The sequence below is a fragment of the Mytilus trossulus genome, chromosome 6 (genome assembly GCF_036588685.1).
Source record: "Mytilus trossulus isolate FHL-02 chromosome 6, PNRI_Mtr1.1.1.hap1, whole genome shotgun sequence".
Lineage (NCBI taxonomy): Eukaryota > Metazoa > Mollusca > Bivalvia > Mytilida > Mytilidae > Mytilus > Mytilus trossulus.
In genome coordinates this window covers 50,391,963-50,464,051 of record NC_086378.1, presented here as the reverse complement: position 1 = coordinate 50,464,051, position 72,089 = coordinate 50,391,963, and the positions used below count along the sequence as shown (strand labels likewise).

Here is a 72,089-nt window from a genome sequence, read left to right as displayed (position 1 = left end):
CCTGTTGATGACCTTCTGATGTTGTGTTTACTATGGTCGGGTTATGTCGCTTTCACACATTCCCCATTTCCATTTTCAATTTTATTACAACTACTTTAATTTTCATCTATCGTTGTTCTAATTTGTATATCTTTGAATCATTTACATAAACGTCAGCAACAGTGAGTTTGAAGTAATAAGATAATAAGTCATAAATGAACATGTGTTGAGAGGACTGCAAAACGAACAACGTCTCGATTTACCTTTGTATTCAAGGTCGACGTCAAATCGCCGACGTCATCTTAGCTTTTGTAATAGTATAGGATTAAACTAATTTTCTAGAGGTTATTGATGTGTAAACCGGGGCGATTAACTTATACATTGAATTAAATTGTGATTAAATCCCCGGTTTACATATCAACAACCTCTAGATAAAATAGATTTTATCTTATAATTCTTCATCCAAATATTCGCTATTTTCAATATTATTTTGTTGTGTAATGGCTACTTTAATTACCATCAAATTCACAATTGACAGGTCGTAACTAAGGAGTTGGTCGCCATGTTTTCTTTCTTGTATTCAAAGATGTTTGATAATTGTAGCAGATCTAAAATGAAATAACACCTACCTCAAAAACTTCATTCTATTAAGATATTATCCGAATTTGAAGCGTTTAGTAATGGATTATTTTTCGCTTGAGAGTTTTTATTCGTATGAAATTGTTTTTTTTTCCCATGAGGTCAAATTATTAAATCATTTAAAAAAAATTGCGGAATTTTATTTACAGTTTAATTTTACACAGTTTCCAAGCTCAAATGCATTATTTTTTATTTTTTTTGTAATAATAGAATAAATAAAGGCAACAGTAGTATACCGCTGTTCAAAACTCATAAATCCATGGACAAAAAACAAAATCGGGGTAACAAACCAAAACCGAGCGAAACGCATTAAATATAAGAGGAGAACAACGACACAACACCGAAACTGACCAATCATCAGACAAAACACCACGAGAATAACAAATATAACATGAAAACCAAATACATGAATTTGGGATAGACAAGTATTGTGCCACGTCTTATCTCAATATCTCAAAAATAAGAGAAAACACAAACGACTCAACGTTAAAATGCAACTGTAAACAATTGATATATATTTATATTTCAATCTCAATTTATTGAAAAATCCATGTAATTGTACCGCTCATGACGAGATCATAGTGAAGGTTACCAAAGTAGTTTCGGAAACATCGTTTTTCTAGGTGTAAAACATGGAGGAATTTTCTAATTGACCGGTCCAATTCAAGTTTCATAGATATATCATAAATCATTTAAGTATTCTTAACAAGTACACTTCAAAATGTAAAAGTGTTAAAGTGTTATTTGTTATTTTTTTATTTGAAATTGTACAAATAAATTATGTCGTCCCATAATTGCCAGTGAAATGCCAAATTGCCACATGAATTCCTAGTTCAAGCAATGATGTCCCGTTCGCTTTATCTAGCAATCAACATTTACATTACCGACATTAAATTGCAATATAATAGAAAGGCCTAGCTTTTGGGATTCTTACGTATCAGCAGTCACTACCACCTAACATTGGAATATGTTCAAAAGTGTAAATGTTTGAATGCCAATAAGAAATCGAAGCCGGTTAGACAATTGCCAGAATTTCTCTAATAGCTCTAACTCTCTATAACTAACGCTAATTAAATCAAAGCCATCAATATTCTTATAGAGAGATTTGGACAGACTCACAGTCTCAATTATTATAAACCAAGAGAAATTAGAAACATCTCGCGCCGGAACATGGTACGATACATTGGCTATTACGAGTTCTTTGAAGTATACATAAAGAGATACACAATATTGGAGCTGGACCAAGTTATCTATTCTCCTATCAATAGCCCGAAAATACATGATTTAGCAAAACGCCTAGCTATCGTAAAACGTTACAAATTATATTTCAACTATCTCTTTACACATAACATAAAAGAATGCATATCCGAAAGCTCATGTTCTAACTTAAGTAAAAAAGACCACAATAGTATATGTAGTGAAGTTAAATAAAGCTTCAACTCAAACAAGATTTTTTTGATTTTTGATTCATTAAGATATGATAAAGATTGAGCAACAGGCACAGCCTATAAAAGCTCTCTCCATATTACATGTTCAAGATATAACTCAATTATAACAATTGTATTTAAAATAATGCAATATAGTGGAACATGCATGCTACTTATGAGCACACACGAGAAAATAAATGTTTACAGTATTACTTACAAAATGCAAAATATATTTAAGTATATATAGGCAATTACTCATCATGTATTAAAGAACCTTGAAACATGCAAATATCATTTATAAGTCATTAGAAATATCTATGTATATGGCTTGAAAGAGACACTAAGCTTGCTTAGTGGATATAATACTAAAACCCAGACAAGAAAAGTAACAGCCGTTTCACCGTCACGATTAAATATGTGTACAGTTGTAAGAATGAAAATACGACATAAACATCAACTGTAGTAAATCTAGTGAAGGATACTGAGATAAAAGAAGATTCGACAATTTTACAGTCATCATGATGATCATAATTTTGCTCAAATATATTGCTGAAAACCACTATGACCACCTTTTAGTCAGATCGTTATTGCACAGCCACGATCATTTTGAGTTTTTATTGAGTTCCGAGGAAACATGACACTGATTAAACAAAATGAGGAACTATTTTTACTGACTAACGAAGTAAAGTGATCAGGGATAATTGTTTAAAAATGTGTAACCTGATGAATATGAGTTATTATGCGATTTTGTGTTTTAGAAAACGTAAGTGCAATTAAAAGAGAACTGTAAAAACAATTTGATTTAGAGTCTTTAATCTTGATTTAATGTAATTTATGTAATGTATTTCATTTTTTTTATACATGTTATACATAAAATACTTTTATGAAGACCCGATTATGTTAAGAAGACCGTGGGATTGGCAACGTCTCAAATTATCCAAGGTCGACGCCTCCTTCACTTTGATTATAATAAAAACATGAAGAATCACAAAAACAAAACCTCAAAACGAAAAGTCACAATCAATTGGCAAAATCAAAAGCTCAAACACATCAACAGAATGGATAACAACTGTCATTTTCCTGCTTTGATACAGGCATTTTCTTATGCAAATTGGTGGTTAATCCTGGTTTTATAGCTGCGAAACCTCTCACTTGCATGTCTGTTTAAAGGGGTACTAGCTACGACATATGAAAAAAAGAAATAAAATATGATTTTGTTTTGTTCGATCATTTAATGAAAGTAAAATAGTAAAATATAAACACGCTTTAAAAAGCAAGTATGGTTCAATTTTCATAAAAGAAGCTAAGAAACATTGAAGATTAATAATTCACTTGCAAGTGTATAATTCGACCTCATTGAATCTGTATTCAAGTGAATTTTCAATTTAACCCCTTAGCTAGAGACAGATAACGCATGAATCGTGCGTGTTCAATCTTTTAAAGGAAAAGAATTTCAACATTGAAAGTGATACAAAGTTTAATCCTTTAATTGACTGATTCGATTGACAAAATAAAAACATTTTTATAAAGGTAAAAACGATGATCAACGTAAATTTTCAATATATTATATGCAATTAAAAAGACCTAGAAAACCCGATTGAATGATTTCGCTTAATCTATTCATATCTATATTCATTTTTATATACCTTATATAGTTATCGGAGGTTTTACAAGGTCAACTCGATAATTTTTTAGATGGCGTCTATACTAAAATACACACGAAACGAAACTATTTAATATCAAGCACAAGCTTTGTAAATTGTTTGTTTTACACTTTTAACATGTTTAACGAACAAGAATTTGAAAGCTCGTGTCCCTTTAACGTCAAACATATTAACTACATGTTCAAAGTCGGATGGAAAACAATGCGACCAGCGTAGATATGTAAACACGAGCTCAATGTTAAATGAAAAGCTATACGGAAAAGATGCCGATTTTAATAAGCGTGCTAAAAACAAATTCAAGAAAACTTGAAAAAAAATTGGTTTATATTTATTAAGGGACTGAAAGTGTATGTTCATGCATGTGCTAATACTAATTTTAAAGCCCCTTTTGACACTTACATTGGGAGAATATAAAGATTGAAAATAAGAATATATTGGTTCCGATAAAACACATTCAAAAAATAATTTGATACACCGATTACATATAAAGTTTAGCACTTTTTTTTTTATGTATTTAAGTTCAAAACTATAAATCTCTGCTTCATATCAATATATTTTTGTAATATTTGTCAGAACCTGGACTTAGTATACATGGCGTGTTCTATTGACGTTTTTAGTCAGCAGAAACATATTTTAAGTCGGTGCATGTACCGAACGCATGCATTCTCACCTTTCAAACAAATTGTTCAAAACGTGTACAGCATCGTGTTTTCATTGCTTATTACAGTACGACGGAAACTATAATATTTTATTGTAATTTCATTTGTATTTATTTATTGTCTCATTATAACTGTTGACTAAACTAAACATAGGGATTATATATAATTGTCAATGCGACAACTATTTACTAGAGTTGAAGATGTAAACAACTATAGATCATCGTACGACCTAAACCAATGTATTTATAGTGTATTGAAGGATATAATAAACTAAGGCTTCAAACAAATACATAAACAATCAAAAGATAAAAATAAATGGCTTGATTTGAAAATGATTTATCCTAGAAACAACAAAAGAAAACATGGGACTTATAATCGTCCGTGCAAACCATTACAGGGCTATTTACAAACTTAAGACAAAATATGTTTGCACTGATATGGGAACCTCCTCGAAAGATAACCATCCGATTTCGGTTTTTGTATGTATTTACAAGTCTTTTGAAACAAGGGTAAATGCTTCTGCATGGAATCACATTACTGAGCCCGTATCACATTTTACATTTCACGCTTAATGATTATATTAGGAATCAACTTTTATACTTGGCTCATCTATTTTTAATACCTTGAGAGACATAGATGTGATGAAAACGATTATTCTTTTTTGATTTACACAATGCCTTTTATTGAGTATGACACAGTGATTGCAAAGCATTGTTGATCAACGGTAGTGGTTAAAAGTTAAGTTGGTTCCGTTTTGCCGTAAGTATCTCAATTCGTGTCCATTTTTCCTTTCATAATGGATTTAATATGAGACGTAAATTGTTCTTTTTAACTCACTGTTACATATCAATAAATAACCGATTTAATAAACAACTCATGTCCTCTGTAAAATGTTATTACACAATGTATCAATTATATTTACGCCAGACGCGCGTTAGAATGCAAAAATATTTTAGTTATAAAATATATTTTTATATAATTTAGCAAATCGTTTTCATACAAAGTTTACAGAAATAAACGTTATTTAAAAGAGATAAAAGATAACAACCCTTAAAAACTGAAAAAAGTAACAATACTGAAAATGATAAAAAAACCACACACAAAAAAAAACACGCTTTCATTTGGAGGCTGTCGCAAAGCATAGAAAAAGAGGGGCTTCTGCGTCCATGAAACTGTAAAAACCAATATTCATTTCTGGTTTCGACCTTTATCATGTTTATACGACAATCAAAACCACATCTTTCCAACCTCTAGATTATCATTAGTTTTCAGAGACGATTAATTGGTTAAAATGTTATACAAATACATTCCATGGTAACGGTAGTCAGGTACGTCTAGCATCTTCAACTGAAAATTATAACCATTTTACAACATTGTTCGCGTAAATTATGCAAACGTTGCCGTAATATCAAGATAAACATCAATTGATTATCAAAGCATTCCGGGTTTCAAGCAGTATTGCCGATGAGCAAACCGATATATGTAAAAATAGTTCATTAATATGGAGACGTGGTGTCTTATTTGGCAAAAATAAAATAACGATCACGATCGTTGCCGCAGATTCTCCTTCACTGAAACAAACATTACGCTTGGTTAACAAAAAAACTTCATGCAAAAAAAAATTGACAAAGTAATTATAGATATTTGAATAAACCAATTTGATGATCTGTAATAAAAGACTACAAACCAAAATGTAATAGAAGGTTTACTTTTGATGACAGTAATCAGGATAATTGACATGAAAATAGAATCAATCTTATAGAACAAAGTAGGGTATCATGAACAGTGATATAGTTTTTGATTTCTGAGAAATATTTTGTTACGAAAGATATATAATTAAGGCAATATTAGTATACCGCTGTTCGAAATTCAGAAATCGATTGAGAAAAAGAAAACAAATCCGGGTTACAAATTAAACTGAGGGAAACGCATCAAATATAAGAGGAATAGAAACACAACTTTTAAATGTAACCCACAGAGGAACGAACTATAATATAACAATGATCATTTTCCTGACTTGGTATAGGACATTTTAAGAAAACAAATAGTGGGTTGAACCTGATATTATAGCATGCCAAATCTCCCGCTTTATTGGCAATCTTAAATATAACGTTAAAATGACAACATTACATGACAGGCTTACAATACAAATAAATTGGAGACAATATAGGACAGAGAAACACACGAACTAACAACAAATATCTTGTTTAAAATTTAATACGCCAGACGTACGTTTCGTCCACACAAGACTAATTAGTGACGTTCAGATGAAAAAAGTTCGAAAGCCAAAACAATACAAAGTTGAAAAGCACTGAACACCAAAAGTTCCAAAAAGTTATGACCAATACGTAATAATTCATACTTTTGTAAACAGTAAATTTCATAAAATGACTATAAAATAGATTTACATGATAAAACAAAAGTGGTGACTTACTACAGAATAAAAACGTATACATTGCATGAAACAAATTTAACCAGTACATCAGCCGAGTTAGCCAAAGTCATCAACGCACTTGGTGACGTCACAATTGAATTTCTTGAGAGATGTCCTAAAAGTAAGATATAACTAGGATAGAATTCAAGATTATATTTGTAAGACTGATAAAACATTTATTAATAACTATCAAAATTACAATACTTATTTATATGAAATTGTGGAGGTTATTAGATAAATAGTTATATTATCTAACTATGTCGGTGTTTCTCCTGAATCAAACTGTAAACCAAATATATCGTATGCATCTCTTTGATCCAAACTAAAATCTAATAAATGGACTGGATGATTAATTATATTTACCCTAACACACTAATACTATAAGACAAAATAAGATTTACAACTACAAACGTTAAGAAAAGTGTACAGCGAACATATTGAATTGCTGTAAATGTTGTAGACATACCTGCTATGGATGTCAACTCGATAAAGATTAACGTATCGGATATTCGTTGGATTTTTCGACCAATATTTAAGTACTCGCTCGGTAAAACATGAAGTGAAATAAAATACAAACACAAAATTAAACCAATTCTTATTGTGGGTAGTTGTCTAATGAAGTTAAACGCCTCTTTGTGGTTACCTACGACTAGATACTAGTAATAAGAAATTGTGTAACATAATTAATTTATTATCTAATATACTGTATGAAATAATTATGTAAACTTGCAATAATCTCATCAAGTATCTAATGGATAACTGTTATAGCAAAATGATTATTCAATCAACAGTATTTGGGACCGTTGGAACTAACTGATCAATGCCTTTAATCATCAATTTTGTTAATCAACTAACTGTCCTTTCTAACAGTCCTACTGATAAGAATAAAGAAAATGCTCTGACGGTACAGAGATGAGAAATGGCATATATTAGTTAAAAGCGTAAGACTTGGAAAAGTGCTCTTGTTCGTATAACTTACTCTACGTGTGTGTAGATTTTTTTTTTGAGAGAGTTCAACGCAAACATTCGAGTCATATTTTTAGTTTTTATCAATTTTTGCTTGCTTTTTTTATTTCCAGGTAGTTGCCCTCGATGAAATTATTAGATGTTTTAACTTAAAAAAGCAAAAGCTTTCTAACAGGAAATCGATTAGTTGAGTATCATATTGGTAATCGATACTCGGTACTACCAAACGATACTCAAGTACTCAGATACTCGTTGACAACTCTTATATTTACATATAAAACATTGTGTCTCCAGCAAAATTTTGACGGCTTATTGATATTTGCAATACAGATCCAAATGTCGTTTATTTATAAAATGTAATTGTAGTATAAAAAAGGCAACAATATATCACCAGTCAATAATTTAACATAAAAGTTGTACAATGACAAACATTATCATAGACAAAAGGGAAAAACGAAATCAGATCATATCAAAGATATTATAAATGATCAATTAGTTAAATACTAGAGTATGTGAAAGCGATATATATATAAATGTTTCATGTCACGAGGATAATAATTTCACGTGATTTGAGTTTGATATCACTTAAATACAGAAACATCAAACGAAAGCTGATGAACAAGTGGGAGTATTAATTTTCAACAAATTTACAACATTGCTGAAATAAGATAAGTTTAAACTCGAACTCATCATAGAAAGCAGGGTTTTATTTTTGTATGCCAGATATTATAACAAACATACATGTAGGACTAAAAGATATATCTAGTAGGGGTGTCAACGAGTATTCGAGTACTATATACTCTGGTATTCATCGGTAGTATTGAGTAATGAATAACAAAATGATACTCAACGTATAGGTTTCTTATAAGCAAGTTGTTGCCTTCGTAAAGATATAATTATATTTATTAGACGTGTTTGAAAAGTTGATACTACTGTTGGTGCTCGTGTTTGATGGAAGATGAATACAATATGATATGGGAGTCATCTCCACAATTAAAAATACTCTATAGTTTTTTATTAACTGTATGGCCACTGCAATACATTATTAATAGTTTGTAAGACGTAATCAATCGATCCTTTTCAAAGAATTAAATGTAATCATGAAATGTGAATTTGAAAATCAATTTATAGTATGTGGTACATTTGAAAATTGAAAATAATTATAACCATACAAAGTCATGTTATTCTAATTATTAAAAATGCAAAATATAATAAAACAATATGGCAAATATTGATCTTTTGTGGAAAAAGGTGGAAAGTTTTCATTTTATATTCAGAATCAACAAATTCTTGCCAAAAACAGGGGTTTGGTCCGCTTAATCTCCCAATGGAAACGAACTATCGTTTTGCTTTCATTCTGGTACGATTTAAAAACCAATTTTAACCCCGCCACATTATTGATGTATGTGCCTGTCTAAAGTAAGAAGCCTGTAATACAGTGTTTGTCGTTTGTTTATGTGTTACATATTTGTTTTTCGTTCATTTTTTTGTAAAAAAAAATACATAAATAAGGCCGTTAGTTTTCTCGTTTGAATTGTTTTACATTGTCTTATCGGGGCCTTTTATAGCTGACTATATGGTATGGGCTTTGTCCATTGTTGAAGGTCGTACGGTGACCTATCGTTGTTAATGTTTGTGTCATTTTGGTCTTTTGTGGATAGTTGTCTCATTGGCAATCATACCACATCTTCTTTTTTATATTATAAAAACTATTTTGAAAAGCACATATCCCCTGTTACACACGATGCATGTACTAAGTTTACCGCTATATATCTTTATTCTCATAAAGCCAAAGCATTACATCGGTAAAGAGATAACAAATACAACAATAAATATTTACAATATGTAAAAAAAACAAGCGAGAGAGGTTACAATAGTCCGTAATGGAATAGTTTTCGAATTTACTGTAAGATTGAAGTGTTCATACTTTTCAGATGATGTTAGACCAAAAATGACCGTTCAGACTAAAATTCATCGACTAGTGTGTAGCCTACGAACATTTTACAGGTTTACTTGGTCAGAATTTCCATATGAACCTGACTATGATAATTCTTGGGAAATTGTGACTTATGTAGAATACATATCAGATGCAAACCCCTACGACAGGCTTCTGCGATTCTGACGGTTTTAACTTTCGTTTCATTTATACATGTGTGATTATCATGTGGGAATAACAACGTGTCTTGGTCACTACCGTCTTTTGCTAGATTTTCAAGGACATTCATAATACTCCAGCAGGTATTCGTGTATAATGGCTATTTCATAAGCATATACACGTGTGTCCAATGTCTAATTGTATGTCTGTGTGTCAGAAACGGTTGTATAAGATCGATTATTTCGGAACACTGAGTAGTTGCTTATTCAAAATTAATGGACCATAACTATTTTATTATACCGAACACACAATGCAATGTAAATTATTGTAACTGAGTGCCAAAAATTACGTAAGAAAACTTTTTGGTACATTTAAGAAAGAATTCATGGAAGCCATAGAATTGTTGGAAATTTACACATGACCTTAGCCGTGATGTTCGAATTTTCCGTGAGCGTAAGCGAGGGATAAAATTAACAAATATCACGCCGCAGGCCATGTGCAAATTTACAACCAATATATGACTTCCGTATATTATTTCGATTCTAAAAGGACACAAACTGTCATTAAAAAACTGAAGCGAGAGTTCGTATGCCGTGTGTTATGATATTGTAATTATTATGTTTATTTATGTTGGCCTAATTTGTGTTGTATGGCCTGATAGTTGTTTACCAAATAATCTTATAACTGTGCAGTTTAGGAATCACTGGAACAATCACAGAATGATTGGAACTTTCTAGAATGATCCTTATAAAAGATGCGTAATTTAAACTTCTACGTTATTCCAGAAACTTCCGTTGTAACTCTCCAGGATTTTCCACAATGTTCCATTATAGAGTGTTCTAGAATTTTCCATGACAACACTATATATACAGACACTAAAGTTAAACTCGCATAATTAATATTAAACTTGGACATAGACATTGATAGACATTAGTATTCACAGCATTTGGATTGACACTTTTATTCTACAAACAACATCATACTGGATTGTGACCTTAGTATAGTGAACGTAATATTCAGATTGAATTCCGAAAGATTTCCGGATACAGATAAAGATAAAAGATTGGACTCATATTTGACAGTTAAGTTGACAGTAATATTTCTGTAATACCTTTTGTAAACTTTTGTATAATAAATATTGTTAAAAATCTGATTCCTATCCGATTCCAAGGATAGACGATTGTATTGACAATATTGGTCAAGTAAAATGTGTGAGCAAATTTGATTTATTGAAAGGTTATTGGCAAGTTCTATTGACACAGAGAGCTCGTGAAATATCAGCTTTTGTTACACCAGATGGCTTATTTCAATATACTGTAATGCCGTTTGGCATGAAAAGTGCTCCAGCTACATTTCAAAGAATGATCAATAATGTTATAAAAGATTTAGACTGTTGTTATGCTTATATTGATGATCTAATTGTATGTAGTGATAGCTGGGAACAGCATTTAACACATTTGTATGATACTTTTGATAGATTGTCAAAATCAAATTTGACTTAATCTTGGTAAAAGTGAATTTGTTCAACCATTGACTCATCTTTTACGGAAAGATTCTAAATTTATCTGGAGCGAAAATTGTCAAAAAGCTTTTGAAAATAGCAAATCTCTTTTAATTAATAGTCCAGTTCTGATTACTCCAGACTTTGAAAAACAATTTAAACTTGCCGTTGATGCAAGCGATGTAGGAATAGGAGCTGTTTTATATCAAGAGACAGATGATAATGTTGAAAACCCTATATCATATTTTTCTAAGAAATTAGATAAACATCAGAAAAATTATTCAACTATTGAAAAAGAGTGTTTTGCAATGTTGTCAGCACTTCAACATTTTGATGTATATTTGAATCCCACTGTATATCCTATTCTTGTTTATACTGATCATAATCCTCTCACCTTCATGCATAAAATGAGAAACAAGAATCAAAGGTTGACTAGGTGGAGTTTATTGTTACAGGAATATGATGTAATTGTAAAGCATATTAAGGGTAAAGATAATGTAATAGCTGATGCTTTATCTAGAGCTTATTAAATCACTTTGTATATATTATGTATTTTTGTTCATATTATTCATAAGTTTTTGTTACACTAAAACTTCTTTTAAGGGGGGAGGTGTTATGATATTGTAATTATTATGTTTATTTATGTTGGCCTAATTTGTGTTGTATGGCCTGATAGTTGTTTACCAAATAATCTTATAACTGTACAGTTTAGGAATCACTGGAACAATCACAGAATGATTGGAACTTTCTAGAATGATCCTTATAAAAGATGCGTAATTTAAACTTCTACGTTATTCCAGAAACTTCCGTTGTAACTTTCAAGGATTTTCCACAATGTTCCATTATAGAGTGTTCTAGAATTTTCCATGACAACACTATATATACAGACACTAAAGTTAAACTCTCATAATTAATATTAAACTTGGACATAGACATTGATAGACATTAGTATTCACAGCATTTGGATTGACACTTTTATTCTACAAACAACATCATACTGGATTGTGACCTTAGTATAGTGAACGTAATATTCAGATTGAATTCCGAAAGATTTCCGGATACAGATAAAGATAAAAGATTGGACTCATATTTGACAGTTAAGTTGACAGTAATATTTGTGTAATACCTTTTGTAAACTTTTGTATAATAAATATTGTTAAAAATCTGATTCCTATCCGATTCCAAGGATAGACGATTGTATTGACAATATTGGTAAAGCAAAATTTGTGAGCAAATTTGATTTATTGAAAGGTTATTGGCAAGTTCCATTGACACAGAGAGCTCGTGAAATATCAGCTTTTGTTACACCAGATGGCTTATTTCAATATACTGTAATGCCGTTTGGCATGAAAAGTGCTCCAGCTACATTTCAAAGAATGATCAATAATGTTATAAAAGATTTAGACTGTTGTTATGCTTATATTGATGATCTAATTGTATGTAGTGATAGCTGGGAACAGCATTTAACACATTTGTATGATACTTTTGATAGATTGTCAAAATCAAATTTGACTGTTAATCTTGGTAAAAGTGAATTTGTTCAACCATTGACTCATCTTTTACGGAAAGATTCTAAATTTATCTGGAGCGAAAATTGTCAAAAAGCTTTTGAAAATAACAAATCTCTTTTAATTAATAGTCCAGTTCTGATTACTCCAGACTTTGAAAAACAATTTAAACTTGCCGTTGATCCAAGCGATGTAGGAATAGGAGCTGTTTTATATCAAGAGACAGATGATAATGTTGAAAAACCTATATCATATTTTTCTAAGAAATTAGATAAACATCAGAAAAATTATTCAACTATTGAAAAAGAGTGTTTTGCAATGTTGTCAGCACTTCAACATTTTGATGTATATTTGAATCCCACTGTATATCCTATTCTTGTTTATACTGATCATAATCCTCTCACCTTCATGCATAAAATGAGAAACAAGAATCAGAGGTTGACTAGGTGGAGTTTATTGTTACAGGAATATGATGTAATTGTAAAACATATTAAGGGTAAAGATAATGTAATAGCTGATGCTTTATCTAGAGCTTATTAAATCACTTTGTATATATTATGTATATTTGTTCATATTATTCATGATAAGTTTTTGTTACACTAAAACTTCTTTTAAGGGGGGAGGTGTTATAATATTGTAATTATTATGTTTATTTATGTTGGCCTAATTTGTGTTGTATGGCCTGATAGTTGTTTACCAAATAATCTTATAACTGTGCAGTTTAGGAATCACTGGAACAATCACAGAATGATTGGAACTTTCTAGAATGATCCTTATAAAAGATGCGTAATTTAAACGTCTACGTTATTCCAGAAACTTCCGTTGTAACTTTCCAGGATTTTCCACAATGTTCCATTATAGAGTGTTCTAGAATTTTCCATGACAACACTATATATACAGACAGTAAAGTTAAACTCTCATAATTAATATTAGACTTGGACATAGACATTGATAGACATTAATATTCACAGCATTTGGATTGACACTTTTATTCTACAAACAACATCATATTGGATTGTGACCTTAGTATAGTGAACGTAATATTCAGATTGAATTCCGAAAGATTTCCGGATACAGATAAAGATAAAAGATTGGACTCATATTTGACAGTTAAGTTGACAGTAATATTTGTGTAATACCTTTTGTAAACTTTTGTATAATAAATATTGTTAAATTTTACTATTGATTTGTGTCTTTTGTTGGCTACAATTTAAAGGCGATTTCTGGCCGTAACACGTGTGTGTGGCTGTTCTTTTTTATTCCCTATTAAGTAAAGCTAAAACATTCTAATAGATATGTAGCTTGCATGAAATATCTTCGTAAATTAACAGCTAGGAAAAAATAGTTTAATTCTTTTAATTCTCAAACTTACCTGTGACATTTTTAATTTACATGTTTTTCTCGTACGCTGTCGTCAAATCGATAGCGTGATTCGATTCGACGAGACTGCGCTACGATCTCACAGCGATGTTATAACGACCTGACTACGACTATAACGTTCCCACTACGACACAACTACGCTTCCACTACGACTATGCCACGCTGTTGACGATCATAGGACGCGTATTCCGTCCTCATCACGCTCTTCTTCCGACCTTAAATAAAATCGCGAAATTTTAGACCCGCGAAAATTACGCTATACGGTATTAAATCTGTACAGGTTTTGTTTGTCTGTATGTAATTTGGACCTTTTATCTTTCATCTATAATGGCTCGACCATGCTTGACACAGCCTTGTCATCTCTGCTATCGTTCACTATATTATAACACATCGTCTTTTGAACTTGATAGAACTGCATTAGGGTGTGATTCAGGTTGGATTGGTCGGTACGACATCTCTGCTGCATTAGTTTTCGTTACTATCAAAGATCATCTGCCTCTACATCTAACCCTACCACCACTCCTTCATGTTCTTGTATGTTTTGGTAGCATACATGACGAGAAATCTACGTTTTAATCAGAAATAGAAGGAATTGAATTGTATTGATATATGGAACACGATGTAGACGTTAATTCTGAGAAAGAAGTATAATTGTCGTAAGAACGAGCTATAATCACAGTAGAAACGTGATAAGATCATGTTGTAATCGGATAACTCGTGGTCGTAGTGAGAACTTGATGAGCGTGGAAAGGTCTTGATAAGCGTAGTGAGGTCTCAGAATAAGCGCAGTGACGTCTCAGAATAAGCGCAGAGAGAACGTGGTATAATCGTAGCGGGGTCGTTGTAGAAGCGTAATGAGGACATAGTTGGATAATGAAAGCAACGAACATTTACATTTTCATCTGAATTTATTTTAGATCGCGGTGAGCGTGGTGCGATCGTGGTCTAGTGGGACTGGGCCGAAATATTGACATGATGAAATCAGTAAATATGTGAATAATGCAAAAGAATATAAATAAGACATGACCTACCTCAAAAATCCATTGCGATGCAATATCATACGAATTTCGATGGTTATCGTTACGGGAAAAAATCAGCTTTAGCGTTTGTGTTGTATGACGTCATGTTTTGAAATGATATAAATGCACCAAAAGCATACATGGACTTTCGCAGAATTTAATTCTATTTTGATTTTGTATATTTCCCCGATCTCTTGTGCATTAATTCTTTTTGTTTTGCATCCGAATAAAAATAAAAAGTTCTGTATTTTTTTTTAATTGCAATTTTTAAAACAATAATATCGGCATAGCTTTTGCAAATAGCTATAGGTTCCGATTTTCCCAGCCATTTTTGATCTTGTTTCTTTGTCACTTGATGGGCTTTCAACCTGGCCAATGCGATATTTATTTTTGTTCATCTGACGTTAAGGATGTACACCTCTGAGGAGCCAAAAATTTCTAGAATTAAACTTTTTTTCTAACCCTGTTTTTTGGGTTCATATGACTGTAAAAAAATAATTGGTGAAGAAAAAATCATATGGTGGTGCACTTCTTTCTTTGCTACGGCCCTTTGAAAGTACCCAATTTTGATGATTTTCTCATTTTTCATCAGTTTTTACCTATTTTTGGGCTATAATCATGAAAAAAATCACATTTCCACAATTAAACTTTTTGTCATACTTTCAATAAAGATAAAGGGGACCAATCTGAATAAATTTGAATTACAAAAACTATAGGTAGGTGTTAATATAAGAAAGTTTTATCATATTTTGATGCTTTTTTGTGCCAAATTTACCATGTTGTCAATTTAGTAAATTTGTGATTCTTCTCCGTTTTAAGTACAAATTGCATATTTTTTCAACTTCTTTGTTATAAATGTTTGAAAACATAGTTTACATATCTAAGAAATTTGAAAAGAAACAAGAGGCTCTCAAGAGCCTGAATCGCTCACCTGAATTTTTTTGGTTTAATCTCTCATCAATGATTATTTTGGCTTTTCAATTTATTTAAATGTTCTTTAAATCGTTAAGGATGTACACCTCTGAGGAGCCAAAAATTTCTAGAATTAAACTTTTTTTCTAACCCTGTTTTTTGGGTTCATATGACTGTAAAAAAATAATTGGTGAAGAAAAAATCATATGGTGGTGCACTTCTTTCTTTGCTACGGCCCTTTGAAAGTACCCAATTTTGATGATTTTCTCATTTTTCATCAGTTTTTACCTATTTTTGGGCTATAATCATGAAAAAAATCACATTTCCACAATTAAACTTTTTGTCATACTTTCAATAAAGATAAAGGGGACCAATCTGAATAAATTTGAATTACAAAAACTATAGGTAGGTGTTAATATAAGAAAGTTTTATCATATTTTGATGCTTTTTTGTGCCAAATTTACCATGTTGTCAATTTAGTAAATTTGTGATTCTTCTCCGTTTTAAGTACAAATTGCATATTTTTTCAACTTCTTTGTTATAAATGTTTGAAAACATAGTTTACATATCTAAGAAATTTGAAAAGAAACAAGAGGCTCTCAAGAGCCTGAATCGCTCACCTGAATTTTTTTGGTTTAATCTCTCATCAATGATTATTTTGGCTTTTCAATTTATTTAAATGTTCTTTAAATCGTCCTATTCTCTTCAAAAGCCAAAAAAAAATCAATTTCTCCTATGTTCTATTTTAGCCATAGGAGCTATGTTTCTTGACATACAAGGAAATGAAATATAAAATTTATACTAGATACTCTGAAACTCTGAAACTCATTTCAGTCAAGTTTGGCTGAAATTGATACAGCAGTTTCAAAGGAGAAGATTTTTTAAAGTAAGTCAACATGATGAACAAATTGTGAAAAAAGTTTTTAAAGGGCAATAACTCCTTAAGAGGTCAATTGACAATTTTGGTCAAATTGACTTATTTGTAGATCTTACTTTGCTGATCATTTTTGCTGTTTACAGTTTATCTTTATCTATAATAATATTCAAGATAATGACCAAAAACTGCAAAATTTCCTTAAAATTACCAATTAAGTGGCAGCAACCCAACAATGGTTTATTTGATTCATCTGAAAATTTCAGGGCTGATAGATCTTGACCTAACAAACATTTTTATCCATGTCAGATTTGCTCTAAATGCTTTCGTTTTTAAGATATAAGCCAAAAACTGCATTTGACCCCTTATGTTCTATTTTAAGTAACGGCGGCCATGTTTTTTGACGGATCAAAAATCTAAGCACACACTTTGTGCAGGATAATCTAAAGAACAATCATGCTAAGTTTCATCCAAATCCATTCAGTAGTTTCAGAGGAGAAGATTTTTTAAAGTTAGCAAATATGATGAACAAATTGTGAAAAATTGCCATTAAAGGACAATAACCCCTTAAGGGGTCAATTGACAATTTTGGTCATTTAACTTATTTGTAGATTTTACTTTGCTGATCATTTTTGCTGTTTACAGTTTATCTTTATCTATAATAATATTCAAGATAATGACCAAAAACTGCCAAATTTCCTTACAATTACCAATTAAGTGGCAGCAACCCAACAATGGTTTGTTTGATTCATCTGAAAATTTTAGGGCTGATAGATCTTGACCTAATGAACATTTTAACCCTGTCAGATTTGCTTTCGTTTTCGAGATATAAGCCAAAAACTGCATTTGACCCCTATGTTCTATTTTAAGTAACGGCGGCCATGTTTTTTGACGGATCAAAAATCGAAGCGCACACTTTGTGCAGGATACTCTAAGGAACAATCATGCTAAGTTTCATTCAAATCCATTCAGTAGTTTCAGAGGAGAAGATGTTTGAAAAATTGTTAACGAAGACAGACGACGACGACGACGACGTCGACGACGACGGACGCCAATTGATAAGAAAAGCTCACATGGCCTTTTAGGCCAGGTGAGCTAAAAAGGGATGTGGGATGTACTTGTTTCTGGCAAAATAATTTTTTGTATCCCTCACCCATTTCCTCGAAATTTTGGCTAAAAATACTGACTTGATTGGTAATAAAATCTGAAAAATTGATTACTCAAAAACTACTCATTGGAAATACCCAATTTTTTCACGTAGTTGAGTTTGATTATAACATTTTTTAAATTCATTCATATTTTCCACTTGTACCACATGTTTTAGACATAATTCCGGAACGAGATTTCAACGAGACTGAACGAGACTGAAATGTCAGAAGAATACATCCTTAAGAGACGTTATATTTTAAAGGGAGTTAAATCTTGGTCACAGGGGTAAGACAAGGTTATTCACTGGGGTATAATAGGGTTGTTCGATGGATGAGTTTGTTAGAGTCATTTATCACTCCTGTCAATTTTGGAAAAACATGTAGAGCAGAGTCCGATCTCGAGAATCAAGATTTCGTGACAACAGAATCGACAGCAACCCACGTCGTAGTGAAAACCAACAAAGAGATCACCTACCAACAGATGAAGAATATGAAAATCGAAATTATAATACACCTGGATATAACAGCACACGAGGTGGAAATCGACGAGGGAAACACTACAAAAGTGGGCGTGGCGGTTATTAGGTAGAATGCGGATTTTGGAACATTAACGGATGGAATTATAATGTAAATAGTGACAAATATAGTCATTTAAGTTCTTGTATTATGCAACGCAATCTACACATACTGGGTATTGCCGAAACACACCTGATGGGTTCTAAGTCTGTAAACGTGGATGGTTACTGCTGGTACGGACATAACCGACGGAATATACATATTCGAGCGAAGAATGGATCGGGTGGTGTAGGAATTTTGGTCCGTAATGACTTTGATCAACAATTTAACATTGAAATTGTCGATGATAACACTGATGGTATAATGTGGGTACAGTTTAAACATAAACGTTGTAATGCCAATATGTTTTACGTTTGCGTCGTCTACCTGCCACCAGAAAACTCAACTAGAGCAGTCATGTACATGAATTTATGGAAACATTAATGACACATATATACACAATCCCGCAAGGTAATTTGTTCTATCTGTGTGGTGATTTTAACAGTCGTTGTTCTGATTTCTCGGATTCAATCGAAGGAATAGATTGCTTACCAGAACGCGATATAGTCGATTTTCAGACAAACGGATATGGGAACATTTTTTGTGATTTTCTAATTGATGTTAATTGTTGCATACTTAATGGTCGGAAAACTGTAACTAACGACTTTACCTTTGTATCAACACGCGGTTCCAGTGTAGTGGACTACTGTATTTTACCATATGAAAAATTGGATTCATTTAACTCCTTTAACGTAACAAGAGCTACTACTATCATTCAAAGTCTTGGCGAGCCCGGTAAATATGATCTTCGTAAAATAGTACCGGACCATTCACTATTGACATGGAATATGTGCCTATATTTTCCAATTAAAGACCAAGTCAGTAAAAAGAAAGACAACAATCAAACTGTTACCAAAACTAAATATGATACTAAAAGTTTACCAGAAAATTGGCTTATCGGAGATTCTATTGTAACAGAAATTAATCGTGTGATATTACAGTTGGAACAATCTGAAGCGTCACAACAAAATATCGATAACATGTATGAAAATTTTGTATCGGTACTGAAAACAGAAATGTCCGAAAAGCTATCAAGTAAGGAAATTCGAATTAGTAATGCGTTTAACAACAAAGCTAGAAAATGTAAAAAACCGTGGTGGAATTCCGAGCTTACTATGTTGTGGAATGATGTTTGTAAAGCGGAGAAAAACTGGAATTAATGTCGTCTTAGTAACAAAAAAAGGGAACTGCGTCATATCTTTGTCCAAAAGCGAAAACTATTTGATCGAGGTGTCCAAAGATCAAAACGTCAATATTGGCATTCAATGCAAGAGGAATTAATTAATTCGCAAGGAAAACCGAAAGAATTTTGGCGGAAAATTGGCAGGATCGGAGTAGGGAGCGAGCGTCAAAATACTATTCCAATGGAGATCAAATTAAATGATGGATCAATATGTGATGATAAGGATATAGTAATAAATAAATGGAAAAGTGATTTTGAAGAAATGTTAAATAAAGATAGCGATACTGGTATTAGTAATGAAATAGAAAATTGTAATAGTGATATAATTTGTGATGAAATTTTAGATGGGGAAATTACCAGTAGTGAAGTGTATAATGTAGTGAAAATATCAAAATGTGGCAAATCTCCTGGCGTTGATGATATTCCAGTTGAATTATATAAAAATCCTACAGCATTGAATGCGCTTATTCGTGTTTTCAATATATGTTATAACTCCGGCAAAGTGCCAGCTATGTGGAATAAATGTATCATTACACCGATCCCCAAGTCATCCACGGCAGATCCCAGAGATCCGATGTCCTATAGAGGAATAAGTCTAGCACCAGTGGCGTATAAACTATACTGTGGCGTCCTAAATGCACGTCTGACCGGAAAACTTACCGATCTTGAAGTGATCAATGACGAACAGAATGGTTTCAGAAAGAGTCGCAGTACCATAGACCATCTATCAACTTTAACAACTATCATTGAAACAAGAAAACTTTGTAAACTTTCAACATTCTGTGCATTTGTAGATTTAAAAAAAGCATATGACTGGGTTAATCGTAATTTGTTGTTTAGTAAATTAGAATCCTTAGGTTTAAGTACCAAAATGTTAAATGCTTTACATTCTTTATATTATAATGTTCAATCTTGTGTCAAGATAAATGGCAATTTGACTGATTGGTTTGGAGTAAATTCTGGCCTAAAACAAGGCTGCATATTGTCGCCGTTATTATTCAATATTTTCATAAATAACTTAGTTGATGACATCAAGAGCTTAGATATTGGTATAAATATAAATGGTGAAAAGATTTGTATATTGTTATATGCAGATGATGTAGTATTATTAGCCGAAAATGAAAATGACCTTCAAAGAATATTAGATGTTTTAAGTATATGGTGTAATGCAAATGACTTAATTGTAAATATAGATAAGTCAAAAAATTTTCATTTTAGAACACAATCTGTAACACAAACAAATTTTGAATTTATGTTGAACGGAAACCAGTTAGATATTGTATCAAAATATATGTATCTTGGTTTATTATTAAATGAGTTTTTGGATTATAATGAGATGGCGAAAATTGTAGCAAAATCAGCCAGCAGATCACTAGGTTTACTAATTGCTAAATGCAAAGCAAATGGTGGTTTTGAATATTCTACTTTTACTAAACTTTTTGACACTCTTGTTATGTCTGTAATTGAATATGGTGCTGCGATATGGGGAAGTAAAGAATACTCTTGTATAAATGCTGTAAAAAATAGGGCAATGCGTTTTTTCATGGGTGTTGGAAAGTACACACCTAATTTAGCCCTTTATTGTGATATGGACTGGATGCCATGTATTGTAAAACAATGGACATGTTTTTTTAGAACTTATAGTAGATTTACGAAAATGTGTGATAATAGAATAAACACAAAAGTTTTTATATGGGCAAATAATATATGCAATAATAGACTGAAAAATTGGAATTTCAGAGTACAGACAAAGTTTAAAGAACTTGACATGGAACATTTTTGTAATACTAATTTGATTATTGATAAACATGTTATAAAAAATATTGAGAATATCTGTTTCAATAGATTTAAAGAGCAATGGTATATTGATTTAATGTCAAACGAACGTAGTAAACTACGTACTTACAGACTGTTCAAAAATGAATTTGGTGAAGAAAATTATTTATTAAAAACTATACCTGGTAAATATAGGAGTGCCTTTGCCAAATTTAGAAGTGGTACTGCACCTCTGAAAATTGAGACTGGAAGGTATGAAGGTCTTTTAGTTGAAAATAGAATTTGTTTTAACAGTATTTGTAATGAAAATCTTTTAATTGAAGATGAGAAACATGTTTTAATGAAGTGTCCTTTGTATGAAGATTTGCGTTATTATTTGTTTTATCAAGCATCTCTTTTTAATGTTAATTTTATGCAATTGTCTGATGACGATAAATTTATATTTTTATTCACTGATGAAAATATGTACTTTTATATTGCCAAAATCTGCAGTGACATTTTATTGAAGAGAAAATGTATTTTATATAGCTAATTTTAATGTAAATACTGTATATACTTTTTAGATAGTCTCTCATAACTCTTTTTAGAGTGGCTCTTGTATGTTTTATGATTTTGTTTTATCAACTGTTTGTATGTTTTATATAATGAAGAGGTGAGACTTAAATAAAATATTGTCTTGTCTTGTCTTGTATATAATACAAGGACACGTGTTTCCAGATTAGCCAATCACATAATTACTGTCAAATGTAAGATATGATAAAATAACAGTAAGTTTTTAAGTTTTTTGGTGTTTTTTTAAACTAAAATAACAAAGAATCGACGAGATCAATAAGATGTTTATCTTCTCAATCTGAAGTTATCACAAATATCATATAAGAAACGGTAGTACTGTATAATTTAAAGAAAAAAATACCAGGTAAATTTAAAGCCAAGCATACTATTGCATACGCATAAACTTTTATTTATCCTTATATCAATACAACTTTTGTAAAACGTACATTTGTAGGGTTATAGATATGTTGTGAAACATCAACATAACTACCGGCCGTTTACCGTGTAATCGGTCAAAAGATAATCCGATTTGACAACGCCATGATTAATATATTAATCAATAAATTATCCGCAGCCAAATTAAGAATATATAACAAGAAACTGTAATAGCTGCAATTTATTATCTACTGTGTAATAGACAAATTTAAAATTCGAATATCAAATGACCGGATAAATATAAATGACGAGGACCGTGAACTATTTGGCTTCCAGACCATCTGTGCTGGATGAAAACACGGTCACCTTTCTTCAAGTCAAGTATCCAATTATGTGTACTACAGTTACCATAGTTTAACTTTTATACTCAAAAGAAAATATCTCCTCGTTTTATACAGTCAGTAGACTTTGTTTCCTGCACGAGCCACTATCATGCAGAATATTTGGTGCCGTAAACACGCCTGTTGGAGAATTATATTTTTGTTCAATATTGACGAGGAGGACAGTGGTAAGGGAGACAGGGAGAAAGGGGGTAGGAGAAAGGTGAAAGGGGGTGGGAGAAAGGAGAAAGGGGGTAGGAGAAAGGAGAAAAAGTTGGAGAAAAATAAAATATGAAAAATTAAATATCTCTCTTTTTTTCGGTAAATTAAAAATCATAAAATAAGGGGAAGACGGGTAGGAGAAAGGGGAAGAGGGGTAGGAGAAAGGAGAAGAAGGATGGGAGAAGGGAGAAGGATACCCCCTGTCCTCCCCTAAATATTATTCATTACCTCATCAAATTTAAGAATAGTGTCTTTTGCGAAATTTGAATTATGTTTATGAAAAATTTGTTTTCACGATTTAATCTTATATCTACTAATACTATGATAGTTTTGACATATGTGTAACAATAATGAATAAACTAGCCTTCATTCACACCCATGCTGATAACTTGGAATTTGGTATGCGTGATTCAACTTTTTTGAAAATAACAGGATGTGACGTCACTTGGTTGAGATATATGTCCACTAGGTTTATCTTATAGTTTTCCTTAAATAATCTGAGTTGTTATTCTTTCAATGCATACACAACTGATTTTTACTCTAATGACGTCAGAAGTTTGTGAATCATCAGTGGCAATCAAATCGAAAAGGTCAAAAGACAAAATATAGTAAATCTCATTGAGTTTGAAATTCTTAAGATATCAAACATTAGGTGTATAATATCTCATAAACTTAATTAAATATCTTGAAAACTTAAATCAATATCTTATAAATTTTATCGTTTAAATTTCATAACATCTCCTATAAGACTGGTACGTATATTCATATAGGAATCAATTATCAGAATGTTGGAGACTCTTATTGACACCACATGTGTTAAATTTTGAGGTAGTCTGTCTCAATGAATTGTCGGCATTCCAATGGGAACACACCGTCAACCTCTCCTTGAAGGCCTCTTCTTGTTTTAATATGAGTCAGAGTTTTTTCAGTGGTGATGGCCGTTTTACATTAAGAAATATAGCGGTCTTACATAATCCCTAAATAATCAGGATCAGAAAACATCTGTCCGTTGTATTTGTGTGTAGTATTTTTTCTATCGTTTCTACGTATATAAGTTTATTTTTCAGATTTGTAACAAAGAAAAACGATATTTTCTCCTGAGTATAGAACAGATTTATACCACGATGGAATGTAGATAGACAAAGTTGGAAAGGCATGAACCCTTAAACATGACAAGCATAAAGTAAAACTTTAAATAGTGAGTAAAGGGTTAATATTATGATATAATGCCGTAACATGCTAAAAATACTCTGTCAACTGATGATATTTATACATTTTGTATCTGAGCCGATTTACTACAGAGAGATGAAAAACTGAATAATCAATTGCACCCACAACTTTGTAATAACTAGCAAAAATAAATACATTAACCTGTAATACATTTTAATATTGGTACAAAATGAAGAGAATTTGTACTATGTTTGGGTTACCTTAAAATCTTACTTATGTTGAAACTATATAAAGCGAGGTAACTACTAATGCAATAGTATTTTTTGAACATTCTTTCATACAAATTAAATTCAATTCGATTGGCTAATAGCATAGGCCGATGTTAAGCCTCCCAAAAACTGAACTAAATAAAGGTGCTTTCCGAAAAAGTAAAAACATGTCCTTAATGTAAAGGAAAAATAATGAAATATCATAAATCGCCTTATCGTTTATTTAAGGCAGTGCTTTAAGGTCTGACTTTCAAGTCATGAGGTTCATCTTTCCTTACGCGACATCCAACAAATGGAAGCTTGGGGTCATTTGGCCAGAAATAGATCTGGAAATGTTTAAATTTCTCTCCTTCTTTTTGTGGTATGAAATGGTTTTTGTTTCTTTCATTTACATTGGGAAATAAAGAAACGATCAGTGTGTATTGTTCGTTTTAGATTTAGATAAATTAGTAATGTGTATTTTGCATTATAAGCAGTCAACCTGATTACAAACTATTATTATTTGAATTCCGGGTTGAAAGAGGTCGGATCAATTTCGAGTACTATTTGCGATCTAAAGATATTTTAAAATCATTTCAGTCGTTGATATAACATGTTATTACAATTAAAAGTCGACTGAACATGAATTATATAACATATTATACAATTTAAAGCATTTCTGTACGTGAAGACGTATGACGTTATAGCTATTTCGGTCTCAGTTAGATAAAGTATGAAATTATCGTTTCTAAATAGGTGGTGCCGATCTGGTAGGGTCTCACTCATTAGAAACAAGAAGCGTCAAAAAGTGACAAGAAGCGACAATAAAATTGATTTAGCGATAAGTAGCGACAATAAAATTAATTTAGCGATAAGAAGCGTCAAGAAGATTTTTTATATTACATTGATAGATAAAAAAAATATTTTTTTATAAGGAAGAAAGGGATTGTATAGTTTTTATTAGATATAAAGAATATGTTTTATGCACACGCTAAACACAATGATTTTCCAACTTCCTTTTAAATAATTTATTGAATCAAAACCATGCAATATAATTTCCTTTCTAATAGTGAAATTCTTCATTCTTCATAGGGACATACTTGATAAGTGTGGCTTCACACTATCACACCAAACGAGAATAGCCTCTTAAGAGAATATCGATTCGCTTGTCCCTTGTTTGCTATGTTCGTTTCGTCACTAAATTATTCTTCTTGTCGCTGTTTGTAGCTAAAATTCTTCTTGACTCTTGTTAGTGAGACCGGTCAGTTCCGTCCTTAACTTCCGTTTCTGCACTGCTAAACAACCAAACATGGCTATAATACAAGGACACGTGTTTCCAAATTAGCCAATCACATAATTACTGTCAAATGTAAGATATGATAAAATAACAGTAAGTTTTTAAGTTTTTTGGTGTTTTTTTAAACTAAAATAACAAAGAATCGACGAGATCAATAAGATGTTTATCTTCTCAATCTGACGTTATCACAAATATCATATAAGAAACGGTAGTACTGGACAATATAAAGAAAAAAAATACCAGGTAAATTCAAAGCCAAGCATAATATTGCATACGCATAAACTTTCATTTATCGTTATATCAATAAAACTTTTGTAAAACGTGCATTTGAAGGGTTATAGATATGTTGTGAAGCATCAACATAACTACCGGCCGTTTACCGTGTAATCGGTCAAAAGATAATCCGATTTGACAACGCCATGATTTATATATTAATCAATAAATTATCCGCAGCCAAATTAAGAATATATAACAAGAAACTGTAATAGCTGCAATTTATTATCTACTGTGTAACAGACAAATTTAAAATTCGAATATCAAATGACCGGGAAAATATGAATGACGAGGACCGTGAACTATTAGGCTTCCAGACCATCTGTGCTGGATGAAAACACGGCCACCTTTCTTCAAGTCAAGTATCCAATTATGTGTACTACAGTTACCATAGTTTAACTTTTATACTCAAAAGAAAATATCTCCTCGTTTTATACAGTCAGTAGACTTTGTTTCCTGCACGAGCCACTATCATGCAGAATATTTGGTGCCGTAAACACGCCTGTTGGAGAATTATATTTTTGTTCAATATTGAGGGGGAGGACAGTGGTAAGGTAGACAGGGAGAAAGGGGATAGGAGAAAGGTAAAAGGGGGTGGGAGAAAGGAGAAAAAGTTGGAGAAAAATAAAATATGAAAAATTAAATATCTCTCTTTTTTACGGAAAATTAAAAATAATAAAATAAGGGGAAGACGGGTAGGAGAAAGGAGAAAAAGGATGGGAGAAGTGAGAAGGGTACCCCCTGTCCTCCCCCTAAATATTATTCGTTACCTCATCAAATTTAAGAATAGTGTCTTTTGCGAAATTTGAATTATGTTTATGAAAAATTTGTTTTCACGATTTAATCTTATATCTACTAATACTATGATAGTTTTGACATATGTGTAACAATAATAAATAAACTAGCCTTCATTCACACCCAGGCTGATAACTTGGAATTTGGTATGCGTGATTCAACTTTTTTGAAAATAACAGGATGTGACGTCACTTGGTTGAGATATATGTCCACTAGGTGTATTTTATAGTTTTCCTTAAATAATCTGAGTGGTTATTCTTTCAATGCATACACAACTGATTTTTACTCTAATGACGTAAGGAGTTTGTGAATCATCAGTGGCAATCAAATCGAAAAGGTCAAAAGACAAAATATAGTAAATCGCATTGAGTTTGAAATTCTTAAGATATCAAACATTAGGTGCATAATATCTCATAAACTTAATTAAATATCTTGGAAACTTAAATCAATATCTTATAAATTTTATCGTTTAAATTTCATAACATCTCCTATAAGACTGGTACGTCAAATTCATATGGGAATCAATTATCAGAATGTTGGAGACTCTTATTGACACCACATGTGTTAAATTTTGAGGTAGTCTGTCTCAATGAATTGTCGGCATTCCTATGGGAACACAGCGTCAACCTCTCCTTGAAGGCCTCTTCTTGTTTTAATATGAGTCAGAGTTTTTTCAGTGGTGATGGCCGTTTTACATTAAGAAATGTAGCGGTCTTACATAATCCCTAAATAATCAGGATCAGAAAACATCTGTCCGTTGTATTTGTGTGTAGTATTTATTCTATCGTATCTACGTATATAAATTTATTTTTCAGATTTGTAACAAAGAAAAACGATATTTTCCCCTGAGTATAGAACAGATTTATACCACGATAGAATGTAGATAGACAAAGTTGGAAAGGCATGAACCCTTAACTCAAAACATGACAAGCCAGTCTGTGATAAAACCATGCAAAATGGTCCAAATCCAAAATATTCCAATCAGGCTGATATTTTGTATTTTAGATACCTGATATGTTAATAACTATTTGTGCAAAATATTTTGGCAAATTATTCAGCCATTATTGGTGTATGCCGAACATTCGCAAATTGTCCATTTCTGTATTGACAAATGGCAATTTTAAGCCTATTTTAGGGTATTTTGACCTGATTTTTTTTTGTTTTATAGAAAAAATTTAGCTAAATGATAACATATATCTTAACAAACAACTTGAAATGAAAGGAAATTATGATAATTCAAAAAGTTGTGAGATTTTTCAATACCCCGGGTTACTGACAGGTTGAAATTGCATGGGTTTGAAAAAGTGCCGATTCAGCAAAATTTATATATTTTTAAAGGCTTGAATCTTGTAAGATCATGTTTTATTTTCAATAAAATGTAATATTTCATGAAGCTTATATATTTATCTACAAAATGCTAGAAAATGGTGCTCGGCAAATGATACCTTATTACGATAAAATAACAATTAAAGATAGGCGTGATGGCCATTTTTGATCTGTTACAATATAAACTTTTCAAAAGTATGTGATAGTCAAAATATAAGAAAAATAATGACTGAACTAATGTTAACTAGTTATATTAATTGAATAAACCAAGTTCAACTAAGTTTAAATAAGAAAATATACTAAAGGAGTAAATCCGGGGAGACCGCTTTTTTGCATTTTTTGCCCCTAAACTGAGCATTTTTACAATATGTTTAAAATATTAACATATTCCAAAAGAAAAGAACTTCAGTAACTTAAAATTGGGCTGTTTTATTTACAATACTATGCACACTCATCAGGTAATATCACCATGAGTTCTTCACAAATTTAGCATTTTATAATAGTCTTGTTTTTAGACGCTTTTTGTCTAAATTCAAAGTGGCCACACTTGGATTCAGTCTTAAATTTTTAAAACATGTTGTATTTGATAATGATTCATAAATGTGAAAGCCTTGTACATTCATGTACTAATCTATTTCCAGAAAAGAGGAAGCTTTAAATAGTTTTGTGAATTTCATAGAATTGTGCCTCTTACCTAGCAAAGGGCTATATTTTCTATATTAGGATACAGCTTTATGCCAAATATAAAGAGACTACTCCTAGAAGTTCCTGATAAAACTGCAACTGAAATTTTGTGACGCTGACATGAACCAGTTAGTTATCCCTATGTCAATTTTGGGAGAACAGTGGACATAACAGAAATGTTAAGTTTCCTCCTAGAATGTAATCTCTAGCAATTTGAGGCTTGGGAATAAGACATGTAAAATATAGTTGGCCTATTACTACCTGCTGAGACAAACACAAATATTTCAAATTGCAATAAAATGTAGTTCATAACCACATGTAATAACCAGATACTCCGCAGGGCGCAGCTTTATACGACCGCAGAGATTGAACCCTAAACATTTGGGGCAAGTATGGACATAACATTTAAGCTTGATATAGCTCTGAATTTGGATTGGGATGAAATAGTTGACACAACACAATGAGTGTGGTCTAAGAACTTAAACTTAATCTAAAACTTAAGCATATTGAAGAACCCCATATATTCAATTATGTTGAAATCAAACAAAATTTAATTTTGGACCCCGATTTGGACCAACTTGAAATCTCTTAGAAATTTTTAGATTCAGCATATCGAAGAACCCCAAGAATTATTTTTTTATTAAAATCAAACTAAGTTTAATTTTGGACCCTTTGGACCTTGATGTAAACCAATTTGAAAACAGGACCAAAAATTAAGAATCTAAATTCACTGTTAGATTTGGCATACATGTATTAAAGAAACCCAATAATTCATTTTTTTTATGAAAGCAAACAGTTTAATTTTGGACTCTTTTTGGTCCCCAATTTCTCAACTGTTGGGAGCAAAACTCCAATAATCAATCCAAACCTTTCTTTAATGGTCACAAACCTTGTATTTACATTTCATAGATTTCTATTTACTTATACTAAAGTTATAGTGCAAAAACCAAATGTCTTTGGATGAAGACGACGATGACAACGACAACGTCATACCAATATAGGATAAAACAAAATCAATGTTTGTGGTTGTATAAAAACAAATATACACAGATAAATGGTTAAACTGTTGAGCAGACATACAATTACCCTACCACGTCCACTTATAAATTGTCCATCGGAGGAGTTGAGCCATTTTCAACCGATTTTTATAGTTCGTTCTTATGATTTACTGTTATACCACTGTCCCTGGTAAGGGGGGTTTGGATCCCGCTTACATGTTTAACCCCTCCACATTATTTATGTATGTGCCTTTCCCAAGTCAGGAGCCTGTAACTCATTGGAAGTCGTTTGTTTATGTGTAACATATTTGTTTTTCGTTCCTTTTTTATATACGTAAGGCCGTTAGTTTTTTTTCATTTGAATTGTTTTACATTGTCTTATCGGGTCCTTTTATAGCTGACAATGCGGTATGGGCTTTCATCATTGTTGAAGGCCGTACAGTAACTTTTTGGTCTCTTAATTGAAGACAGTTGTTTCATTGGCAATCATACCACATCATCTTTTTTATATTGTCATTAAAATGGTAAGATTTTACTGTTATATACATATAATATATGTATATAGCAGTAAAATCTTACCGCAAAGAAAAACATGCAAAATGGTCTAAATACATGTTTTTAGTCATGAATGAACATGATGAAGGTATAAGCAAAAAAGAGTAAAAGTATGATAGATCTTAAAAAAGTTTCACATAATAAAGTCATCAATATCTATTTTAACTAAATATTAAACAATTTTTTTCAGAGTTGAACATTTTTTGATAAAAACAAGCATTCTGTGAGTTATACATGGCAATACATAGTCCCCAACCCGTTACAAATTCATTGTAATGGAACAAAAATTTAATCTATAATTTGTCATAATGTAAACTACATAAAAATATCGAGACAAAATCGTCCAGCAAAACGTAAAAACCTGTTGAATTCTGACTATCTAAGTGAATTTCCTATGTCCAAAGACCAAAACTCTGCACACAAATATCAAACTGGAACAAAATTGAATCACTAAATACCAAAGAAAAGAAAAAAACATTCAAAATATCATTTTGTCTTTAAAAAAATTAGTTATTTCCGTTTGAACAGAAGTCTTCTAATGAGTAAGTATTTCATCAAAAATTTAATTCTAGAGAAAGGGCTTCAACTGAACAAAGAGAAAAGCTTAAAGCGTGAATAATGAATTTGACCTGTAACTTGTCATGCTCAATCAAATCAAAATCTACAAGCACAAAAAAGTCTTATTTGCCGAACTGACAGATAGACAGACTGACAGACAGGCAGTGCAAACTTAAGTTCACTTAGACGTTAGACGTTTGGGGACTAAATATCAAAATCTCAAAGTATCAACAAACACGAAAAAGATGCTCTTTGGAGAGGGAACATTCAAGACAATTTTGGAAAAGCTTTCGATTTTTGAAGAAGTAGGGTTACCTCAAATGTCTTTTATCTTGATTTAATCTGAGATGTAAATCAAAAACTTTGATGGCACATTATATATGCAAACATAATTTTTTTTCGTAGATAAAAAAATGGCCACATTTGTTTACATACGCTCTAATAGACACAACTTTCTAATCAAGACACTCAATGAGTGATTGGCCCTATACTTGGTTGCATTCCAATCAAAAGTTTCAAAGAGGAATATTTTTTGAAGTACAAGTATGTTCACTACTCTGTTTCATATAACAAGCTTTTTAAAAGACTGTCATCAATTGAAAGTATGTGAAAACCAGGTGCTCCGCAGGACACAGCTGTATACAACCGCAGTGGTTGGACTCTGAACAGTTGGGGCAAATAAAATATGGTCACAATGTTCAAGATTGATGCTGTCTGAATTTAGATTGTGATTGAATTTTTGGCAAAAAAAAGGTTTTTGTTACAAAATAAATGTGGCCAAAGATCAACAAATCTATTGCACAATACTGTGCAATTGAAGATTTCTTCTTGAAAATTTTGAAAATTTGAAATTTGAAAATTTGAAAAAAAGAAGAAATCCCTTAAATTTTTTTTAACAAATCCCACCCCCCCCAAACTTATTGAAACCCCCTCTCAGCTATAACCATTAAAACAATCACATCCTTTCCTTTTTAGTATAGAACCTTGTAGTACAATTACAGAGAGATCTATATACATGTACTTAAACCCAAGTTATTGTTTGGAAACTAGAAATGAGCTTCTTTTTGGCCCTTTTTTGGGCCCCTTATTCCTACTTATTTTGGGCAATTAATCCAAAACTAAATCCCAGCCCCCCCCCCCCCCCCCCCCCCCCCCCCCCCCCCCCCCCCTTTGTTATATGGAGCATTGTGGTACAGTTTGAAAGAGATCCATACAATTACACACAAGTTGTTTTGGGCCCCTTTTTGGCCCTTTATTCCTAACTTTGATTACATGACCCATTTAAAGGAATCCAAACCTTCTACTTGTGGTTTTAAACATTATGATACAATATCAGGGCAATTGAAATACTTATACACAAGTCATTATCCTTAAACTATAAAATGCTTGTTTTGGGTCCCTTTTGGGTCCTTAATTCCTAAACGGTAAAGACCATCATCCCCAAAATTGTTCCGAAGCTTCCTTTTGTGGTATTGAACCTTCTGACAAAAAATCATAAAGATCTATACACTTAAACTAAAGTTATTGTCCGAAATATAAGTCTACTTTGATCAGTTTTAGTTAAAATGGTCCAAAAACTATTACAATAGTGCATTTTATAGATATTTGGGGGCATTTTTTACTAACTTCCCGTTATTTGCCAGGCTAAATTTTTTAACTTGTCTTGTAACTGATATGCACCTTTAAAAAAATTCTAAAAGTTTAAAAAAATAAATATGATCTTGAGAGAAAACACCTACTGAGTACATGTACTACATGCAAGTTATCTAATACATCTGTTGCACGAATCTCTCTGGCAACCTGCCAAAAGGTAAAAAGTATGCCAAAATGCATTTTTCTTTTTTTTTTTATAATGTTCTTTGCAAAATATAACAAGATAATGCTATTTTTAAGAGATATATCAATTATTCAGACCTTTAAAAAGTACCTAAATTTTGGTGTTTTTTTGGCATTATTTTTTTATAATTCACAAATATGCAAATAAGGCTGTTAAATGGAAAATCGTGTGAATAAACAAAAAAATTTGTTTTTATCTTAACTCCTAAATACCCAAAGATTTTGGAAATACATATAACGTTGCAAAGTTATTACTACCAATTTGGACGAAATTTGAGATTTTGCATGGTTATATGGCAGACTGGCTCTTAAGATAGAATTCATGGAAGCAATATATTTGTTGAAAATAAACACATGACCTGAGCCGTGATATTCGAATTTTCTTTTGAGTGTTTGCGAGAGATAAAACTAACGAATATCAAGCCGCAGGCCATGTGCAAATTTACAACCAATACATGGCTTCCATGAATTATTTCGATTATAATAAGACAAAAACTGTCATTAAAAAAAAAATGAAGCGAGAGTTGGTATGCCGTGTGGGTGCACGTGGCTGTTCTTTTTTTTATTCCCTATTAGATAAAGCTAAAACATTCTAATAGATATGTAGCTTGCATGAATTATTTCGCAATTAACTGCTAGAAAAAAATAGTTTAATTCTTTCAATTCTCAAACTTACATGTGACATTTTTAATTTACATGTTTTTCTCGTACGCTATCGTCAAATCGAAAGATGACATTTCGTTACTAACAATGACTAAGGAGCCGAAATATTGACATGATGAAATCAGTAAATATGCGAATAATGTAATAGAATAGAAAATAAGACATGACCTACCTATTTCAATGCAATATTATACGAATTTCGATGGTTCACGTAACGGGAAATCATTCAGTTTTAGCGTTTGTATTTGTATGACTTCATGTTTTGAAATGATATAAATGCATCAAAAGCATACATGGACTTACGCAGAATTTTATTTTTTTGATTTTGTAGATTTCTCCGAGCTCTTGTGCAATAATTCTTTTTTTTTGCATCCGAATAAAAATAAAAAGTTCTGTATTTTTTTTTAATTGCAATTTTTAAAACAATAAAATCGGCATAGCTTTTGCAAATAGCTATAGGTTCCGATTTTCCCAGCCATGTTTGATCATGTTTCTTTGTCACTTGATGGGCTTTCAACCTGGCCAATGCGATATTTATTTTTGTTCATCTGACGTTAAGAGACGTTATATTTTAAAGGGGGTTAAATCTTGGTCACAGGGGTAAGACAAGGTTATTCACTGGGGTATAATAGGGTTGGTCGATGGATGAGTTTGTTAGAGTCATTTATCACTCCTGTCAATTTTGGAAAAACATGGCTATAATACAAGGACACGTGTTTCCAAATTAGCCAATCAAATAATTACTGTCAAATGTAAGATATGATAAAATAACAGTAAGTTTTTAAGTTTTTTGGTGTTTTTTTAAACTAAAATAACCAAGAATCGACGAGATCAAAAAGATGTTTATCTTCTCAATCTGACGTGATCACAAATATCATATAAGAAACGGTAGTACTGGACAATATAAAGAAAAAAATACCAGGGAAATTCAAAGCCAAGCATAATATTGCATACGCATAAACTTTCATTTATCGTTATATCAATAAAACTTTTGTTAAACGTGCATTTGAAGGGTTATAGATATGTTGTGAAACATCAACCTAACTACCGGCCGTTTACCGTGTAATCGGTCAAAAGATAATCCGATTTGACAACGCCATGATTTATATATTAATCAATAAATTATCCGCAGCCAAATTAAGAATATATAACAAGAAACTGTAATAGCTGCAATTTATTATCTACTGTGTAACAGACAAATTTAAAATTCGAATATCAAATGACCGGGAAAATATGAATGACGAGGACCGTGAACTATTAGGCTTCCAGACCATCTGTGCTGGATGAAAACACGGCCACCTTTCTTCAAGTCAAGTATCCAATTATGTGTACAAGAGTTAGCATATGTTGACTTTTATACCCAAAAGAAAATATCTCCTCGTTTTTTACAGTCAGTTATATACTTTGTTTCCTTCTCGAGCCACTATAATGCAGGATATTTGGTGCCGTAAACACGCCTGTTGGAGAATTATATTTTTGTTCAATATTGGGGGGAGGACAGTGGTAAGGGAGACAGGGAAAAGGGGATAGGAGAAAGGTGAAAGGGGTGGGAGAAAGGTGAAAGGGGGTGGGAGAAAGGAGAAAGGGGGTAGGAGAAAGGAGAAAAAGTTGGAGAACAAATAAAATATGAAAAATTAAATATCTCTCTTTTTTTCGGTCAATTAAAAATAATAAAATAAGGAGAAGACGGGTAGGAGAAAGGGGAAGAGGGGTAGGAGAAAGGAGAAGAGGGATCGGAGAAGGGAGAAGGGTACCCCCTGTCCTCCCCCTAAATATTATTCGTTACCTCATCAAATTTAGGAATAGTGTCTTTTGCGTAATTTGAATTATGTTTATGAAAAATTTGTTTTCACGATTTAATCTTATATCTACTAATACTATGATAGTTTTGACATATGTGTAACAATAATAAATAAACTAGCCTTCATTCACACCCAGGCTGATAACTTGGAATTTGGTATGCGTGATTCAACTTTTTTGAAAATAACAGGATGTGACGTCACTTAGTGGAGATATATGTCCACTAGGTGTATCTTATAGTTTTCCTTAAATAATCTACGTGGTTATTCTTTCAATGCATACACAACTGATTTTTACTCTAATGGCGTAAGGAGTTTGTGAATCATCAATGGCAATCAAATCGAAAAGGTCAAAAGACAAAATATAGTAAATCTCATTGAGTTTGAAATTCTTAAGATATCAAACATTAGGTGTATAATATCTCATAAACTTAATTAAATATCTTGAAAACTTAAATCAATATCTTATAAATTTTATCGTTTAAATTTCATAACATCTCCTATAAGACTGGTACGTCAAATTCATATAGGAATCAATTATCAGAATGTTGGAGACTCTTATTGACACCACATGTGTTAAATTTTGAGGTAGTCTGTCTCAATGAATTCTCGGCATTCCTATGGGAACACACCGTCAACCTCTCCTTGAAGGCCTCTTCTTGTTTTAATATGAGTCAGAGTTTTTTCAGTGGTGATGGCCATTTTACATTAAGAAATGTAGCGGTCTTACATAATCCCTAAATAATTAGGATCAGAAAACATCTGTCCGTTGTATTTGTGTGTAGTATTTTTTCTATCGTATCTACGTATATAAATTTATTTTTCAGATTTGTAACAAAGAAAAACGATTTTTTCCCCTGAGTATAGAACAGATTTATACCACGATGGAATGTAGATAGACAAAGTTGGAAAGGCATGAACCCTTAACTCAAAACATGACAAGCATAAAGTAAAACTTTAAATAGTGAGTAAAGGGTTAATATTATGATATAATGCCGTAACATGCTAAAAATACTCTGTCAACTGATGATATTTATACATTTTGTATCTGAGCCGATTTACTACAGAGAGATGAAAAACTGCATAATCAATTGCACCCACAACTTTGGAATAACTAGCAAAAATAAATACATTTAAGGGAACCTGTAATAAATTTTAATATTGGTACAAAATGAAGAGAATTTGTACTATGTTTGGGTTACCTTAAAATCTTACTTATGTTGAAACTATATAAAGCGAGGTATTAAACTACTAATGCAATAGTATTTTTTGAACATTCTTTCATACAAATTAAATTCAATTTGATTGGCTAACAGCATAGGCCGATGTGAAGCCTCCCAAAAACTGAACTAAATAAAGGCGCTTTCCGAAAAAGTAAAAACATGTCCTTAATGTAAAGGAAAAATAATGAAATATCATAAATCGCCTTATCGTTTATTTAAGGCAGTGCTTTAAGGTCTGACTTTCAAGTCATGAGGTTCATCTTTCCGTACGCGACATCCAACAAATGTATGCTGGGGGTCATTTGGCCAGAAATAGATCTGGAAATGTTTTAATTTCTCCCCTTCTTTTTGTGGTATGAAATGGTTTTTGTTTCTTTCATTTACAATGGGAAATAAAGAAACGATCAGTGTGTATTGTTCGTTTTAAATTTAAATAAATTAGTAATGTGTATTTTGCATTATAAGCAGTCAACCTGATTACAAACTATCATTATTTGAATGCCGTGTTGAAAGAGGTCGAATCAATTTCGAGTACTATTTGCGATCTTAAGATATTTTAAAATCATTTCAGTCGTTGATGTAATGAAATAATGACTGTGGTATGTTCATTACTCCTTGTTATAGGCCAAGGGATGACTTATGTTGAAAACTTCTGTGTCATTTTGTTTCTTGTGATGAGTTGTCCCATCCCCAATCATACCACATCTGTTATCAAAACTTTAACACGTACTTTCAAAAACTTAAAGAACGATTGTACAAATATGTAGTGAAACCTCGTAACCAGCTTCAACATGTTCATATCTGGACAAATATCATTTGCGTATCTATAAAACACGCATTCAAAATGGCGATTAACTTGAAACCACAAAGTATACCAGAATGTGAGAAAACGCTCCACGAACAAGTCAAGCTGACGACGGAAGACGACGAAGTGTTGCTAATATACGAACGCAAAATTTGTATGCGGTCTTTTAAAAACCGACATTAGATATATTGCTCTGTTGACAAATTTATCATTTACAACTATACAAATCCTTGTTTACATGAAATATTTACAAAATACACTTGAGAAAATACTTCTTCGTTCTGATGTTTTTTTAACAACTATTCATTTATTAGTATCCAACTTTACCGATCTTGTCGATTAAACAATTCAATTCAATTCAATTCAATATTTTATTTACGTCTCACCTTATGTATAAAATTACACAATACATTTATAAAAGATACATTTTGTATACATAAGCCAATCTGTACAGATTTATGAGAGACGATAATCACTTAAAGAATATGTTTATGTACATAATAAATATTAAACCTGAATGGTAAAATTATACAACAAAAGTATTTCATTATTATTTACGTTTTCAGCCATCTTAAAATTGAAAATCAGTGATCAGATTACACGCGCCCCCTTGGTGCTACTGAAGATAATATTACACCCGCGTTCGAACGCACATGATATGACATGCGCATTTCCATGGCCGGACAAATAGCCCTGGCACTATTCGTCCGGCTAGCGGACAATAGCCACTTCGAAGAATAAAAGGCTTAGAAAATGTGAACTACTCAAACGAGAAAACTAAACGACTTGATATGAGTACAAAAGATTAAATGAAAATCAAATATGATATACAGCAACAAACGACAACCACTGAATAATAGGCTTCTAACTTGTAATCGGCACATGCAGATTGTAACATGTTCGATGGCGCCAAAACCTGCACTAAACTTGCACAGTATTGTAACAGTACATCATACGAACAAATACAATGAACTGAAAAGGTTTGCCATATCAAACCGATACAATGCATGGAAAGCTAGTAAATGAACAAACAACTCAAGGAAGAGCTCCAAGATTACTCGTAGTTACTGAAAAATTAACATCCCATAAAAACTTATCATGTATCTAGGACTAAAATATCAATCAGTATACATCCATTGAGTTTAAAATTTCACAAACAATCAGAGAGAAACACAACCTTGTGCAACGACAAATTGATATCGACTGATAGTTGGAATGTGATTGTAAAGATATTTCTACCAATAAAAACAACATTTAAATGTTGAAATAGTAATCTTTCGTAAAACGGGTTTAAAAGGATTTATATGTTAATCTGGGTCGTATCTAATCTTACTGGCTTGGTAAACAACATCACCGTAAACTTAAGATGTACAAACCCATTTGTAATAGTCACATTTTATGAACTTTAGGCTAGGTTAATAACATCAGAAACTGAATTTCTTTTGAGGCATTTACATCGAAGATAATCACGGTACTTCTTGATCCGTAAAACGTAGATAACTGGATCTAGGAGAGGATTTAACAATGCGAATATATTGTTGAAAATTATGAATAAAGTATCTTTAATGTCAGATCCATTCCCTATGTATAGAAGGCCTACAGCAATACATCGTAGTATAACCAATAATAAAATCAGTGTAATTATCAGACCAAGCGTAATGACGTTTTTACGCATTCTTATTGTATCTGCCTTTGTCGACTGACTAGCCCTTACTCCAATAGTTCCAGTACGTTTATGGGTTATCCGATATACCACAACTCCGTAACAAGAGGTTATCAAAACAAAAACACTGAGATAAGGAATGTCGTGTGAAAAAAGAATCAACGGAACAGCGGTGTTTTTAGGATCACATGATGTAGGTCCACTAATTGTTTCTATACCAAATCTCAACAAAGCACTAACGTGACAAACTATAAAACAAAGTATAACAGATTTGTTACTGGTTAAATTATTCAAGATGGTTTTCTTTGTTGTGAATGTAGCATTAAGTCGCTCAAGGCATATCAATAAAGTTTGTATGAGAGACCATAATATTGTTCCGCAAATTAGATTCGTCAACATCATGCACTGGTATTGGAATGTCGCACTTTGCATGCTTTGTGTGTCAAATAAACGCAGAATATTGTGATAGATGAATTCTAGAGCTAAAGCGATATCACTGAGACTTAGGTACAAAGCTAAAACAACAAAACGGTTCTTCCTTAATTCTTTTGAAGAGCGCAATGTGTATATAGAGCAACCATGAAGCAACAACATTATAGTAACTATTCCAAAATTAGCTATCTTTACACCTTGCCGCATGTTTCAGTAATAGAATGGCATGAAATTTAGTCCATACAGCAGCATAAATGAAGTCCATTCAATAGCATGAAACTTAGTCCATACAATGGCTTGAAATTTAGCCCACGATCTGGCATACAATTTTGTTTATACAATGGCACTAATTTAAGTCCATACATACTACGCAAACTATAATAAATGATTATAATATAATCAACTGATATTTAACACATGAGTTATATATATGATAATAGGTATTATTATAGAACAAAAAGTAGTGTAATGAAAATCGTATACAGTCTTCTTAGAGAAGGTAATGGAATAACTGTCAAATCTTCCTGATAATAATGATTTAATTACTTTGTATAGGATCCGAAAAAAACATAGGAAAAAAATTATATTATATGTATCTTCTTGCATCTTAATGTTAAACATTAGTATGTATTTCATCAGATAGAATTTGCCAAATTAAATATTTTACTATGCTTTTTTTTAAATATAATAAAAAGTATGGCTTACCGTTCTATTTCTAAAGCTACAAGTCGTGCAAAATTGCCCAAATTCATGAAGAAAAAAATATTTTTGAGCATTGAAAGAAATCTATGAGAAAGAAATTTGAAATAAAATATAAAAAGATATGTTTTAAAATATGCTTTAAGAAAATGAAAAGAAAAATTGTGTCACCGAACTTGTTTTCCTGCTTCAAGTGATAATTAAGATTTCACTATCAGTCCAGTATATTGTTTTTACTAAAAGAGTTATCTCCCCAAATAATTGGCTCCCCAAATAATTGGCATTTTGGATAATGCAATAGATTTCTTCTTTGTTCTTTATATAAATAAACAGTGTAACCAATAAATTGCAAATCTGCCTCCAAAGCAGATTAAGGCAATGAACTAGACCGATTGTGTACTGTGATTGTTTAATCCAAGATGACGGTATATATACCATGAATATACCGTAAACGAACCAAGGGGTTCATTAAGAACCAAAAGAATCCTATAGTCAATTCAGAATATATCACGAACGCCCGTTATGTTAGCTACTACTATCAGGAATCTATTAGTGATGTTAGTGTGGTAGTACCACTAACAACGGCCGACTTTCATACTGTACAGTACAGATGTTACCACTGATAGCACTAACAACATATACTTTGATTCCGCTTATCATCCGGATTTGTTTTAGAATATTCAGCATCAGAAGCCATCCAATGAAAGCCTTCCTTGCAATTTAAAAACCATTCCATGGAAGTATAAAAAGCACGAATATTTAATTTTCGACATTTGTTACAGTTTCAGATATACAGTAAAAATGATGGTAACTTAATTAAAGACCTTACACTTCTGATAAATATCATTTACATAATCACTCTGCATATTCATTTATTCTATCAATTTCGAAAAGAAAAGCACAGTCAGCATTGTGCCTTTATTATTTTCTAATTTACCCATTACATAGAACGCATTGACTCATTGTAAAGATTTATCAAAACGTCTCCTAATTGACAATATTCAAATACTTTTTCTCAGATTTTTGTTAAATATGCTGTACAGTATGATAATCAAGGCCTATTAAAATCATTAATAAGATTTTAAAATGATGCAGTCTGAAGTGAAGTTCAAATGAGTTTAGTGTCTTTACTTTCTTATATGTTTATTGATAGTCATCTTTCATAATCTCAGACTTCTCAGTGTGCTGTGTGAAACGGGAGTCCGTTCAGTGACGTTATGATAGATTCGTGTTCGCAATAATGATCAATTCCAGTGTTGAACATGTATAAGGATGGCTCCATGATAAAACTCTTATTCGTTTAACAATATTAATATAAGAATATTGATAAAATTTATATGTCTTAGATAACTAAGGGTTAAATCTGCTTATTATTCGTGCAATGCCATACACGTAATTTTCGTCCGTTGTCGGTTTTTGGGTATTACGGATAACGTAAATCATCTATATCATTTATGCGTTTTATAGACACAGCTAGGTTGACATTTATTTATTTATTTATTTACAAGTTTGATCGTTTATATCAATATACAATGTTATTTCCATTGTTTTATGCAATGTAGGTCTACATATAATATTAATGCTGCAGCTGATTTAAAAAAGATTATGTAAATAAATCGAAAAAAACTTCGGTTTCTTAATAGTACAATCTGAATAAAATTCGGATTTATCATAATTTTCATTCGTATAGTCCTGGACAAAATATTCAATTTCATGATGTTTGGTGTATAATGTGTCTCCCCCAGTTCCACATAGTGCTGTCCAATGGTAATTTTTATAATGGTAAATCCCAGTCCCAAGTGTTTTAATCAACCGTGTCCCACATTTTTAAACATGCACATGTGATGATATATGGTTACGTATAATTTCTATACCGTTTTCATTTATTGACATTACTCCACGGATTGATTCTCAGTAAACGTCATTTTTCCAAAAAAAAAAATCTGCTCAAACCTTTTCTAAAAACAATCTTAAACTTGCAGTGGTGTGAGATTTTTTGCTCTATGTTAAAGGCCTTGTTGTGATTTTGAAATGAAGAACAACAATAAAAGCGTACCGCTGTTCCTTTGATGTGAGATATATGCCCCGTGTTCATGATCTGATTTCTTGTCATGGATTGATTCCCTATCTGCATACATCTGCATGTGCCATGTCAGCAGTATGTAGCTCACGATAAATATTTTAAATATTTTTTATTGTTTTGTTTTGTGGTTGATATCTGTATTATTGAGAGACAATTATTTCTACTCCAGTAATATGAATGTGAGGGGTGTCCTCCCGATTTTCCACATAAAGAAACAGTGAATCCCGATATCTTTACAAATGTAATCATCGATTCCCGCATTCGCGATAACTCGAATTCCAACAAAAAATGAATCCCCAAAGAAGGTACTTCCGCTTATAACAAACTGTATATACTAGGTAGATAGTTAACGTTAATTCAACACTAACATAAAAATTGTTAACAGAACATGTATTATTATTGATACCCCCTCAGCATTCAGTCATAATATTTAAAACTACACATTGACAACTACGGCGATAAGGAATGTACGGTGTCTAGATTATTCGGGTTATGCTATAAAACCGTGCACTTATAAGGGCCCGGTCAGAAGGAACATACCTGAAAGTAGTACATATTTTGAAAAAATAGTTCCTATGCATAGCTGTATATATATAAACAGGTACAATATTTGGTTAACGCATGTATCAAACGAAAGCTTAAGCAATATGGGACCACTTGAGACCTTGTTGAAAGTTTATTATTGATAACAAAAATCTATGAAATTTAAAATAAGAGGGCATATTTTGCCTGCTTCCCAGATTTGTCAATATCCCTAATGGGCCTTGAGATGAGGAACTCAGATGACGTAATTAAAAAAAATAGTCCGCCATACAATTGTGGATGTTGTGATTTTATAAATGAACATAATTGAACAATAAGAACTGTTTTATAGAGCTGTTGCGATGAGAGAGAAATATGTAAATTTAACCTTGACTAAATTTTTAGAAAGGAAAATTTTTTCATTGAATTTCAAGATCATTATCTGGGATTATTTCATGAGGAGAGTGACATTTTTCAACATCTTTTGGGGGTCCCGCAATTTTTAAAAAAAATGTATTTTCACTTGCCACCCCGAAAATTTAACCAGACATGTAGAAATGTTTCAGCTTCGATATGAGCCATCATAAATATTCAAGTAAATGATATGGACTAAGCAACAGGGGAAAATGTTACCATTACCGCCTTTGGAAAATCAATTAAGGATCTTGAACCAGATCAGAAGTATACCTGTTCAAGAAATATAATAAACTTTCAGGGAACCAGTACCTTATCATATGCAATTAAAGAGTGCTGATTTTTTTTAGCACTAGCCAGCAGTTTTGACATGAAATGACTGTCCCTTTGTTTGAACATATATTTGATATATAATAAAGCCTGGTGAAAGTTCATTCGGTTGTTTCGGGATTGTTCTTAAATACTCGGATACATCGGGACTGTTCTATCTCAAAATAATGAAAATCAAGTGAAGGCTGCTTGGAGCTTGCATGCAGCAAAAAAAGTGAAACCTTTGGGGGAACAACGTAAAAGTAGCATGTTCTGATAGAATATTAGACTTAAGTGAAATGTTTTTGACATCTCTTTTGAAAAATGTCAAAATGGCTGCCGTTGATATGGACACAGCAAAATTTGAAAGAAGCATTTACGTCCTTCAACAATGAGAAAAACCAAATGTATAATATTTAGTTCGAATTTGTTTAAAAAATATGAAAAATGAAGCATTTACGGCCATCAACAATGAGCGAAACCAAATGCATTATATTTAGAAGTTGCTTTAAAAAATATGTAAAATGAAGCATTTTCGACCTTCACCAATGAGCAAATAGCAAGTGTTGCTTAATAAGTGTTTCGATGGAAGTCGCGAATTTCTGTATTCTTCCAATTATCATGTCATTGGTCTGTATTCTTTATTTTTGTTTAATTATTCTCTTTAAATTTCTTTATACTTTACCACCCTATTAGCCTCTATTTTTTATATTGGGGTATACAAGCGTATAGTATGCATTTACAGTTTAAGATGCCATAAATAAATTAATATAACATCTGACACTACAAATTCTGTTAATAAGATATTTATTTAGGCGCTCCATATAAATAACATGATAAGAATCAATCAAGTTCATATGGACAGGTTACTTTGACATTTTTCTATAAATAGAGAATCAGGTGGAAGCTGCATGGGTTCTTATTATAAGACATTAATCACGGCCAGGTCAAAAATGTTGCATAATTAGTAAAGGTTGAATCAAGTGCATTTGGTTACTATGCAATTATTCTAAAAATAGTAAAATCACGTGAAGGCCGCGTGGAGTCTGCATGCACAAAGCGTGATAGATATTATTCGGAACCAAATTGCGTTCGGAAATTCTCTTGACTTTTTATTACTTTAACGTATTCCTAATCATTTATTTATTTAGTATATTGATATATAATTAATGAAATGCACATTTATACCCCTGGGGGTTGAAGGCATATACAAACAATACAATACAATATACACAATAGAAAAATTAACATATTAAACATCATATATATAGTGTTAAAACAGTAATATTTATGCAGGCGTTGTGTCCACTCCCCTCAGTGCAAATGACTTTTTAATGAACGGAACAGTAAGCTGCATAATATCAAATGAAGATAGAATTAATTGTAATCTATCTGTTTCAGACAAATTAAAGTATTCTGGACATATATTATTTATATCTTTTTCAAGCTGATTACGTAAAGATTTATTAATTTTACATTTTAAGAAAAAGTGGGTTTCATCTTCAACCGCATTTATATTACAATGTTTACATATTCTATTTTCTCTTTGAATTCTTTTATATCTACCCCTCTCTATTTCCAAGAAATGGTCACTTACACGCATTTTACATAATAATTTTCTATTTTCAAAACTATTTTTAGAAATGTATTTGTCTATTTCATATTTTGTTTTTATTTTACTGTACAAGAATATTTTACTGGTTTCATTAGTTAATTTTAATTTTTCAAAGAAAATATTTTCAAAGCTATCTTTAAGTTCTTTTTTAATATTTTTTGAGAATGAACTCTTCTCTTGTTTATAATTTATATCCTGAATTTTATTTATATCTAATTTACAAGTATTATCGTTTATATCAATATACAATGTTATTTCCATTGTTTTATGCAATGAAGGTCTACTTATAATAGTAATGCTGCAGCTGATTTAATAAGTTTATGTAAATAAATCGAAAAAAACCTTCGGTTTCTTTATAGTACAATCTGAATAAAATTTGGATCTATTATAATTTTCATTCGTATAGTTCTGGACAAAATATTCAATTTCATGATGTTTGATGTATAGAGAAAACGGTAGTATTACATTTTCCCAGCATTAGGTTGGCCTTTTGTGTACCCAAGACAGGGCGTAGGAAGTCAACTTAAGAACGCTGTGATTGGATGCATTAAAGGGTACAAGTTATTTTTTTTATTTATCTATAAATAACTGCAGTGTGTATATTTACAACATAAATTTTAGAACCTATTGAAATATTTTCTAGAGAATTATTCGAAAATATTGCATAATTAGTAAAGGTTCAATCAAGTGCATTTGGTTACTATGCAATTATTCTAAAAATAGTAAAATCACGTGAAGGCCGCGTGGAGTCTGCATGCACAAAGCGTGATAGATATTGTTCGGAACCAAATTGCGTTCTGAAATTCTCTTGACTTTTTATTACTTTAACGTATTCCCAATCATTTATTTATTTAGTATATTGATAGATAATAAAGCCTGACGAAAGTTCATTCGGTTGTTTCAGAATTGTTCTTAAATGCTCGGATACATCGGGATTTTTCAATCTCAAAATTCTGAAAATCAAGTAAAGGCTGCTTGGAGTTTGCATGCAGCAAAAAAAAGTGAAACCTTTGGAGAAACAACGTAAAAGTAGCATGTTCTGACAGAATATTAGACTTAAGTGAAATGTTTTTGACATCTTTTTGAAAAAGGTCAAAATGACTGCCGTTGATAGGGACACAGCAAAATTTGAAAGTGAAGCATTTACGGCCTTCAACAATGAGAAAAATCAAATGCATAATATTTAGTTAGAATTTGTTTAAAAAATATAAAAAGTGAAGCATTTACGGCCTTCAACAATGAGAAAAATCAAATGCATAATATTTAGTTAGAATTTGTTTAAAAAATATAAAAAGTGAAGCATTTACGGCCTTCAACAATGAGCGAAACCAAATGCATTATATTTAGAAGTTGCTTTAAAAATATTATGTAAAATGAAGCATTTTCGACCTTCACCAATGAGCTAATAGCAACTGTTGCTTAAAGAGTGTTTCGTTGGAAGTCGCGAATTTCTGTATTCTTCCCATTATCATTTCATTGGTCTGTATTCTTTATTTTTGTTTAATTATTTTGTTTAAATTTCTTTATACTTTACCACCCTATTAGCCTCTATTTTTTTTTGGGGGGGGGGGGTATATCCGTAAAGTACGCATTTACAGTTTAAGATGCCACAAATAAATTGATATAACTTCTGACATTACAAATTCTGTAATAAGATATTTATTTAGGCGCTCCATATAAATAACATAAGAATCAATCAAGTTCATATGGACAGGTTACTCTGACATTTTTCTATAAATAGAGAATCAGGAGAAAGCTGCATGGGTTCTTATTAGAGGACATTAATCACGACCAGGTCAAAAATGTTGCATAATTAGTAAAGGTTCAATCAAGTGCATTTGGTTACTATGCAATTATTCTAAAAATAGTAAAATCACGTGAAGGCCGCGTGGAGTCTGCATGCACAAAGCGTGATAGATATTGTTCGGAACCAAATTGCGTTCTGAAATTCTCTTGACTTTTTATTACTTTAACGTATTCCCAATCATTTATTTATTTAGTATATTGATATATAATTTACATTGGCTATATTTTCTACATATGAAAACCATGAAAATATACCGTTAGTGCTAAGCCATTTAGATAAACAAAAAGCATCATATAATAAAGGGTTATTTTCATCACTAGAAATTCTTGCTAAGTACTTCAATGATTGTACTTTAATAAAGACATCTATGGGATACTGAGCTAGTTCTGCTCTTGCAGCTATATTGACAGATTGTTTACTAAGCCCAAGTATATATTTGCAAAATTTTAAATGTTGACATAAATACCATTGGTTGACCAATTCATTGAATTGAATAGTTGGAAACTTTGAAGGCAATTTGTACATAATTTCACAGTATGGACACAATTTTATAGATGTGAGATCAGGACTTATATAAACGTCCCTAGTCAGATGGAGAAATATATTCAATAAAATTAAAAGTAATAGTCATCACTCTACAAGTACAAAACAAGTTTAGTTCTGTTACAGACTCATTGACTGGTCGTGGAGATCATCTTTAGAAATAAATAGTTTAAAATGTTGCTATTTAGTGGAGGATCGTGATGCACATATTTGAAATGTAGACAGATGTATGATTTAAGTGTAATGTAACCATAGATGTTACATCTAACTCCGTACATGTAACTGTTATTCTAGTTATGTACATGGAAATGGAGAATTTAGAAAAAAACTATGGATGATACTGGTGGAAAGTTTAAAGAAAAATCATTGTAATTCTTAATATCAAAGTTTTGATGTGATAATGACAACAATAATATAAACTATAACAATAACTTAGTTACTTACTCCAGAAAAAGGCTTGATGACACAGATACTAAAAGATCTAAACTAGAAATCAGTAAAAGATAGAAGAAGAGAAAACAAAAATATATTGCTACACTAAATGGTAAAGCAAACATCCCAATGACACACATTGTATCAAACACCAGGAACAACCATAAAACATGTAGAGACAAATTTTACATATATATCATGTATGCAAGAACAGATACTACAAGTACATCTTCATACCAAACACCATCAGAGATTGGAACATTTTAGACCCACTTATTTTTGAAAACTCAGCACACTCTAAGGATAGCTCCTCACCACTCACAGATCTTATTAGAACCTGATGCTAAGATTAAATTTAGACACTTGACACATTAGTGGTGCATACATTTAAATGTCGTAATGTGTAGCACCTTGACTGATGAAGATGTTTACTGTGGATATTTTTTTTTTTTTTTATTTATATGAATAATTAGACCTCACCCTGTCTGTTTGTCCATATTTCGATCTTGTAAGCGCTACTATTCCTTAATGGATGAACCAATATTGATGAAACTTTACACAATTGTAGTACACAACCTGAAGATGTGCAAGAAGGAAAATATTTCTGGTTGGAATTATTTCAAGGGAGATACATTGTAACTGAATTTACTTAGTTTAATTATAGCAATAAATGGCAACAAGTCTTGTAAGTGTAATTACTCCTAAATGTTTATCAATATTGATGAAACTTTACACAGTTGTTGTACACAACCTGTAGATGTGCACATAGGCGGATCCAATGGGGGGGCTGGGGGGCCGGGCCCCCCCCCCTTTTCATGGGAAAAATTTGGTTGATTATATAGGGAATCACTGCAGCATGACTGGAGCGGGCCCCCCTTATTAAAAGTTCTGGATCCGCCACTGGTGCTTAAAGGAGGATATTTCTGGTCAGATTTTTTCAAGGGAGATAATTGAAATTACTTAGTTTAAAAACCACAATATGTGGCACTAGGTCTTGTAAGTACAACTCCTCCTAGATGGCTGTAGCAATATTTATGAAACTTAACACAGTTCCAGTAAATAAAAAGATAATGTTCATAAAGGAAGATATTCTTGGTCTTAAATATGTAAAGGGGGATAATTTACTTACTTTATATAGATTATATTTAGATGTAGTTATTTTTTTTTTGTTTCCACACACTTACATAGAATATGCAAAGGAGATACAATAAGATATCTCTAATCATTATTTATTTTATATGTTCTTTCAGTTTAATATAGCAGTATTTAAATGTATGTGTATTCCTTTTCTTTAAACTCATCAATAGAAGTTGAACATTCATTCTGTGTCAGAAACCTGTACTGTGTTAAATATTTAATCACAATCCAAATTCAGAGCTGTGTCAAGCTTGAATACAGATTAGTAAATATGCCATACTGCCATGGGGTATCCTTTGTGAGTTGACTCACAGCTTTATGCAATACTCATAATCCATAAATACATTTGTACTACCCACACTCAACTGTGTCCACTCTTTTGAATGCTAGTTTTGAATGCTTAAATCATAATAAGTGGTGCTTTTAACTTTACATTTACATGTTGAAATGTGTTTATTGGTTAAATTACATGTATTGAATGTTTTCCAAATATAAAAATGAATATTTCTAATAGTGTACATGTCATACTTAACTTTCTTAAGACACGATACATGCATGTATCACTTTAACTTTTTACTGATAATCTACAAAATTTTCAGATGTTCATGAAGATGATTTCAGAGAAGATATTGATTTTTATTTGAATGTGTTATAAATGTTCATTACTTTAAGCTACATGTATATCAACACTGAACTGTACATATTATCGCACTTTAAATTTTTATGAATGCACAGGCCTGAATACCTTAATCAGTACAAAGATTAATACAACTACGTACATTTGTGTAATTGTAATTATATATATATATATATAATAATTAAAAATGAATGTGATGATAGCTTAATTTATCTTCAACTTGAAATTAAAGCTTCATTCAAATTTGTTGGGAATATTCAAATGACTAAGATACATGTACAAGTGTATATATGTTCCGGACCATATGAGTATCTGGACCATACGCGTATGGTCATGACCATAAGCTCATATGGTCCGACCATACGGGTATGGTCATGGCCGTACGTGTATGGTCCGGTTTACCAAAACGATGAATATAGAAATCTATAATAATATTTTTTTTAGGTATGACCCTTCGATTTAAAAAAAAATGAGATTTTGATAATGATTTCTTTTAGTTTTTGAGTAAAATGATCGTAATTGTTACACGATTAATTAATTAATTAAATAAAGTGAAGATGAATGACCAAGTGAATTTTACTCACAAACAAATTATATTGACCACAATTAAACATGGTCATTATCAATTTGTCGTACACTATGGCGACTTGGGAATAAAATTTCACCAAATTCTTAGCTAAAATCAACTATTCTGCTCACAGATGTAAAGTCAGCAGGATAAAGTCATTTTTATTCAACAATAACAAAGGAAATAAAACAGAAACGCCCAGATTCAGACAATATATAAAGGAGAGAAGCTTTCAATTTGTATCATGTACCGTTTAATGCAGCTGCAAAAAAGAAGAAAAAAAAATGCAGGAAAACAATGGTTCCGTGTGGAAGTAAATATCACCTTAAACGTACATACCTAAATTCCATTGATGACTTTTTCATTTTCAATTTTCATAATATGTTTAATTGTCTTAATTAATACTTCATAATTCATAATAGCAATTTTTATTTTATTCATTTTGTTAGAATCATGCCTCGATGTAGTAAAACTTTTTTCATTTATAATCGAAAGTACCGATATGGTCCAAATACTCATATGGTCCGACCCGTTCATAACCAAACAAGTATACTCATATGGTCATGACCATACGCATATGGTCCAGATACTCATATGCTCCGGAACATATATATATATATATAGCATTTTCCCTCATCTCTCATCAACTTCCTTGTTCACTCTTTATACATTTATACATGTAGAATCACTTGCCCTTTTTGAAATGACTAAAAGTGGCATTGAATGGAAAAAGAATATGTGAACAATTTAAACTTAAATGAAATACAGAACTTTGCTATAGAATAACTTGTCTGTCTGTTTTTTTTAACTATCTCTCTAGTTTCAGATTTAAGTTCTTTTGAATAACTTTATATTCAAAGTCCAAACAACTTAAAAAGTTAGCATGCATGTTTATGATTTTTAAAAATGTAATTCAAGTACAAAATTGATAGTATTTTTACACTAATTTTTTGGTCCACTGAATATGGAAAGTGAGTGGTATACTCAGTGTGATATTGACACAGATTTAGTCCCCTACAGGTGAAGTTATATGGGACTGTAGAATTTCACTTTGTCTGTTCATCCATCAGTCTGACACTCTGGCTATTTCTGACTTTATTTTTAATTTAAAATTTTAACAATGGAAATACATTTGTGGAGTTGTTTCCCTTACCAGGGTCAAAGAAATAATTTGATATAAAAATGTATACATGTAACTCTTTGTACAACTGTATATACATGACATAAATAATATGAAATTTCTTTTAGAAATAAAAACTTAATCCTTGAAACTTTATTTTAAAAAAAAAAAAACAGATCACTGTTCTTGATGAAATAGTCAATATAATTGAAAAGAAAGGTTATTGTCCATGGGTATAATATCAGTTGATAATACACAATCCATACATAAAAAATACACAGGACAAATCACAAAAGTAAAGGAGAATGTTTTTATTGCTATTCTTCATCTCAAAATCACTCATATTGAGGCCATCAGATAGAGCAAAAATTAATCTGCAATACACTGGACAAATCACAAAAAGCAAAAGAGAACTGTTTTTATTGCTGTTCTTCATCTCAAAGTCATTCATTGTAAGGCCATCAATGAAGAGCAAGAATTAAACTGCAATCTTATGGACCCAAGCACCAGTTTGACAGGAATTGAAGATCACACCATCAATGTAAATATTTAAATGCTCACAAAGCTACAGTGCGAGGACTTACCAGCCAGTCAAGATTGTTAATTTAACCCCAAAAAGCAAAAGAGAACTGTTTTTATTGCTGTTCTTCATCTCAAAGTTATTCATATTAAGGCCATCAATGTAGTGCAAAAATTAAACTGCAATCATATGATGCACCCTAGCACCAGTTTCACCGGAAATGAAGATCACACCACCACTTTGTATATATATTTAACTGGTTGAAGGTCAAGCCTACAGTGGAATAATTATATGAATTAGTTATATTAAACTGGTTTGAGAATAATTCTTGTCAGAATTTTTTCAAGGAGATAATTGAACTGGTACTTAATTTAAATATAGCAATATGTGGCATCAAGTCTCTTAAGCACAACTCCTCCTTAACAACTGGATCAATATTGATGAAATATTTGGAGTTAACAAAAACATCAAAATCTAATGAATATTGGCCCTGCTTTGCACTTAAGACCAAGATGCAGAGACTTTTTTTGAAAATTCTTGTTCACTATTGCAAGGTGACACCATGACAGTACATTTTTATTAATCTGATCCTATATTGCAAAAAGTGCATCAAATCTTATAACAAGGTTAAAAACAAAAACATCAAAATCTAAAGGATGGAATGATGTTTGCTTCAGGTTCAGTGTCTTGTCAGATTCATATTCATACAAAGAACAGATCAAAAGTTGAAACTGGAAATAAAATCTGTGAAAAATATAAATTGTGAAACAATTATTAATGACTTGGGTTAGCATTATCTGCATGAGAAAAATGGTGGGTAAAACCTCAGCTTTACAGCTCATAAACCTTCCATGTGAATCACATTTTTGTACAACAATGCCATGGTTTAAAAAGAGACAGACAAACAATACTTCACTAAACACAACATAGAAAAACTAAAGACTGAGAAACACAAACCCCCACCAAAAACTGGGGGACCTCAGATGTTGCTCCAGAAGGGTAAGCATAATTCTTGCTCTACATGTGGCACATGTGGCACCCATTGTGTTGTATTCTTTTTGTGACTTTATGCAATAATTAAAGTTTACATTAGACAGAACATTTTGTGATGCAGCTCTTTTTACTCTTACTAAGACAAGTATTTTAATAAACGCAAACTCCAAACATCTTTTATTTAATATCATAAAGTTTTACTTAGTAAATGCATCCATTTTAGAAGAGATCAAGAGAAGATTATTCACATAATATGAATGTGAAGTTGGAGGAAGCCTGGAAAGGGGGAATGAAGTATGCCGGAAAAAGATGTAAGGATGAGATAGAGGAAGTTGCCAATTCTTTGGCAATTTCAACAGAGAGGGTCAAGGTAAATACTAGAATTTTATACATAATTCTTTCAGGCAGTCTTTTATGATTAATGCATCAATTAGATATGCTAATTTAGATTATTTTTAACACAATTTGCCTTTTGAGGCATTTTGAAAATAGTAAGAGAGAAAATCTTCAGAAAATAAAAGTTACATCTGATCAAACAAAATGAAATCTACCAATCATTTTATTTTTAAAATATCATTTGTTCACAAAGTAGTGTGTAATTATATGCTTTAATGTACTTTAAAACCTGTTTGTTCAAGATAAGTATGTAGCAAATTACAAAAGTGCAATTTCCTTTTTTCCAGATAATTTAGCTTTTCAGTTTTTTAAGACTATTTTTTGTTTCATTTTTTTCATGATTTATATATTGACTTTATATTTAGAATAAAGGTTAGTTAGTAAAAACACAAATGACAACAATGGTTAGCCATTTGTTTGGATTATACTGAACAGACAATCATATTTCTCTCTCATGAATAGTCAATCAATTTTAATACAGCTTATTTTTAAATGCGCTTATTGGTCAAAGAATAACAACTATTAATGGCAGTATTTAACTAATCATCAATTTTAAATTTACCCAAAAAAAAGTTTTTTGTGACAGCCTGTAATTTGTAAAATAATTAAGTATATGTTTTTCACTATTTAAGAGTTATTCACATTTCACTAAGTGACAACTTTATTTGTTCACATTGTATAATATTTCATGTAAAAAATTAACATATATATGAGTATCTTATCCGTTACATGTATTTGCTTATTCCCCGTTTCCATTCTTATTCAATTGTCATAAGATTCATCTTTCAAAATTAGTTTCTTTATACTTAGTTTATTAATTATATACTGTATCTACCTTATTACTTCCTGTCAATGTGAATTCAGTTTAAAAATATTTAAGGAATGGATTGGCAATAGAAATGCCAAAGAAAGACGAGAAAATGGAGAGGGTAAACCTATGAAAAGAAAGGCAGCAATAACAACAGGGACCAATTCCTATGCCTTGTTTGCTAAAACAGTTAAAAGGGGTTTGTTTTTAGTTTCTTTGTTTTTTATATTGTTTTTTGGCTTTGAACATAATAATGTTGATTATTTTAGACGTTTACATTTTTTGTTAAACCATATATATAATTTTAGCAGCATTGCAAGAAACACATTTTTCCCCAGTAGAACCAACTTTTACACTTATAAATTTACTAAACATATTCAACGGAACATAAAAATAACAGACAAATTGCATTTATTTACGGCTAAAAACAAAATTTGTCTGCACATAATTATGTATCTAAAAATTTGACATCTTAATTCTGAACTGAAAGGACTTGTTTATTTATTTCAGGAACAATGGATGGTCCCACATATTGCAAACATATTGCAAATGAGTGGGGAAAATTGGACGAGAGAGAAAAGGAGGTCTTCAGGGAAGATGCACAGCAGATTAGGCTTGATCCCTATAAAGGAAAGCCTAGGGAGGCTGTGATATCAGCACAGCTTAACATTATTGGCCAGGCTGTAAGTGTTAATTATTTTAACCTTCAGCAATTATAAGGGTACCATTTTGTTCTGTGTTGCCTATCGATTTCAACTGTATAATATTAACTGTTATTATTAGAAATCCTAATAAAATAGATAGTCTGATTATAACAAGCTGCTAAATTTATCAAAAATTGAACAGAAACACTTACGCAATTGAAAATATGGATTACCTGAATGAGTTGTGTTATTTAATAAATTGAGAATGTATCCATGCATATAGCATGCTGGCATATTAAGTTAAAAAGGGACATAACTCTAGAACCAAAAAAGTCAATCCACCCTAATTCAAATGTGTTGTGGTAATATGTGTCATCCATTTGATTAAGGCAAATAGAAGTTAGAGAGAGATGGAATTCTATTAAGGTCAAACATAGATTGCAACTATCTCAGAGTAGATCAGTAAATTAAAATAATTATAAGGTTTTGAATTATCAAACCTCTTTTAATAATAGCTTAATTCACTTAAGTTGATTTTAAATTTTGCAAATCTATATATAGGTACAAGTAAAAATGCAAACTTGAATATCACAATTATTTTTTACATTGAGGTTAATCCTTTGTTGTATGAAACTTATTTTCACAACAAAACTATTGGGTGAAACAAGATTTCTTCTTGGTCAGATTTTGTTAAAAATGTTTTACTGTAACACAGCCATTTTACCGTGTTGTCCTGTATAGATTTGGGAACAGAACCTCTTTGGTATACTAAATTTGTTGTATTTATTTTTCAGTTATTTCAGCAATGCCAAAGTATTTTTTTCAACCCCCACCCCACCAACCCCCCAAAAAGGCAATAATCCATCATTAATGAATGAAAAGGCCTCAGATATTCATTTTAATTCTATCCCAATGATCATAAAATTTACTGATTTATACATGTATTTTCAGTGTCAAACTTTGAATTCCATTGGATATGCAGTTTGTGGATTAGGCTGTGATAGGGAGAAGGAGGCAGCACCTGATTTCTTTGGTACACAAGATGCTGCCCCATTTTTTGATTTTGACCTGCAAGAGAAATTTATTTTGTTCGTTTCAGGTAAAATTTATTACATTTATCATATTTTTTTCGATTTATAAGTAATATTTTGACCTTACCTAGTTTGAAATATCAATAATATGTACCTGTGACCTAATGGATCACACTTTATGTTTATTTTTTTATTACAATGTAGGTAATTTATTTCAGGAAAAAAAAATTAAAGCTACAAAACCTGATCAAACTATCTGCAATGAAGAAGAAAAGAAAGAGCTAAGACAGCTTGTAAGAAAGCATTTTAATGCAGCTTGGGGTATGTAAGTTAGATACAGTCAAAAGTTTTACAAATTTTAGGTGTTTAATAAAAAGAATATGACTCTCTGTTGATGTATTTTTGAGTTCATTTATACTATAACAGTGAAGCCAGTCAGCACTGAGGTTAATGTGAGTTTGAATCTCACTTATGCTGGGAACTTGACTACAATCTCAATTGACTAAGATAATCAGTTTTTCTATCGAAGGTCGATGGTTTTCTCTGGGTACTACAGCTTCATCCACCACTAAAAACTGACCGCCAGGAAATAGCCCAAAAGGGGTGCTTAAAAGAGGCATTAAAACACCAAAAATAAATAAATAAAAAAATACTATAATAGTGATCACTCCTCAAATAGCTTAGTTGAAAAAAATATTTGAACAAACATTTATATACATGTACTCAGCATTTGTAGAAACCAACCAATTGTAACCTACTGCAATTTACATGCACCTGTTATAAGTCAAGAGCATGTTGTTCAGTGGGTGTCATTTATTGTTACATATATTGAAACATCATAAGAATAAAAGCAGAGGCAAACAAAATGTATTATATCACATGAAAAAAAAAATAATACATCAAGTGATAGCTAGTAGACATAAGTACATTTAAGAAAAAGAGAAAAACGTAAAATCAAATACAAGATGAGATATATAGATTCTACCACTGCATCGAGTGTAATACGATATTTATCCACTCGAGACAGTTAAATTTTCAAATTTAAAACACGAGGCTTGCCGAGTGTTTTAAATATTTAAAATTTAACTGTCGAGAGTGGATAAATATCGTATTACACGAGATAAAGTGGTGGAATCTGTTTCTCTAATGATTTTTAGACGAAATTTAGTCAAAATGGATACTTTCTTTACAATGTTCTGCAAAAAATTGTGTTCTTTATATAAGACGTCATCAGGCATGGTCGCCTTTTTTCATGACGTCACAATAGAGAATTCTAGGGAAAGCAAGAAAATGTGACGTCATAATTAAATTTCGACCAATGAAGTACTGAGATCAAATGAACCACACGTTGATTAAATTTTGATAATCAATGGGTTGGGAAAGGGATAAATTGCCGAAGAATTAGAGAAAATAGAAATAAGACACTAAGAACAATTACCAAAAATTTAGTGGAAAATAAGAAAGAGAAAAAACACTAAAGACTTAACAATAAATGCTTGATATTTGTACAAGATATTCAAATTAGTTGGGGTTTTAGTTAACAAAAATAAATCATGTATTAATCTATTTTCAAAATCTTCAAACAGATATGTGTGAAAGCTTGATTGGATCAGGAAATGTTACTTTTGAAATAAAAAAAACCCAAATTATATTATAAATCGAAAATATATAATAAAATAAACAAAATTATAAATGTTATTCTTATATTCTACTTTAGCCATTTCAACTAAATTGGCAACCCCAGTTCCGTACAAGGAAATTACAGCAGGGAATATATTGGTAGAAGTTGAAGGATTGCCAGAGGGCATTACTTTGAAGGACCCATCATCATATGGAAAAGAGACTCTGAAGGAGTTGATTAAAACAGAGATGAAATTTCAGATCAGGTATTAAATAAATATAACTTCTATAAAACTCATATTTTGAGTTCACTTAACACAAAGCGTAGAGTGAGCTTTTAACATGATTTCTTGAACATTTATATAACAAGTTAATGTACAGTTATATTTTATGATGATATGAATTTTACAGTTCTTAAGCACTTAAGTTTTATTGATATTGTCGTGTGTTTTTATATTCAAAATAAAAGTACATTTTGTTAAGAGTTTTTTTTAAAGTATTGATTGCTAGTATTTATTTTGTAAAAAGAAATAGAAATTAATGGCTTAGAACATATTAAAATGGTAAAAAAAAAGGATTGCCAATCTTAAAAAGTCACTTAACATATTGCAAAACCTATTTAAATGAAACCTAACAACTTTGTCAATTTTCAAAACAATGAACAAATAATATATACAATTGACAGTGATCAAAATTAAGTCATTGCAAAATTTGGACACTTGTTTTATTATGTTTTGCTTTCATAGGAATAAAGAACTAACAGAAGATGTTGTGAATTGTAAGTAATGATTATATATCAAAGAAGAAGGTATAATAAGGCTATGTAATTGGCCCCTAGGAAAACAAATCTACCATTTTTATATGAAATCATCAATATTCTCTAAATAGTCTTCAAATTTTTTAAGGATTGCTAGATACCAAAATAAAAAATGTTAAATGTTCATAAGACTGTCAGACATAATTTTTTGTATATTTTATTTGTTTTTGCTTGTCAGTTTGCAATTTGGTTTCAATGTTATTGAAATAGCTGAGTCCAATAAACTGCATTATTTACTGCCCAAAAGACCACATTATTTAGAACTGTTCATTCATGTTTTGAGACCATGAAATACATATTATATAAAATTGAATGAAATCAGGTAACATCAAGGCAAAAAAAAAAAAAAAAAACACTTAAAAAAACTAGTTTTCAATGTTCTTCAAAAAAAAATATTAAAAAGAGAAAACAAATTACATATTTTTCAATTGAATCATAAACTATTAATAACAATCAAGATTAATATATTTAATTGATTTTCAGCAAATGGAGACACTGTTGAAAATAAAGCATCAACATCAGGGGAAGGTAATTTATACTTTTAATTTTCAGATAACCCTCTCTGACCTAAAGTAACATCTCAGGTCTGTCATCAGTTGGTCGACAACATCTGTTGTCATCTGTTGTTGTATGCAAAGTTTTACAAAAATCTTCTCCATTGAAACTACTGGGCTAAATTGAACCAAAATTTGAATTAAATCACCTTTAGATTGTCTAGTTTTATAAATATATCTTATGAACCAGCCAACTAACTAAGATAGCCATAGAACATAGGGTTAATATGCAGATTTTGACCTATGTTTCTTAAAATTATTTATAGCAAATCGGACAGGGTATTTGTAGATTAAATTTTATACAGCAAGGTTTATATTTGAGAAGAAATACAATACTGAGAACTTTCCTAATTTTCTTTTGTCTCAAAAGTATTTTTTTGATTTCAGATGTAGAAAAAAGAAAATCAAAAGGAAAGAGTAAAGGAGGTATTGTATAATCAGTTAAAATCTAAAATTAAAAAAAAAAACATGAACAGAAAGCCTAACAGCAATTCATAAAAATCAGCAGCAGCTTGAGATCTATAATAGTGTTAAATTTTCAGATAAATATATATATTAATTAACCCAAGCTTCTTTAAGGTTGATATTAACGATTCTTTTAGTTGTTGATTACTAGTATCTTGAATATAATGAGATGAACTATTAACAGAGAAAATTATAAGCCAAATAGAATATTAAAATAAATCAACATTACCAAATTTCCAATATAAAGCCTAAAAAGGAGTTATTGCCCTTTTATGACAAATTCCACAAGCTCTTATGACACATTTAAATCAAATACACATGAGTTATCATTGATATACAATTCATACAATTCAAAGTCTCTATTCATATCTATGCATATAGGTTTCTATACTTAGTTTCAAGATCATCTTTGTATTTTTGCACATTTTTTTTATAATTTTTAATGGTTATCAGTTTTTCAAGACAAAAAGATTACATTACTGAGAATTAACTGAAGAAATATACTTTTCTATTTTTCTGTTGTCTCAGAAGTAATTTATGATTTCAGATGTGAAAAAAAGAAACCTAGAAAGAGAGAGCAATGGAGGTATTGTATAAAATCTGAATTAGTGACAAATTAATGTTTGACTGGTATATATGAAGTAGAAAAAAAGGATATATGTTGTATATAATTTCTTATCTGACTTCCCTATGCTGATATCACCCTGCTCAGGTAGGAAAATCCTGTATCGTGTTTGTTACATCTTAGCCAGAGTTTAATAGTGATGTCACAATGTTTCAGCCATCGTTATTTAAAATGGATGTCACAATGCTACAGCCAGAGTTTTCACTTCTTTGCAGACGGCTTAAATCATCAAAAACAGTGTGATTTGACCTATAAACTTACGTGCTTAAGAAATCAAATTCAATAAACAATAATCAGGTCTTCTGCATATTGATATATTTAAATATCAGCTGCAAGCCACAATATAAAGCAATTTGGCGATTGATAAGATGTGGTATGATTGCCAATGTTACATCTCTTCATTCAAAACAAAAGATCTTGAACATTGAGTCTTACCCCACAACCAGTTGCTGTTAACTATCTGAATACATACAACATATTATCTTATACTATATAGTCCTATTTATCAAAGAACAGATAATCAAAATTATTAACTTTCAAATTGGAAACGCTTATTAAATAATATGTTGTTTTGTTTATATTTTTTACAGTTAGCAAAAGTAATGTATTTGAAAAACCAGGATGTAGCACTGGTAAGCTATATTTTTTTAATACTGAAACAGTTGAAACAAAATATTACATCTTTGAGTTGATCCTCTTCTATAAAGCAGATGTGATAATTTTTTTCAATTTTAAATGATGCTTAGCTTCATATTATATAATAAAAGAAGATGTGGTGTGATTGCCAATGAGACAACTCTTCACAAGAGACTAAATTACACAAAAATTACCAACTGTAGGTCACTGTATGGACTTCAACAATGAGCAAAATCCATCCAGCATATAGTCAGCTTCAAAAGGCCCTAATCCCAACCCTCCCCTAACCTGGGACATTGGTGTAACAGTACAACATAAGAATAAACTATAAAAATCAGTTGAAAAAAGCTTAACTCCGATCATATGGATACAAATAGAAATACATCTAACAAATACACAGAGTGGATGTGGCTGACTACTTATACATTCCAACAACATAAAGACTATGTACAGATCTGACAGTACTCACAGTTACAGACAGCTAGTTCAAAGCCACTAACAACTAATAAAAAAATCATGCATCTAAGACTAAATTATCAATCATTACACATCCAACATCCAATGGATTTAGTGTCAAGACGTCATAAACAGTCAGAGAAAAACATGACCTTGTGCAACGCCAAGAAACAGGTAAAGACAGATTGTAGATCCATAAATGTGCATATGTATATAATATTAATATTAAGTTTGCTTTTAATTTATTGATAACAAAATCAATATAAATACCAATACACATTGTTGGGCTGTTATTTAGAGTCATTATACATTATACATTATATATATATATATATACTAGAACACACCCGTGATATCGCGGGTCCGTGACTGAATTAAAGTATATAACTATCTGCAAGCCTTATTTTAGTATTAGTTTTGACACCTGATAAAGTCATGCCGATTATAAGATACACAGTTGTCTCTGCTTTCAAATATGTCTGTTTGAACCCGTCGAACTGGAACTTATCAATTATTGGTAATATTAATTATTTGAAAAACAAAAGGTCCTAGAATGGAGTATTTCTTTATCACAGCATTGTCCTATATTAGTTATAAATAAAGTTTAATTCTTTAATTAGCTGTTTTACGTCATGCCCGCTAACAAATTGAAAACTGTACCTATACGCCTAATGTTTAGTCCAGATTTTTAGTATTCGTATTCTTATCTTAGAAAGTCTTACTGATTAAAATACTACAATGGGTAACAATTTGACAATTAAGTAGTGTGAACCCTGTGATTATGACCCGTGTATATAGCATATTAATCATGAATACACCGTTTGGTGGTGTGCCTGTCAGATGCAGAACATACAGATAAAGTAATAAGTAACTGGTGAATATACTATTGGTATCGGTATCGGACTCAACCCGGAACTTCCTAATTATTCGCAATATTAATTACGTGGAAAACAAAAGAGCCTGGAGTGGTGTAATTTTTAATCAACACCTTTGTACTATATTAGTTATACATAATGTTGAATTCTTTGATTCGTCGTTTTTACGTGATGACGGCTGACAAATTGGACCTCGTAATTTTAGTATTATAGATACATATGTCTGTGTCATTGTTGCACTTAAAATTATATAAACAAAACTAAATATTTTCAGATGTAAACAAAAGAAAAAAAGAATATAAGAAAAGCAATGGAGGTGAGATTGATGATTTTCACTTTTAAAACTGTTTAGGATATGTGGTTCTTTAAAGATTAAAAAATGTATATAAGATGTCATATAAAACTATCTTTATAATTTCCCACGGTTAGATAGTATAGTGGGAAATTACTGTACTAACGGTACTAGTGAATACTATTGATACGGGAACTTTGTAGTACACGTATGATATATTTATATCACGTGATAAGTGGAAATATTTCCCTCGTTGGTCACTTCTAGCCAAGCATCAGACTGGACAACAGTGAAATAAAGTTCTTTTTCAATTAAATGTTTTACTCTATTTTGTATTTAGTAGGATTTATATATTTTACTAAAGAGAAAGTTAATTTATTACTTTATGATATACCAATAATTATTTTATTTACTGTCCAAGTAAAACTCTCGAGACATTCCTCCGAACATTGGGGTTTGGACACAGGTTTCCGACATTTTCCACTTTATTTAAAATGTAGTCTTTTTGACTACATGTTAAATGGAGTTTGACCAAGTTAACTCGTTTTTGTTGGTTTTTCCTGGCCAGCGAGATCGTTGATGACAGAGTAAAATATTTTTGAACACAATTTACTTATTAATAATGTAGTAAATTCTTGAATGAAATATAAATTTATTATGCATTGATAGTTAAATGCTTTATGTATATTGTGTTTATCAATTATATTTATATTAATAAAATCGGGGTCCACCAGTATTGCTGGGCTATCGGCTATATATATAGTTTTTAGTATTTATAGAGATGCCAAGAAATAGTATTTATTAAAGTTGATACTATAAAGTATATAAGGGCTTTTCCAGAAAAACACACATGGGACAGGGGATAGGCAAAAAAACAACCCCAAAACACTAAAGTAGATATACTGCATATAGGGTATCTTATAAAGTTTATAAGGTTTTTGTAAAAACTAGATTGTTTAAGATATCTGACATGAGACATCTTTTATTTCATTTTAAATTAGATGAAATTTAAACTTGCCATTGGTTTAGTGTGGTACCCAACACTACAGGGAGATAACTCTTTAAAAAATTAGCTGAACATTTTAATCACTTACTATTAGTTGAGAGAAATTAAGCTTCTCAATGATCAAAATTAGTGTTTGTCAAACTGCTACCAAACCAGTCAAATTATTGCCGTAAATTGTGTGGTTCAAATTCCTCAAAATTTTTATATTTTTATCAACATGTCAAAGTAGATATTTTGCCCAAATTTTATGAAAACAAACGAGCCAATTTTATTTTAGTTATGGTGTTGGGTACCACCTTATACAGCAAATATGTTGTATTCCAAAGCTTCTCTACATATTTGCAAAAAAATTATGAGATTCTTGGGTCTAATGAATAATATATATTTTCAGAAGGAAAAAAAGAAAAGCAAAAACCAGTGGAAAGTCAAAGAGGTATTGTTTAGAATATTTCCATGTCCCACCTACGATAGAAGAGGGGCATTATGTTTTCTGGTCTGTCGATCTGTCCCATGTCAGGTTAAATTTTTTGGTCAAGGTAGTTTTTGATGAAGTTGAGGTCCAATCAACTTGAAACTTAGTAAACATGTTCCCTATGATATTATCTTTTTAATTTTAATGCTAAATTAGAGTTTTGACCCCCAATTTCACAGTCCACTGAACATAGAAAATGATAGTGTGAGTGGGGCATCTGTGCACTATGGACACATTCTTTTTTCTTTTAAAGCTTTAATAGAACATCTATACTTAAAATTGTTTTTCAATCCCTCCCTCTAACCCATCTCAATTTTTGTCTATTTCCTATTATGACTTACAAATATTTCTGTAGAATAATTTACTTCTTTTTTATGCCCCACCTACAATAGTAGAGGGGCATTATGTTTTCTGGTCTGTGCGTCCGTTCATTCGTCCGTTCGTTCGTCCGTCCGTCCGTCTATTCGTTCATCAGGTTAAAGTGTTTGGTCAAGGTAGTTTTTGATGAAGTTGAAGTCCAATCAACTTGAAACTTAGCACACATGTTCCCTATGATATGATCTTTCTAATTTTAATGCAAAATTAGCGTTTTGACCCCAATTTCACGGTCCACTGAACAAGGGAATAATAGTGCGAGTGGGGCATCTGTGTACTATGGACACATTCTTGTCAATCCCTTATTTATCCTCTATCAATATAACATTATTATGAAAAGCTTTTATTTTGAAATGTAGCAATTTTCCTTAAGCCATGCAGGTTTAGAATTAAATATTTACTCTTGAAAATTATAAATTTAAAATGAATATGAAAGTGGCTGCTGGATAAGTATCTCAGTTGGTCCATTTGATTACAATAAATATATATCTATTCATTATGATGTATAAATATAATATTAATTGTTACATCTTCATATAGGTGTAGAGTTATCATCAGAAGATGTGGAGATGTTAAGTCCTCTCTTATTAGATGAATCAACACAAGAGTTGGTTAACCCTACAGAAGGTTTTTATCTTTTTAGTTTTAAATTAATTTTACTTAACAAATGTCTTCTTAGAGTTATTGCCCTTTAAAGACAATTTTACTGAATTAGTTCATCATGTTTGGTAACTTTAAAAAATCTTCTCCTCTGAAAAAATAAAAGACAAATAATGATAAACGAAGCTTTAAATTTTGATGAACATTTTAATCTTTTATCAGATAATGAAAAATTTATATTTTTATTTAAGAATGAAAATGTTTCGCATATAGTTGCCAAAACCTGCAACAGTATTTTAATACAAAGAAATCGTATTTTATATCAATAGTTCTATGAAGAAAAAAAATTGTTTTAGTTTGAATTGTGTTCATTTTATATGATGTTATGTATTTAAATGTATGTATATATAAACTTGTCTTAAACAGTCTCTCATAAATCTTTTTTGATTGGTGCATACAATGCAAATGTTTTATATGTTTTATATGTTACTATGTCAATATGTTATGTTTGTATGTGGTGATACTATAATAAAATTTTGAATCTGAATCTCAATCTGGAAAACAGGTCTTCTAATTAAAGTCTGTGATAACCTTCTGATGACTGACATCTAGCATATTTACATTGACAAACAATTAACAAAAGCAGGCATTGAAAACACTTTTTTTACTTGGGATATCATGCATACTGTGGTCTGTGAATCTCAGAACAAATACCTGATGGAAGATAATAATTTAGAATTTTATATTAAAAAATATATATGAGTTTTCTCTAAAACAAGTATATGAATAAAAGTTTAATACAATAAACTAACCATTAAGTTATTTTTTTAACCTGTTTGCCTTGTTATTTATATTTGTCTTTTCTTGATAATAATTTATAATTTCTTTTATCCTCAGATGAACTGTTTGCCATCGAAAATGTGTTGAAAACCCGTGTGAGAAAAGGGAAAACAGAAGCCCTGATCAAATGGGAAGGCTTTACTAAACCAACATGGGAGCCTCAAACAAACATTAAAAATAATGTGTCTTTGTAAAATTAATTTAGAATTAATTTTTATATTTGTAATGATTATTTAAAAAAGGCAGTAGCTATGAAATTATTTTTTTGGTGAAAGATTTGAAATAAAAGTACTAAAAATATGAATGAAAATATATAAGATTCATATCATTTTAGGTATCTGGAAAACTTAATTAACAGTTAAAATGCTTTTGCCTGTTTCACAATCATGTGTGATGGTAATTTGAAACAATTACAATAATGATTTATGATTTTTATTCTCAATCTAATATTTAACAGCCAGATTCTAGTTCTGAATCATCTATCTAGGCATGAGTACTTGTTTGGTCTGTCTTCATTATATGAATATGGACAGACATAAATTATGGGAAATAATGGATTGAATTCTGCAACTAAAAAATGAATTTTCATGGTGAGAACCTTATGTAATTAAGAGACCAACTTGTAGTCTAACTAATTATATTCTTTTAAAGAAATGGAAACTATTTTTTTAAAAGAAATCGTAGCTTCTGCCTCTTTAAATAAGTAATACTGTATAATAATGATGTATGTTTACAAAATTTTATTTTCATTATTCCAATTTTTGGGGTGAACAAATAAGCAAAATACTCACTTTAGTGTGAAACAAGATTTTGTGATGGAATTCAATGTTTGCCATACCATAGTTCACCCAAAGGTAATTTATGACAGTACCTTATGACAGTACCATTGAAGTAATAGAATGAGATTTTATGACAGTACCAATGATGTAATAGAATGAGATTTTATGACAGTACCATTGAAGTAATAGAATGAGATTTTATGACAGTACCAATGAAGTAATAGAATGAGATTTTATGACAGTACCATTGATGTAATAGAATGAGATTTTATGACAGTACCATTGATGTAATAGAATGAGATTTTATGACAGTACCATTGAAGTAATAGAATGAGATTTTATGACAGTACCATTGATGTAATAGAATGAGATTTTATGACAGTACCAATGAAGTAATAGAATGAGATTTTCCAGTATATTTTTGCTATGAATAGGTTTACTATTTGTTAAAAATACTCCTTTGAAAAGATGAAATTCTGTATAAAGTCAATAGTTAATTGGACATCCAAAGTGAACAAGGGCAAGTTCATTATTTGAATAATTGAACACACGGTATGGAAGGATAAATTAGTTTTTCATAGAAAATCTTATCCATGTCAAAGTAGCATCAATTAAGAATCATACAGATTGTACTAATTTTAATCAATACAATGAGTTGAATTTTTTGCAGATAAATTCTGAAATACCTTTAACATACGTTTACGCAAGTTATTAAAAACAGTTGTCCTATTAAAAAAAAATCTATTTTTCACTATAATTTTGCTGTTATAATTCCAATTAAAGGCAAATGAAAGCAGAGGTCTAATAAAGTTACAATTTAACCAATCTAGTACTTTTTTTATTATTAAAGGGTAATTTGATTATATTTAGGCAAGATTAATTTACCTCACAAAATCTGGTCATGGTCTAAGTAAGCAAAAACGAGGATGAACTGAATTGGTAGTTCACAAAACCATGACAATATTTTTTAAGAAATAACACAATTTATGTATTGGAACCTAGAAAACTATTCATTTAATTTGTACTTTGGTTTCACTTTTACAGTTTTCTGCAAGGTTATTATTGTCATTAAAACAATAATTCTTTTAAAAGCATGTCAGTTATGCTATTTTTATAAAAAAAAATGTGTAATTTATGACACTGCTTCATTATTTACCATACAAGTTAAATTTTTATTATTTAATAAAGATTAATTTAGTTTAATTTTACTTTACTTTAAATACTATATTTTAACATCAAACAGTTTTGATTTTAACATGAATTCTTTTGACAAGTAACATCATGTAATAGACATAAATAAATCTGAATTCTTGGTCTATTGTACTCCTGTGGTTGTAGTAATTTCACATTATATTTAAATGTGTATATTAAACAAACATATTTATAAAGCTATGTTGGTTGATTTCTTTTTAAGGTACAGTTTGCAGTGGGAGTCATCATTTTTTTCATAACCATAAATGTCCCATTTGCTTTAACAAGCCATAATCAGATTTTGAACTTGCAATAATAAGAAATTTAAGATTTAAGCAATTATATGTTATCTGGCCTTCAACAATGAATAATCCCTACAATAAAAACAACTCTCCACAAGAGATCGTGGATTTCATCAATTACATATTATCTGGCCTTCAACAATGAGTAATACTAAAAATAAGACAACTCTCCACAAAACATTATGGATTTCACCAATTATATATTATCTGGCCTTCAACAATGAATAATACTAACAATATGACAACTCTCCAAAAAAGATCATTGATTTCATCAATTATATGTTATCTGGCCTTCAACAATGAGCAATCCTTACAATAAGAAACTCTCCACAAGAGATGGTGGTTTTGGTTTTCATCAATTATACGATATCTGGCCTTCAACAATGCATAATACTAACAATAAGACAACTCTGCAGAGATCATAGATTTCATCAATTATATGTTATCTGGCCTTCAACAATGAATAAAAATAACAATAAGACAACTCTCAAGAGATCGTGAATTTCATCAATTATATGTTATCTGGCCTTCAACAATGAATAATCATTTCAATAAGATACCTCTCCACCAGAGATGATGGATTTCATTAATTATACGTTATCTGGCCTTCAGCACTGAATGATCCTTACAATAAGACAACTCTCCACAAGATGATGGATTTCATCAGTTATATGTTATCTGGCCTTCAACAATAAATAATCATTACAATAAGATACCTCTCCACCAGAGATTATGGATTTCATTAATTATACCTTATCTGGCCTTCGGCACTGAATGATCCTTACAATAAGACAACTTTCCAGAGATCGTGGATTTGATCAATTATATGTAATATGGCCTTCTACAATGAACCATCCTTACAATGAGACAATCTCCACAAAAGATCGTGGTTTTTATCAATTATACGTTATCTGGCCTTCAACAATGAATAATACTTACAATAAGATAACTCTATTTCGTCAATTATATATCATTTTGCCTTCAACAATAAATAAAACTAACAAGAAGACAACTTTCCACCAGAGATCGTAGATTTCATTAATTATATGTTATGTGGCCTTCAACAATGAATAATCATTACAGTAAGATAACTTTCAACAAGAGATCGCGGATTTCATTAATTATATGTTATCTAGCCTTCAACAATGAATAATCATTACAATAAGATACCTCTCCACCAGAGATGATGGATTTCATTAATTATACGTTATCTGGCCTTCAGCACTGAATGATCCTTACAATAAGACAACTCTCCACAAGATGATGGATTTCATCAGTTATATGTTATCTGGCCTTCAACAATAAATAATCATTACAATAAGATACCTCTCCACCAGAGATTATGGATTTCATTAATTATACCTTATCTGGCCTTCGGCACTGAATGATCCTTACAATAAGACAACTCTACACGAGATGATGGATTTCATCAATTGTATATTATCTGACCTTCAACAATGAATAATACTAACAATAAGACAACTTTCCACCAGAGATCATAAATAACATCAATTATACGTTATCTGGCCTTCAACAATGAATAACACTAATAATAAGACAACTTTCCAGAGATCGTGGATTTGATCAATTATATGTAATATGGCCTTCTACAATGAACCATCCTTACAATGAGACAATCTCCACAAAAGATCGTGGTTTTTATCAATTATACGTTATCTGGCCTTCAACAATGAATAATACTTACAATAAGATAACTCTATTTCGTCAATTATATATCATTTTGCCTTCAACAATAAATAAAACTAACAAGAAGACAACTTTCCACCAGAGATCGTAGATTTCATTAATTATATGTTATGTGGCCTTCAACAATGAACAATCATTACAGTAAGATAACTTTCAACAAGAGATCGCGGATTTCATTAATTATATGTTATCTAGCCTTCAACAATGAATAATCATTACAATAAGATACCTCTCCACCAGAGATGATGGATTTCATTAATTATACGTTATCTGGCCTTCAGCACTGAATGATCCTTACAATAAGACAACTCTCCACAAGATGATGGATTTCATCAATTATATGTTATCTGGCCTTCAACAATGAATAATCCATACAATAAGACAACTCTGCAGAGATCATAGATTTCATCAATTATATGTTATCTGGCCTTCAACAATGAATAACATTAACAATAAGACAACTCTCAAGACATCGTGAATTTCATCAATTATATGTTATCTGGCCTTCAACAATGAACAATCCTTACAATGAGACAACCTCCACAAAAGATCGTGGTTTTCATCAATTATATGTTATCTGGCCTTCAACAATGAATAAAACTAACAATAAGACAACTCTCAAGAGATCGTGAATTTCATCAATTATATGTTATCTGGCCTTCAACAATGAACAATCCATACAATGAGACAATCTCCACAAGATGATGGATTTCATCAATTATATATTATCTGGCCTTAAACAATGAATAATACTTACAATAAGATAACTCTATTTCATCAATTATTTATCATTTTGCCTTCAACAATAAATAAAACTAACAAGAAGACAACTTTCCACCAGAGATCGTAGATTTCATCAATTATACGTTATCTGGCCTTCAACAATGAATAATCATTACAGTAAGATAACTTTTAACAACAGATCGCGGATTTCATTAAATATATATTATCTAGCCTTGAACAATGAATAAAACTAACAAGAAGACCACTTTCCACCAGAGATCGTAGATTACATCAATTATATGTTATCTGGCCTTCAACAATAAATAATCATTACAATAAGATACCTCTCCACCAGAGATGATGGATTTCATTAATTATACGTTATCTGGCCTTCAGCACTGAATGATCCTTACAATAAGACAACTCTCCACAAGATGATGGATTTCATCAATTATATGTTATCTGGCCTTCAACAATGAATAATCCATACAATAAGACAACTCTGCAGAGATCATAGATTTCATCAATTATATGTTATCTGGCCTTCAACAATGAATAACATTAACAATAAGACAACTCTCAAGACATCGTGAATTTCATCAATTATATGTTATCTGGCCTTCAACAATGAACAATCCTTACAATGAGACAACCTCCACAAAAGATCGTGGTTTTCATCAATTATATGTTATCTGGCCTTCAACAATGAATAAAACTAACAATAAGACAACTCTCAAGAGATCGTGAATTTCATCAATTATATGTTATCTGGCCTTCAACAATGAACAATCCATACAATGAGACAATCTCCACAAGATGATGGATTTCATCAATTATATATTATCTGGCCTTAAACAATGAATAATACTTACAATAAGATAACTCTATTTCATCAATTATTTATCATTTTGCCTTCAACAATAAATAAAACTAACAAGAAGACAACTTTCCACCAGAGATCGTAGATTTCATCAATTATACGTTATCTGGCCTTCAACAATGAATAACCATTACAGTAAGATAACTTTTAACAACAGATCGCGGATTTCATTAAATATATATTATCTAGCCTTGAACAATGAATAAAACTAACAAGAAGACCACTTTCCACCAGAGATCGTAGATTATATCAATTATATGTTATCTGGCCTTCAACAATAAATAATCATTACAATAAGATACCTCTCCACCAGAGATGATGGATTTCATTAATTATACGTTATCTGGCCTTCAGCACTGAATGATCCTTACAATAAGACAACTCTCCACAAGATGATGGATTTCATCAATTATATGTTATCTGGCCTTCAACAATGAATAATCCATACAATAAGACAACTCTGCAGAGATCATAGATTTCATCAATTATATGTTATCTGGCCTTCAACAATGAATAACATTAACAATAAGACAACTCTCAAGACATCGTGAATTTCATCAATTATATGTTATCTGGCCTTCAACAATGAACAATCCTTACAATGAGACAACCTCCACAAAAGATCGTGGTTTTCATCAATTATATGTTATCTGGCCTTCAACAATGAATAAAACTAACAATAAGACAACTCTCAAGAGATCGTGAATTTCATCAATTATATGTTATCTGGCCTTCAACAATGAACAATCCATACAATGAGACAATCTCCACAAGATGATGGATTTCATCAATTATATATTATCTGGCCTTAAACAATGAATAATACTTACAATAAGATAACTCTATTTCATCAATTATTTATCATTTTGCCTTCAACAATAAATAAAACTAACAAGAAGACAACTTTCCACCAGAGATCGTAGATTTCATCAATTATACGTTATCTGGCCTTCAACAATGAAT

At 31.1% G+C, this 72,089-nt stretch overlaps 1 protein-coding gene across 1 annotated transcript; it reads left to right on the top strand.

The window, feature by feature from the left end:
- Positions 1 to 40,854: 40,854 nt before the first annotated feature.
- On the top strand, positions 40,855 to 67,389 carry LOC134722777 (uncharacterized). Its single transcript, XM_063586405.1, has 16 exons — positions 40,855 to 41,139; positions 53,256 to 53,402; positions 54,309 to 54,435; positions 54,747 to 54,919; positions 55,832 to 55,979; positions 56,116 to 56,232; positions 57,629 to 57,797; positions 58,278 to 58,309; positions 58,832 to 58,876; positions 59,290 to 59,328; positions 59,915 to 59,953; positions 60,583 to 60,624; positions 62,234 to 62,275; positions 63,649 to 63,690; positions 64,645 to 64,731; positions 65,602 to 67,389. The coding sequence occupies exons 1-16, from the start codon at positions 41,134 to 41,136 to the stop codon at positions 65,736 to 65,738; spliced, it is 1,392 nt and encodes a 463-aa protein (XP_063442475.1). The 5' UTR covers positions 40,855 to 41,133; the 3' UTR covers positions 65,739 to 67,389.
- The last annotated feature ends 4,700 nt before the right edge of the window (positions 67,390 to 72,089 follow it).

Coding starts and splice junctions, on each gene's coding strand:
- LOC134722777 (XM_063586405.1), top strand. Junction 57,798..58,277: donor GAGATGAAATTTCAGATCAG/GTATTAAATAAA, acceptor TTGCTTTCATAG/GAATAAAGAACTAACAGAAG. Junction 59,954..60,582: donor AGAAAGAGAGAGCAATGGAG/GTATTGTATAAA, acceptor TATTTTTTACAG/TTAGCAAAAGTAATGTATTT.